Raw genomic sequence first — 72,089 nt, 5'->3', positions numbered from 1 at the left:
AATCTTTTCCTTCTCTGACTAGTGGTTATCATTTTAACTGTGTTCTTTTAAAAGCTTTATTACACAGCCATGAACATAACGAGTTTAAACCTGCTGATGGGAAGCAAGTAATCTGCTCATTCTTTAAAGGTACGTGCATTCTTTCAGGTCAATAGGGTCACACTGCAAGATTCTGAGCATTCCTGCTCAGTTGAATTAGAAAGCTTATGCTTAAATTTGCCTCGCTAAATAGCTTAGCTACTCAGTTGTCCTCAGCAGAACTTTGTTGAAGGATATATTTTCATTATTTCTTGCCAAATTTTAAAGCGTGGCATGTTGTATTGCAAAAACTAATTCTCCCATGGGAGGGAAATAACTACCATAGCACCTATTATATGCCTTCCACTTTACTTATTTAAAAAAAAAAAAAAACACATTAAAAGGTGTTGTCAGGTGAGTAAAATGTTTTATTTTGAGTCTAAGTGACCAAGCATCTTTTAGAGGGTGTATAGTCAAGGAAGAGAAGGAAATTTGGGTATTTTTCCAAGGGTTGAAGGAATGGTTTTGTGCATGGGGATAAAGGAAAGAGGCAGTGATTTAGATTGCAGATCTAATGTCTTCAAAACAAAGGGCACAGTTGACAAGGTGTCCAGTTGATGTAATGCAAAAACCAATAGTTCAGGTTTCAAAGGAGATTTTGTTTTTATTCTTGAATTATCAGGTTTGTCTTATTTAACTACATAATCACCAGCTTTACCCTTTATGTTAAAAAGTGGCCAGGCAGATATGTCTCCTCAGGCAAGGGAAACAAAAGCAAAAATAAACAAATGGGACTACATCAAATTTTGCACAGCGAAGGAAACTATCACCAAATAAAAAAACAGCCTACTGGGGGAGAGGAGAGGGGAGAAGATATTTGCAAACAATGTATCTGATAAGTGGTTAATAATTAAAATATAAAGAGCTCATATAATTCAATAGGTAAAAAACAATCTGACTAAACAATGGGCAGAGGATCTGAACAGATGTTTTTCCAAAGAGACATACAAGTGGTCAAAAGGTACATAAAAAGGTACACAACGTCACTAATTATCAGAGAAATGCAAATCAGAACCACAAAGGGATATCACCTCACACATGTTAACAAAAAGACAAGGAATAACAAATGTTGGTGAGGAAAGGGAACGCTTGTGCACTGTAGGTAGGAATGTAAATTGGTCCAGCCACTATGAAAACAGTATGGAGGACTTCCCTGGTGGTGCAGTGGTTGGGAATCCACCTGCCAATGCAGGGGACACGGGTTTGAACCCTGATCCAGGAAGATCCCACATACCTCAGAGCAACTAAGCCGGTGCACCACAACTACTGAGCCCACACGCCACAACTACTGAGTCCACATGCCACAACTACTGAAGCTTTTGCACCTAGAGCCCATGCTCCACAAGGAGAGAAGCCACCACAATGAGAGGACTGTGCACTGAAATGAAGAGTAGCCCCCGATCTCCACAACTACAGAAAGCCTACATGCAGCAATGAAGACCCAACTCAGCCAATAAATTAAATATAATTAATTAATTTAAAAAAAACAGTGTGGAGTTTCCTCAAAAAAATAAAAATAGAACTACCATATGATTCAGCAATTCCACTTCTCAGTATTTTTCTGAAGAAAACAAAAACACTAATTTGAAAAAATACATGCTCCCCTATGTTCATAGCAGCATTATTCATAATAGCCAAGATATGGAAGCAACCTAAGTGTTTATCAATAGATTAACAGATAAAGAAATTGTAAGATATATACATGGAATATTACTCACCATAAAAAAAAATCAATGAAATCTTGCCATTTGTCAAAATATGGATGGATCTAAGTTAAATAAGTCAGACAAAAACAAATACCATATGATTTCATTTATATGTGGAATTTTTTTAATGAACAAGTGTAACAAACAGAAATGGCCTCATTGATACAGGGAAAAAACAGGTAGTTGCCAGAAGGTAGGAAGGTGAGGTGGGCAAAGTCAGTGAAAGAGGTCAAGAGATACAAACTTCCAGTTATAAAATAAATGAGTCATGGGATGTAATGTATAGCACAGTGAATATAGTTAGTAACACTGTAATAATTTTGTGTGGTGATATGTGGTAGCTAGACTTGTGGTGTTCATTTTGTAACGTATAAAATTCACTATGTTGTATAGCTGAAACTAGTATAACATTGTAAGTCAATTATACTTCAATTTTAAAAATTGACCAGATATGATAGTATGGCAGGGAAAGCCCCATATACCCCAGAGTAGATCCAGCTGGGCTCCTTTGGTGCGATCCTCTGACTAGCTGCAAGAAAAACTGAAACTGTCAAGTGCTTCACCTTTCCTCGAAACCATTGTAGAACATGGGAGAGAAAATGGCCATGAATTCTTTATAGCAACTTCCATCAAGATGTAGAATCTATTTCCCCACATCCTGAACTTGGACTGGCCTTGTGACTTGCTTTGGACCATCGGACACAAGAAAATGAGGTACAAGCAGAAGCCTGAAAAGCACTTATGCGCTGGGTCTGGTCCTCTATTGTTGCTTTTGGAAATAAGCTGCTAAATAGGGCTGAGATTTCCCCTCCATTTCAATAACCATAGAGCTCAACCTTTCTGGTAAAACTCCTGATTTAATTAAAATGTTGTTTTTGATAGGAGACATTTATATTTACTTGACAAGAAACTATGCAAACAGTTGATTGAACTTGGTGTACCCCCCCCAAAAAATAAATAAATAAATAAATTTTAAAAAAAAAGAAACTATGCAAGGAGGTTTATGAAACTCATGAAAATGAATACATTCCTGTCAGTGTCCTGCAAGAAAATTAATAAGGCAATAAACTTAAAAATATACAATACAGTCCTAACTTAACAAAATAGGTTGCAGTGTAACAGTTATTTCTAAGTCAGTTGTCTGGATCTTAAAATATGTATCTATAAATCTATCACAGTGTTTGGCACATGGCTGGTGCTCAAGAAATAGTTCTTGAATAAATGAGTGAATGAATGAAGGCATGAATGAACAAATGGGTCTTGTAAATGGTTGTCATATTCTCTGACTTGGAACAACAAAGAAACTTGATGTGCCTTGTGATGGTTAGTTTTATATGTCAAATTGGCTAAGCCATTATACCCATTTATTTAATTAAATACTAATCTAAGTGAAGGTATTTTTTACATATGGTTAACATTTACAATTAGTTGACTTTAAGTAACAGAAATTATCCTTGATAATCTGGGTGGGCCTCATCTAGTCAGTAGAAAGACCTTAAGAGCAAAACTAAGAGAGAGAGAGATGTCAACAAGAGGTGAATCTATATGAATATGTATATTTGTGTATATAGACGTTTATTACACTATTATTGCAACTTTTTGAAGGTGTAATTTTTTTTCAAAATTAAAACAATTTTTTTAAAGGCTGGAGCTAGGTAAGTGGATTAAAAATGTTCAAAGTCCTCATATTGTCTCTGGAAAATAAAAGTACTTATTTATATAATTTTAATTAATCAAGGATTCATGTTTAATCTCTTGAGTAGCCATTAAAACGGTAGTAAATCTCTTGAGTAACCACCAAAAGAGTAGTAGCAACTAACAGCATAATGCCAGAGGTGGGGGGAGTAGGGGCAGTAATGGAATAGTAACAAATAATTACCCCAAAAGAAAGCAAGAAAAGAGAGAATAAGGAACATAGCATACATGGGATAAAACAGAAAACAAATGGTAAGATGAAAGATTTAAATCTAAATGTATAGTAATTACACTAAATGTAAACAGACTAACTAAAAGAGAATGGCTGTCAGACTAGATTTTTAAATGATTCTGTTTTCATAATGAAAGTAAAGCATTATTTGCCTTTTTCACTCTGTTGACATTTGCACTGATGGTGGAAAAAGCAATGATGGGGAAAACTGTTGGCACCTTAATCCAAGTCAAGGCAGTGACACTAACCTGTACTAATAGCCATTGTTCTCTTCACTGCCAGGTACTCACACACACACAAAAGTTTTACTTAAGAATGCCCTTGATGAAGCATTAAACATCACTAATTTTATGAATCTAATTCTCAAGGACAGTTCTCCTTCATACAGAAGGAATCTTGGAATCTTAGCAGTCTTCTCCTCCTGTCCTTATTCTCATGTATAAATCACCTCTTTGGGATTCTAATAAGTGGTCAATTCGTTTTGGCTTGAATGCTGCAAAGGATAGGGAATGTGTTCCTTATAACAGAGTGTATTGAGAAGCCATCAATTCATATTGTCCTGTCCCTGAGGAGTCTCTATTTCCCCCAGAGAACAGATACTCACCTCTCAGCAAAGCAAACTGTGCATGCTTGACCATGCTAGTGGCTGAAGACAACATTTCAGCAATATTCTAAATACCTTTGGTTAACAAAGCTGAAGATTTCCTAAGAGTCATAAACCAGATAATACTGAGAGAGCCAGGAGTATGCTATACTTAGAATAATCAAATCCATGGTTTGTGTGTGTATATATTTCATTTAACCTTATAATAACCACATAAAAATTAGTAAACTACTATGGGACTTCCCTGGTGGCACGGTAGGTAAGAATCCTCATGCCAATGCAGGGGACATGGGTTCTATCCATGGGCTGGGAAGATCCCACATGCCACAGAGCAACTAAGCCCGTGGGCCACAATTACTGAAGCCTGTTCCCTAGAGCCCATGCTCCGCAACAAGAGAAGCCACCACAATGAGAAGCCTGCACACTGCAACGAAGAGTAGCCCCCATTCCTCACAAGTAGAGAAAGCCCACTCTCAGCAACAATGACCAAACACAGCCAAAAAAATAATTAATTAATTAAAATAAATTTATAAAAAAAACTACTATGGCTCACTCCACAATTTACACATACACATATATTTTAACACACTCCTTAAATTTACTTTCAGAAACTATAATGTGCACATCAATAATGCTAAGAACTGTAGGAAACACAATTAGATATACAATAACTGCCCTTAAGAAGTTAGAGTGCTTTTCCTTTTCTGTAGATGCATGGTAACATGTACTCGCCCATTGCTCTTTGACTAAGAAATAAATTGACTTTGCTTTTCTGATCAGTAACCACCATGGCAAGGAAGAACTAGCATGTTATAGAAAAGACATTCAAACAAAAAAGAGGCAAGAATAAAACAGGTGACACTCCGTTTAGGTTGGCATAATGGGAAAATGCCAGCCATGTTTAATATTAGTCACAAGGACTCAAGGAGCCAAAATTGTACCTGACTTAGATATTTTTGGGAAGATATTTTTGACAAAGTTGTATTTTCTTACATTCCAACTAATTACCAAGGATGTTCAGGGCAAAAACCTGCCGGAACAAGTTCTCTGGTGGATCTTACTCAAAGTGTGTTCCACCGTCAAAAAGACACAGATTTTAATGCCTACATCATGGCAATCAAGCAGTGGACTTTGCATTCTTCCTTTTGTGTTGGATTTACCAAAAAGCACAAAAGATTTCTTAAATCTCTGATAGTCATCCATCAGTATCCAGTAGGTGCTTCCAATCTGAATAATGATGGGAATCATGACAGAGAAAATATTTTTAAATGACTTCAAATATATTGGTCTGTAATTTTCTTTTTTGGTAGTGTCTTTGTCTGGTTTTGGTATCATGGTGATGGTGGCTTCATAGAAACAATTTGTAAGTGTTGCCTCCTCTTCAATACTTTGGAATCATTTGAGAAGGATAGGTATAAGTTCTTCTTTTTATGTTTGGCAAAATTCCCCAGTGAAGCCATCTGGTCCTGGACTTTGGTTTGCAGGGAGTTTCTTACCTTACAGATTCTATTTCACTTTTAATGATTGGTTCATTCAAATTATCTGTTTCTTCTTGATTTAATATTGGTAGGATGTATGCTCCTAGAAACGTCCATTTCTTCTAGGTTGTCCAATTTGTTGGCATATGACTATTCATAGTATTATCTTATGACTTTTTTGTATTTCTGTGGTATCAGTTGTTATATCTTTCATTTTTATTTTATCTGGGTCCTCTCTCTTCTCTTCTTGGTGAGCCTGGCTAGAGGTTTGTCAATTTTGTTTATCCTTTCAAAAAACTACCTCTTGGGACTTCCTAGGTTGTGCAGTGGTTAAGAATCCACCTGCCAATGCAGGGGACACAGGTTCAAGCCCTGGTCCAGGAAGATCCCACGTACCATGAAGCAACTAAGCCCGTGTACCACAACTGTTGAGCCTGCACTCTAGAACCCATGAGCCACAACTATTGAGCCCATGTGCCACAACTACTGAAGCCCATGAACCTACAGCCGGTGCTCCACAAGAGAGAAGCCACTGCAATGAGGAGCCCGCACACTGCAGTGAAGAGTAGCCCCCACTCACCACAACTAGAGAAAGCCTGTGTGCAGCAACAAAGACCCAATGCAGCCAATAAATAAATAAATAGATAAAAATAAACAGTTTAAAAAAACTACCTCTTGGTTTTTATTGATCTTTTTTATTGTTTTTTTATCTCTATTTTATTTATTTCCTCTCTGATCTTTATTATTTCCTCCCTTCTGCTGACTTTGAATTTTGTTTTTTCTTCTTTTTCTAATTCTTTCAGATGGTAGATTAGGTTATTTATCTGAGTTTTCCTTTTTTCTTGAGGAAGGCCTGTATCACTACTAACTTCCTCCTTAGAACTGCTTTTGCTGCACCCCACAGATTTTGTAAGGTTGTATTTTCATTTTGCTGTTTGTCTCAAGGTATTTTATCTTTAATCTATTTTTTTCAAGATATTTCCTGACTTCTACTTTGATTTCATTGTTGGCCCAGTGTTCTTTTACTTGCATGTTGTTTTGTCTCCATCTGTTTGTTATTTTCCCCTTTTTTCTTCCTGTGGTTAATTTCTAGTTTCATACTGTTGTGGTAAGAAAAGATGCTTGAAATAATGCCTATCTTCTTATATTTGTTGAAGCTTGTTTTGTGACTTAGAATGTGGTCTATCCTAGAGAATGGTCCATATGCACTTGAAAAGAATGTATATTCTGGATATAATGTCCTGTAGACATCAATTAAGTCCAACTTCTCTATTGTGTCATTTAGTATCTCTGTTGCCTTATTGATTACTGTCAGTGAGGCATCAACGTCTCCTACTATTATTATATTCCTGTCAATTTCTCCCCTTATGTCTATTAGTATTTGTTTTATATATTTAGGTACTCATATATAGGGTGAATATGTGTTAAAAAGTGTAATATCCCCTTCTTTTATTGGCCTCCTTATTATTATATAATGCCCTTCTTTTTCTCCTTTTATGGAATTTGTTGTATAGTCTATTTTGTTTGATGTGAGTATTGCTACCCCTGCTTTTTTGTCATCTCCATTTGCATGAAATATCTTTTTCCATCCCCTCACTTTATATCTATATGTGTCTTTTGCCCTAAAGTGAGTCTCTTGTAGGTTCTTGGTTTTTTATCCAATCTGCCACTCTATGTCTTTTGATCAGAGCATTTAGTCCATTGACATTTAATGTAATTATTGATAGGTATGTACTTACCGCCATTTTAAATCTTGTTTTCCAGATAGTTCTTCTTTGTTCATTTCTTCTTTTTGTTTTTCCTTTTGTGGTTTGCTGGTTTTCTTTTGTATTATGCTTGAGTTACTTTCTTTTGGTTTTTGTGAATATATTGTACGTTTTTGATATGTGGTTACCCTGGTTTTCAAGTATGTTAATCTATAAATATATGTACTTGCTTTAGACTGGTAGTCATATAAGTTCACATTCTAAAGATCTACATGTTTTTACTCCTCTCCCCCACATTTTGTGATTTTGATGTCCTACTTTACATCTTTTGCTGTTAATTGTAGTTATAATCCCTTTTACAAACTTTTTATTGTTTTTTAATCTTTGTGCTGCACACAAAAACTATAGAACTAATAAATGAATTCAACAAGATAGCACAGATATCTGTTGCATTTCTGTACACTAACAATGAAATATCAGAAAGAAAAAATTTTTTTAAAAATCTTGTTTAAAATTGCACTTAAAAAAATACCTGGGAATAAACTTAACCAAGGAGGTGAAAAACCTATATGCTGAAAACCATAAAACATTGATAAAGGAAATTGAAGCTGATTCAAAGAAATGGAAAGATATACTCTTCAGTTGGAAGAATTAGGATCATTAAAATGGTCATACTACCAAAAGCAATCTACAAAGACTTAATTTAAGATTTAATAGATCTCTATCAATTTACCCATGACATTTTTCACAAAACTAGAACAAATGATGCTAAAATTTATATGGAACCATAAAAGACCCAGAATTTCCAAAACAATCCTGAGGAAAAAGAACAAAGCTGGAGGCATAACCCTTCCAGATGTCTAACCATGCTACAAAAGTACAGTAATCAAAACAGCATGGTATTGACACAAAAACAGACATATAGATCAAAGGAACAGAATAGAGAGCTCAGAAATAAACCCACACACCTATAGTCAATCTATAACAAAGGAGGCAAGAATATACAATGGAGAAAAGACAGTCTCTTTAGCCCATGTGCAGCAACTACTGAAGCCCACACACCTAGAGCCCATGCTCCACAACAAGAGAAGCCACTACAATGAGAATCCCACATGCTGCAACAAAGAGTAGCCCCTGTTTACTGGAACTAGACAAAGCCCATGCACAGCAATGAAGACCCAATGCAGACAAAAAAAAAAAAAACTATCATGGAAAATAATCTGAAAAAAAGGATATGTATAAAGCTGAATCACCTGAAACAAACACAATATTGTAAATCAACTATACTTCAGTTACAAAAAGTCTTCAGAGGCTTCCTAGGTGGTGCAGTGGTTAAGAATCTACCTGCCAATGCAGGCTACACATCTTTGATCCCTGCTCCAGGAAGATCCCACATGCCATGGAGCAACTAAGCCTGTGTGCCACAACTATTGAGCCTGTGCTTTAGAGCCCATGAGCCACAACTACTGAGCCCATGTGCCACAACTACTGAAGTCCATGCACCTAGAGCCCATGCTCCACAACAAGAGAAGCCACCACAACGAGAAGCCCACGCACCACAACGAAGACTAGCCTCTGCTCACCACAACTAGAGAAAGCCCTTGTGCAACAACAAAGACCCAACACAGCCAATAAATAAATAAATTTATTTATTTATTTTAAAAAAGTATAAAACCTGAGGAAGCCCAAATTTGATTGGACAAACTAATGAAGATAGTAGTTCTGGAAAATCTTCTGGAGAATAAAAATAATGCCTAGCCTAGCAAAAATTGGATTTAAGCTATAGACTTAAGAATCTTCTTAAAAACAATCCTCAACAAAGTACTAGCAAACCAAATCCAACAATACATTGAAAAGATCATACACCATGATCAAGTGGGATTTATACCAGGGATGCAAGGATTTTTCAATACCCACAAATCAATCAGTGTGATACACCACATCAACAAATTGAAGAATAAAAATCATATGGTCATCTCAATAGATGCAGAAAAAGCTTTTAACAAAATTCAACACCCATATATGATTAAAAAAAAAAAAACTTTCCAGAAAGTGGGCATAGAGGGAACATACCTTAACATAACAAAGGCCATATATGACAGACCTAGAGCTAGCATCATACTCAATGGTGAAAAGCTGAAAGCATTTCCTCTAAGATCAGGAACAAGACAAAGGTGCCCACTCTCACCATTTTTATTCAACACAGTTTTGGAAGTCCTAGCCACGGCAATCAAAGAAGAAAAAGAAATAAAGGGAATTCAAATTGGAAAAGAAGTAAAATTGTCACTGTTTGCAAATGACATGATACTATACATAGAAAATCCTAAAGATGCTACCAGGAAATTACTAGAGCTCATCAATGAATCTGGTAAAGTTTGCAGAATACAAAATTAATACACAGAAATCTGTTGCATTTCTATACACTAACAGTGAAAGATCACAAAGAGAAATTGAAGAAATAATCCCATTTACCATCATATCAAAAAGAATAAAATACCTAGGAATAAACTTACCTAAGGAGACAAGAAATCAAAGATGACACAAACAGATGAAAAGATATATCAGATTCTTGGTTTGGAAGAATCGATATTGTCAAAATGACTATAGTACCCAAGTCAATCTACAGATTCAGTACAATCCCTATCAAATTACCAATGACATTTTTCACAGAACTAGAACAAAAAAATCTTAAAATGTATATGGAGACACAAAAGACCCCAAATAGTCAAAGAAATCCTGAGAAAGAAAAACAGAGCTGGAGGAATCAGGCTCCCTGACTTCAGACTGTACTACAAAGTTGTAGTCATCAAAACAGTATGGTACTGGCACAAAAACAGAAATATAGATCAATGGAACAGGATAGAAAGCCCAGAAATAAACCCACACATCTATGGTCAATTAATCCATGACAAAGGAGGCAAAAATGTAAAACAGAGAAAAGACAGTCTCTTCAATAAATGGTGCTGGGAAAACTGGACAGCTACATGTAAAAAAAAGAAATGAAAACTTCCTAAAGAACGCTAAAACACCGTACACAAAAATAAATTCAAAATGGATTAAAGACCTAAGACCAGATACTATAAAACTCTTAATGGAAACCATAGGCAGAACATTCTCTGACATACATCAAAGCAATATCTTTTCCCCTCCATCTCCTAGAGTAATGGAAATAAAAACAAAAATAAACAAGTGGGACCTAATTAAACTCAAAAACTTTTGCACAGCAAAGGAAACCATAAATAAAATAAAAAGACAACTCACAGAATGGGAGAAAATATTTCTGAACAATGTTACTGACAAGGGAATAGTCTCTAAAATTTACAAACAGCTCATGTGGCTCAATTAAAAAAAAAAAATCAAAAAATGGGCAGAAGATCTAAATAGACATTTCTCCAAAGAAGACATACTAATGGCCAAGAGGCACATGAAAAGATGTTCAACATCGCTGATTATTAGAGAAATGCAAATCAAGACCGCAATGAAATATCACCTCACACCAGTCAGAATGGCCATCATCAAAATGTCTATAAACAATAAATGCTGGATAGGGTGTGGAGAAAAGGGAACCCTCCCACATTATTGGTGGGAATGTAAACTGATACAGCTACTACAGAGAACAGTATGGAAGTTCCTTAAGAAACTAAAAATAGAGCTAGCATGTGATACAGCAATCCCACTCTTGGGTTATCCAGAGAAAAACAAGATCTGAAAGGATACAAGCACCCCAATGTTCATTTCAGTGGTGTTTACAATAGCTAAGACGTGGAATCAACCTAAACGTCCATCAAATAGATGAATGGACAAAGAAAATGTGGTGCATATATACAATGGAATATTACCCAGCAATTAAAAAGAATGAAAGAATGCCATTTGCAGCAACATGGACAGACCTGGAGATTATCATACTAAGTAAGTCAGATGGAGAAAGACAAATATCGTATGATACTGCTTATATGCAGAATCTACCAAAAAAATGATACAAATGAACTTATTTACAAAACAGAAACAGACTCACAAACTTAGAGAACAAACTTATGTTTACCAGGGGGAAGGACAGGGGGAGGGATCGATTGGGAGTTTGGAATTGACATGTACACACTGCTATATTTAAAATAGATAACCAATAAGGACCTACTGTATAGCACAGGGAACTGTGCTCAATACTCTGTAATAATGTAAATGGGGAAAGAATTTGAAAAAGAATAGATACATGTATATGTGTAACGGAATCACTTTTCTGCACACTTGAACCTAACACAACATTGTTAATCAACTGTACTCCAATATAAAATTTTAAAAAAAGAATCTTCTTAAAAACAGAACTTTTAAATGCTGACAAAGAATTCTTATGAGGCAGGGGTGGAACGGATGAGTGGTTAAAAGAATATGACATATACTATTGCTTAAATATTAAATAAAAATATCTGTCCTCAGAATCTATTATTGTCACTTGATGCACATGTTATTTTCTTCTCTTAAATTTTTTTAAACTCTTTGCCAAATACTAGTCAATATTTGTTTAAATTTTTTTCTTCACAGGACACCAATGATAAAACTTTTATTTAAAAAAACTAATCAGTGTATATGCAATCTTATATTTACATGCCTATAGAAAAGGATGGTAGAAACCAAATCAAGAATAAATGAGAAAATAGTGGTGACCAAAAACAAAAACGAATTTTAAAATTAATTACATGATGCTAGTAACATTAAACATTTATTGAGGGCTTACTCTGTGCCAGTTATCGACTAGGATTTATCACATACTATCACACTTAAGCCTTACAAAAAATCTGAGCATATCAGTTGGGTTTTCTGGGAAGCAGATGGAGTTAGGAATGCAAGAGGTTTATTGGGGGAGAACGCCTGTGAAAGATAAAAGTCAGGAAAAGCAGGATTGGCAGGGAGACAACAGACCACACCACAGACCTGACATGTTTAAAGAGACAGCAGGGACTTCCTAGGTGGTGCAGTGGTTAAGAATCCGCCCACCAATGCAGGGGACATGGGTTCAAGCCCTGTTCTGGGAAGATTCCACATGCTGCAGAGCAGCTAAGCCCATGCACCACAACTATTGAGCCTGTGCTCTAGAGCTCGTGTGCCACAACTACGGAAGCCCACGTGCCTAGAGCCTGTGCTCCGCAACAAAAGAAGCCACTATGATGAGGAGCCCATGTGCCACAATGAAGAGTAGCCCTCACTCACATCAACTAGAGAAAGCCCCTGTGTAGCAACAAAGACCCAATGCAGCCAATAAATTAAATAAATTTATTAAAAAAAAAAAAAGAGTCAGCAGGCTGGGCCTGGTGAGCCACAGTCTGACAAAGTCTTGGCCATCAGGGACTCTAGAGCAACGTTTCCTTTTAGAGGAGTCTCACTTGGGCTGAAATGACCATGCTGGGACCCCACTGAGCTCCACTGCTGGCTGGGGGCTGCCCCAGTGCATGATCTCACCTCCGAATCTGAGGTAGATCCTAAAGGTGCCAGCACTCCTTAGAGCTCAGGAGCAAGTCCTTTCTTGAAGGAAGATCTGATTGCTGTACTTCATGGTGTCACGAAGAAGTGGGTTTTATTATGATCCCCATTTTTCAGAAAGCTTTTCAAAGCACAGAAGTTGTGTAAACTTCCCAAAGTTATACCACTAGTAAGGAGCTAGTGAATGTCCCCTATTTTCCTTGTGGCTGATAAGTAAACATTATTTTACAATTTACTGGAGTTTTTAGAAATGTTCAACTTTCATCAATGCATCTTAAAATGCTGTATTTTTAAAACGTGTTTAGTATTGTCTTTAAACCTGTTAAGTGTACTAAAAGATTATCATGTAAAGGTTTTCGTTTTAAAATGTAAAACAATGTGGAAAAATACATTCCACATTCCAGAAATATTTAGCCTTATTTTTCTTTTCTCTCCAATCAAAAGAGGTTGTTGTTTTTAACAATTAAATCTCTGGGCAGCAGTAGTCAAAGGTGCTAAGTTTCAATGTGGATGAAGAGTTTATGACCTCGTTTTAAACATCTGAAAACTGGAATTGCAGGAAAGTGCTCGGAGCCCCATAATTACCGCAGCACACCTCGGTGCTGCCAGAACAGTTTTACTGCCAACATACTGGTCTTTTTACCTCCTTCACTACAGGGGTATGAAGACCTGGAGGAAATTATCAAGCAGCAGGCAGTCTAGCGGTTATAGGTATCATTTGCCTAATGACATTTTCCAAAACGATTTCTTTATTACCTAGAGACCTTTCTCCACCCCCTTCAATTCTCATGTTTTCTGACTCTGAGGAAAACACAGCTTGGGGCAAGCCAGAGAGTCAAGGTTGCCCATGCCTTCAGAATTCCTAGACTCCTCCATCTTAGCCAGTTCTTTGACCATAGTCTGTTATGGGAACAAAGTGAATTCTGGAAAAACCAGAGAACACTAGGAGGCAAAAAGAGGAAGAAAACTGCTACCCAGAGTTCTCTAACATGGTAGTATATACCCTTCCAGTCTCTCACACTCTAGTGTATTTTGGTTTTGGTTTTGTTATTTTTTCAAAATATAGAAAATTTCCTTAAATATTATTGTATAACTTTTTTCTTTACTCAATATCATGAACATCTTTCACATTAATAAATTAATTTCTACAAACCTGTACGTATGACTCTAGTCCAATTCATTCAAAGAACACCCCATAGTTGAACAGTTAATATTTTTCTTTTCTTTTTCTTTACATGAAAGATAGCAATTTAGTGAATATCCTTGAAGCCAAATTTTCTTTGTAATGTTTTGAGATGAAAGTCACAAAACAAAATTTACCATTTTAACTATTTTAAAGTGTAAAATTCAGAAGTTTTTAGTATTGTCACAAGGTTGTACAAGTATCTAATTCTAAAACATTTCCATCACCCCCAAAAGAAACCCCATACTCTTAGCAATCACTCCCAATTGCTACCCCCAACCCCCTTGCAACTACTAATCTACTTTCTGTTTCTATGTGTTTACCTATCCTGGACATTGTATATAAATGGAGCTATACTCCATGTGGCCTTTTGTATCTGCCTTCTTTCACTTAGCAAAATGTTTTCAAGATTCATCCATGTTGTAGTACGTATCAACACTTCATTCCTTTTTATGTAAATGATGTTCAATTGTACAAATACACCACGTTTTATTTATCCATTCATCAGATGATGGACATCTAGGTTGTTTATACCTTTGGACATATTATGAATAGTGATGCTATGAATATTTTTGTACAAGTTTTTGTGTGGGCATGTTTTCAGTTCTCTTGGGTTTATACCTAGAAGTGAAATTGCTGGGTTAGGTGATAACTCTGTGTTTTTCAGGAACCACCAAACTGGTTCCCACTGTGGCTATACCATTTTACATTCCCACCAGTAATGTATAAAGGCTCTAATTTCTCCATGTGCTCACCAATGTTTGTTATTTTCCTTTTAAAAAATTAGTAGTATCACTATCTTACTAGGTATGAGATAGTATTTCATTGTGGTTTTGATTTACATACCCCTAATGACTATTGAAGTTGAACATTTTTCATGTACTTACTGGTTGTTTATATATCTCCTTTGAAGAAGGTCTATTCAAATCCTTTGCCCATTTTTTAATTGGGTTGTTTGTCTTTTGATTGTTGGTTGTAAGGGTTCTTTATACATCCTGGATACTATGCTCTTATCAGATATGTTACTTGTGAATATTTTCTCCCATTCCATGGGTTGTCTTTTCACTTTCTTGATAGTGTCATTTAATGCATGAACATTTTTAATTTTGATGAAGTCAAATTTATCTATTATTTTCTTCTGTTGCTTGTGCTTTTGTTGTCATATTTAAGAAACTGTTGCTAGGGACTCCCCTGGTGGCACAGTGGTTAAGAATCCACCTGCCAATGCAGGGGACACAGGTTCGATCCATGGTCCAGGAAGAGCCCACATGCTGTGGAGAAATGAAGCCCGTGCACCACAACTAATGACCTTGCACTTTGGAGCCTGCAGGCCACAACTACTGAGCCTACATAATACAACAATTGAAGCCCGCATGCCTAGAGCCCATGCTGTGCAACAAGAGAAGCCACCACAATGAGAAGCCCGCACACTGCAATGAAGAGTAGCCCCTGCTGACCACAACTAGAGAAAGCCCACACGTAGCAATAAAGACCCAAAGCAGCCAAAAATTAATTAATTAATTAATTAATAAAATAAGTCTTAAAAAAAAAACATAAGAAAGTGTTGTCAACTGCAGGCCAGAAGGGAATGGCAGGATATACCTAAAGTCTTGAAAGAGAAAAACCTACAGCCAAGAATACTTTACCCAGCAAGAATCTCATTCATATTCAACAGAGAAATCAAAAGCTTCACAGACAAGCAAAAATGAAGAGAATTCAGCACCACCAAACCAGCCTTACAACAATTTCTAAAGGAACTTCTCTAGGCAGGAAACACAAGAGAAGGAAAAGACCTACAAAAACAAACCCAAGGACTTCCTAGGTGGCGCAGTGGTTAAGAATCTGCCTGCCAATGCAGGGGACACGGGTTCGAGCCCTGCTCTGGGAAGATTCCACAGGCCTTAGAGCAACTAAGCCCATGTGCCACAACTATTGAGCCTGTGCTCTACAGCCTGTGAGCCACAACTATTGAGCCCATGTGCCACAACTATTGAAGTCCAAGTGACTACAGCCCATGCTCTGCAACAAGAGAAGCAACTACAATGAGGAGCCCACACATCACAATGAAGAGTAGCCCCCACTCGCATCAACTAGAGAAAGCCCGTGTGCAGCAACAAAAACCAATAAATAAAATAAATAGATAAATGAATTAAAACAAAACAAAACAATTAAGAAAATGGTAATAGGAATATACATGTCAATAATTACCTTAAATGTAAATGGATTAAATGCTTCAACCAAAAGACACAGACTGGCTGAATGGATACAAAAGCAAAACCCTTATATATGCTATCTACAAGAAACCCACCTCAGACCTAGGAACACATATAGACTGAAAGTAAGGGATGGAAAAAGATATTCCATGCAAATGGAAGTCAAAAGAAAGCTGGAGTAGCAACACTCATATCAGACAAATTAGACTTTAAAGACTATTACAAGAGACAAGGAAAGACACTACATGATGATCAAGGGATCAATCCAAGAAGAACATATAACAATTGTAAATATCTATGCACCCAACATAGGAGCACCTCAATAAATAAGGCAAATGCTAACAGCCATAAAAGGGGACATCGACAGTAACACAATAATAGTGGGAGACTTGAACACCCCACTTACACCAATGGACAGATCATCCAAACAGAAAATAAATAAGGAAACACAAGCTTTAAATGACACATTTGACCATCTCAACTTAATTGATATTTATACTACATGTCATCCAAAAACTACGCAATACACTTTCTTCTCAAGCGCACACAGAACATTCTCCAGGATAGATGACATCTTGGGTCACAAATCAAGCCTCAGTAAATTCAAGAAAATTGAAATCGTATCAAGCATCTTCTCCAACCACAATGTCATGAGACTAGATATCAATTACAGGAAAAAAAACTTTAAAAAATACAAACAGATGGAGGCTAAACAATATGCTATTAAACAGCCAAGAAATCACTGAACAAATCAAAGAGGAATACAAAAAATACCTAGAAACAATGACAATGAAAACACAATGACCTAAAACCTACGGGATGCAGCAAAAGCAGTTCTAAGAGGGAAGTTTATAACAATACAATCATACCTCAAGAAACAAGAAAAATCTTGAATAAACAACCTAACCTTACACCTAAAACAATTAGAGAAAGAAAAACAAACAAAAAACCCCCAGGTGAGCAGAAGGAAAGAAATCATAAAGATCAGTTCAGAAATAAATGAAAAAGAAATGAAGGAAACAATAGCAAAGACTGATAAAACTAAAAGCTGGTTCTTTGAGAAGATAAACAAAAGTGATAAACCATTAGCCAGACTCATCAGGAAAAAAAGGGAGAAGACACAAATCAACAGAATCAGAAATGAAAAAGGAGAAGTAACAACTGACACCACAGAAATACAAAAGATCATGAGAGACTACTACAAGCAACTATATGCCAGTAAATTGGGTAACCTGGAAGAAATGGATAAATTCTTGGAAAAGTACAATCTTCCAAGACTGAAACAGGAAGAAATAGAAAATAATGAACAGACCAATCACAAGCACTGAAATTGAGATGGTGATTAAAAATCTACCAACAGGGCTTCCCTGGTGGCACAGTGGTTAAGGATCTGCCTGCCAATGCAGGGGACACAGGTTCTATCCGTGGTCCAGGAAGAACCCACATGCTGCGGAGCAACTAAGCCTGTGTGCCACAGCTGCTGAGCCTGAGCTTTAGAGCCTGCAAGCTGCAACTACTGAGCCCATATGCCAAAATACTGGAGCCCATGCTCTGCAACAAGAGACGCCACTGCAGTGAGAAATTTGCCCTCTGCAACGAAGAGTAGCCCCCACTCTCTGCAACTAGAGAAAGCCTGCATGCAGCAATGAAGGCCCAATGAAGCCAATAAATTAATTAAAAAAAAAACTGCCATCCTGAAAAAAAAATCTCCCAACAAACAAAAGCCCAGAGCCAGATAGATTCACAGACAAATTCTATCAAACATTTAGAGAAAAGCTAACAACTATGCTTCTCAAACTCTTCTAAAATATAGCAGAAGGAGGAACACTCCCGAACTCATTCTACGAGGTCACCATCACCCTGATACCAAAACCAGGCAAAGATGTCACAAAAAAAGAAAATTATAGGCCAATATCACTGATGAATATAGATACAAGAATCCTCAACAAAATACTAGCTAACAGAATCCAACAGCACATTAAAAAGATCATACACCGTGATCAACTGGGGTTTATCCCTGGAATGCAAGGATTCTTCAGTATATGCAAATCAATCAATGTGATACATCATATCAACAAATTGAAGGATAAAAACCATATAACAATCTCAATAGATGCAGAAAAAGCTTTTGACAAAATTCAACATCCATTTATGATAAAAAACTCTCCAGAAAATGGGCATAGAAGGAAATTACCTCAACATAATAAAAGCCATATATGACAAACCAACAGCCAACATCATTGTACATGGTGAAAGAAATGAAAGCATTCCCTCTAAGATCAGGAACAAGACAAAGGTGCCCACTCTCACCACTATTATTCAACATAGTTTTGGAAGTTTTAGCCACAGCAATCAGAGAGGAAAACAAAATAAAAGGAATCCAAATTGGACAAGAAGAAGTAAAATTGTCACTCTTTGCAGATGGCATGATAGTATACATAGAAAACCCTAAAGACTCTACCAGAAAACTGCTAGCAGTAATCAATGAATTTAGTAAAGTAGCAGGATACAAAATTAATGCACAGAAATCGCTTGCATTCCTATACACTAACAACGAAAGGGAAGAAAGAGAAATTAAGGAAACACTCCCATTTACCACTGCAACAAAAAGAATAAAATACTTAGAAATAAACCTGCATAAGGAGGCAAAAGACCTGTATGCAGAAAACTATAAGACACTGATGAAAGAAATTAAAAACAATACAAACAGATGGAGGGACATACCATATTCTTGGATTGGAAGAATCAACATTGTGAAAATGACTATCCTACCCAAAGCAATTTACAGATTCAATGCAATCCCGATCAAATTACCAATGGCATTTTTTCACAGAACTAGGACAAGAAATTTTACGATTTGTATGGAAATGCAAAAGACCCCGAAAAGCCAAAGCAATCTTGAGAAGGAAAGATGGAGTTGGTGGAATTAGGCTCCCTGACTTCAAACTATACTACAAGGCTACAGTGATCAAGACAGTATGGTACTGGCACAAAAACAGAAATATAGATCAATGGAACAAAATAGAGAGCCCAGAGATCAACACACACACATATGGGCACCTTATAGTTGACAAAGGAGGCAAGAATATACAATGGAGAAAAGAGAGCCTCTTCAATAAGTGGTAAATTGGACAGCTACATGTAAAAGAATGAAATTAGAACACTTCCTAACACCATACACAAAAATAAACTCAAAATGGATTAAAGACCAGACACTATAAATCTCTTAAGGGAAAATATAGGCAGAACACTCTATGACATACATCAAAGCAAGATCCTTTTTGACCCACTTCCTAGAATAATGGAAATAAAATCAAGAATAAACAAATGGGACCTCATGAAACTTAAAAGCTTTTGCACAGCAAAAGAAGCCATAAACAAGACAAGAAGACAACCCTTAGAATGGGAGAAAATATTTGCCAACGAAGTAATGGACAAAGGATTAATTTCCAAAATATACAAGCAGCGTATGCAGCTTAATACCAAAAAAGCAAATAACCCAATCCACAAATGGGCAGAAGACCTAAATAGACATTTCTCAAAGAAGACATGTGGATGGCTAACAAACACATGAACAGATGCTCTACATCACTAATCATTAGAGAAATGCAAGTCAAAGCCACAATGAGGTATCACCTCACACCAATCAGAATGGCCATCATCAAAATATCTAGAAACAATAAATGCTGGAGAGGGTGCGGAGAAAAGGGAACCCTCCTGCACTGTGGGTGGGAATGTAAATTGGTACAGCCACTATGGAAAACAGTATGGAGTTTTCTTAAAAAACTAAAAATAAGACTACCATATGACCCAGCAATCCCACTATTGGGCATATACCCTGAGAAAACCATAATTCAAAAAGAAACATGCACCACGATGTTCACTGCAACACTATTTACACTAGCCAGCACATGGAAGTAATCTAAATGCCCATCAACAAATGAATGGATAAAGAAGATATGGCACATATATACAATGGAATACTAGCCATAAAAAGGAATGAAATTGAGTTATTTGTAGTGAGGTAGATGGACCTACAGTCTGTCATACAGAGCAAAGTAAGCCAGAAAGAGAAAAATAAATACCGTATGCTAACTCACATATATGGAATCTAAAAAAGTAGTACTGATGAACCCAGTGACAGGGCAAGAATAAAGATGCAGATGTAGAGAACGGACTTGAGGACACGGGGTAGGGGGTGAAGGGGAAGCTGGGACGAAGTGAGAGAGTAGCATGGACATATATACACTACCAAATGTAAAATAGATAGCTAGTGGGAAGCTGCTGCGTAACACAGGGAGATCAACTTGATGATCGGTGATGACTTAGAAGGCTGGGATAGGGAGGGTGGGAAGGAGTCGTGGGAGGAAGGGGATATGGGAATATATGTATAAATACAGCTGATTCACTTTATTGTACAGCAAAAACTGGCACAACAGTGTGAAGCAATTATATTCCAATACAGAACTCTAAAAATTCAAAAAAAAAAAAAAAAAGCTGTTGCCAAATCCAAGGCTATGAGGATTTATACCTGTTTCCTTCTAAGAGTTTTATAGTTTTCACTCTTACATTTAGGCCTTTGATTCATTTTGAGTTAATTTTTGTATATGGTATGAGGTAAGGGTTGAAATTCATTCTTTCGTGTAGCTAAATCTTATATACAATCTTACTTACTTATGTTGGGTAGATTCCTAGACATGCAATTCTTTAGTTTTAAACACAGAAGTTGGATTTCTAATTCCAGTGACAGTTCCATCATCAATGAGGATGAAAGAAGCAAGAGAGCTCTCTCTAACAAAACACTGTTTTAATTTTCTTTATGAGCAAAGGACTAAAATCAACAACGGGAAATTATTGGATCGCTGCCTCACTCATTTTCCGTCACTATTTGTCTGCTACCTCTACTATCCTAATTACTTTAGTTTGGTGCTTATCAGAACCATAACTGTGAGAATTCATTTGGGACCTTAACTTCGGATCACTGTGGGCAAGTTTCATGTCTTTTTAAAGGAGACATGAGGAGATGGCGTGGAGAAGTGAGTGGATACACAAGACTCTTCACAAGCATGAGAACCTGCAGAAACCATTTATGACTATCAACCTTTGTTCATCTAATAAAATAGACTTTCTTTTATCCTCCTTTTTTCCAAGTGTGAATTACCTCCTCTTTTCCTAAACTTTCTTTCCTTGGAGCTACAGAATAGAAACACTTGAAGTTCCCATCTCTTCTCCCTGCCAGTATTTCATCATTTTTCATGCTGATAAAGCTGTGGGGAAAAAAACCTCCTTGAGTGTTCCACCATCTACTGACTTGGAAAACTGCTTGTGTAGCAGTGGAACATAAACCACAACTGGGAAAGAGCAACACCTAGACAGTAAGATCTGGAGTGGAAGACAAAAGACCAAGGCTATTATTGTATTGGGGCTGGGGATGGAGAGTTGGATTTATGTGATTTTTTTTTAGTTTGTTTAAAAAAATGTTCCATTATCTTTATGACAAGAATACATATTTTTTAAGCCAGAAATTTTGGCTTCTTAGCTATGGTTATTTGTTCTGGTGTAAAGAAAGTCATGTTTAATGCACCCATTGCATCCCCGCATAACGTGAAGATAATCGTCATCATCAAGGAAAATCATGTAAACTTATTCGTATTAATATGAATATATTTTTAATCAATAAAAGAAGAAACCGGTATCTAATCAAGCAGTAACTGAGTTCTCTCACAATGTGAAAAAAATAACTGAAATGTGGGCTTTGAACATATTTGAGGTCTAAAAGCTCTCTCCCTCAGATGAGTCAGAAATTAGGGAGCTTGACTCTCTGAGCTGCTGCACCACTAACACTGGGAGGAGGCGCTACAATTAAGAGTCAGGTGAGCTGTATTTTCCATAGAGAGCATACTTTGCAGTTTCACTTTATAGGCTATAAATCACAAGCAATGCTGCTTTTCTGAGCTCCTTTGATTGAAAAAAGATTATCCCACATGATACTATTTTTCTACTTCCTATCAATGGCAAGCCTCCTTTTCCATTACATTTAAAACCCATTTAAAAGGATACCTTGCAGCAAAAATCTCTTAAAGAGGACATAAAAACATTAACCATAAAGGAAAAATGTGATAAGTTAATCTGCATTAAAATTAAGAATATCTGTGTTAATTAACTCAACTGGGTATATTTCACGAAACATACACATATGTATATCATATTATCATGTTGTACACTTTAAATATTTTATAACTCAATAAAGCTGGAAAAAAACAATGCCCTCCCCAGTTATGTATATGAAAGTGTTCAAAACTACTATGAAACTCAGTAGTTCTTAGGTTTCAGTTCCTTAAAAGTTAACCAAGCCAGACACACCTCCCTATACACCACCCAAAATAAAAATTAAGAACATGTGTTCAGGGACTTCCTAGGTGACACAGTGGTTAAGAATCCGCCTGCCAGGCTTCCTAGGTGGTGCAATGTTTAAGAATCCGCCTGCCAATGCAGGGAACACGGGTTTGATCCCTGCTCCAGGAAAATCGCACATGCCGCGGAGCAATTAATCCCATGCGCCACAACTATTGAGCCTGCGCTTTAGAGCCCATAAGCCACAACTATTGAGCCCATGTGCTGCAACTACTGAAGCCCATGTGCCTAGAGCCTGTGCTCCGCAACAAGAGAAGCCATGACAATGAGGAGCCCGCGCACCACAACGAAGAGTAGCTCCCAACACAGCCAATAAAATAAATAAATAAATAAACTTTAAAAAGAAAAGAATCTGCCTGCCAATTCCGGGGATATGGGTTTGATCCCTGCTCCAGGAAGATCGCACATGTCACAGAGCAACTAAGTCTGTGTGCCACAACTATTGAGCCTGTACTCTAGAGCCCATGAGCCACAACTATTGAGTCCATGTGTCACAACTACTGAAGCTCATGCACTTAGAGCCCATGCTCCTCAACAAGAGAAGCCACTGCAATGAGGAGCCCTCGCACCACAATGAAGAGTAGCCCCCACTTGCTGCAACTAGAGAAAGCCCATGTGCAGCAATGAAGACCCAACACAGCCAATAAATAAATTTAAAAAAAAAAGAACGTGTTCAAAAGACACCACTAAGAGATCTAAAAGGCAGCTTACACAGTGGGAGAAGATATTTGCTATATATATATATGCATACACACATACACACACACACACTCACAGATGCACATATCCCTCCAAAGACTCACATCCTGCTCTTACAAATCAATAAAAAAAAAGACAAGCCAATAAAAAAAGACAAAAGACACCACAGACATTTCAAAATGTTGCAGAAATCAAATCGATCTGTCGAGAAACCAAGCACCACACTCAGAGGGTTGGAGAACTCAGGTTTATTAAGCTGGCGGCCCCAGACGAGCTAACGCTCCAAAGTTCCGGGGCCCTGAGCTCAGGGTGAGCTTCATTTTTATAGGGGGTCAGAGCACATGGTTACAGTTAGCATTGGTTGATTGGTTACCTGGTTACTATAGGTTATGGGCAGTTACAGAGCATGGGAGTTGCCATGGGTTATGCGCAGGGGGTTTCCAAACAGAAACTTGCAGGAGCAGAACATTCCATACTTATCAGAACATCTTAAAGTTACAATTGATTGCTAGGTCATCTTGTTCTTATCTCAGTGCAGCAAGCAGATTTTACAGAAACAAAGCAAGCATGAAGTTATTTCTAGCTGAGTGCAAACTTCTAATTTTCCTCTTCAATAAGAGGGTATGAAATGGTACATTTGATAAACATGTGAAAAGGTATTCAACTGATCGATCCATCATCAGGGATATGTGGATTAAAACTAAAATGTGGCCAGATGGCTGAAGTGAAAAGATTCAAAACACTGAGTGCTGGAAAGGCTATGGTACACCTGGAACTCTCATACACAGCTGACAGAGTATAAAATGGTGTGAACACTTCGGAAAATCATTTGCCAATGTCTCCTGAAACTGAATATACGCATCTGCTGTGATATAATGATTCCACTTCTAGTATACACCCAACAGAAATGCATCCAAATGTTCACCAGAAGATGTGAACTAAGATGTTACTGAAGCTACCCAAGCATCTATGAAAATTTATGGTACATTCACATGAAATATTATATGGTAAGGAGAATGAATCATCTAAAACTATATGCAACAATATAGATGAATTTCAGAGAGTTAGCAAAAAAAAGAAAAAAACACAGAAAAGAGTACATGCTATACAATTCTATTTACATAAAGTACAAAAACAGGCAAAATTAATCTATGTTGTTAGAAGTCAGGGGACAGTAGTGACTAGGAAGGAGAATGGGAGGTAGGGATGGGGTCTTCTAGAAAACTGGTAATGCGTTTCTTATACCGGATGCAAGTTACATAGGTGTGCTCAGTTACTAAAACTCACCCACCTGTACATTTAGGATAGTGCCTCTCTTTGTGTATTATGCTTCAATGAAAAGTTTGAAAATCAACGTGTTACCGAGTCCAAGCTCATTCTGCTCGCCGCACGACAGGCCAATGAATCGGAGACGAAGTGTTGAGGCAAGGAATACGACTTTATTCGGAAAGCCGGCAAACCAAGAAGATGGCAGCCTCGTGTCTCCTAAAAACCGTCTTATCAGAGTCTGGATGCCAGTTTGTCTTATAGAATCAGAGAGGGAGAGGCTGTAAGGGAGTAAAGTTAAAGGGCCATCAGTCTTGCAAAAGATCTTTGGGAATAACCAGCCTTGGTGAGGGGTGGTGTTAATTTCTTCTTTTCTACAGCTATTCACACAGGTGCGCAGGGCAGATTGTCTGCCTGTGAGCTGAACAGAGGCACTTTAGTTCAACATTCAGGCAGAGGGGCAGGGTTCCCTGAGGCAGGCCATCATGTATGATCATAATAACAAAAGCAGCAAATAGCAAAGGTTAAAGTCAAAGAAACAGATCTAACATGGGGTTCTATTTAGCTCTACCTGGTTACAAATGTACCCAAGGAAGCATAAATTTTAGTGGCTGAACTGTTTCTTTTATCTATAAAAACCTTTCAAATTATTTTTCAGTTTCTCCTATTTCTACTTAACTTAGAATCTTTGGTATTGGCATCAAAATTTTTCTTACTATTGCTCTTTCTGAGCCTCTGTTTTCTAATCTGTAAAATGAGGTCAACAGTAAGAGTTTATTGAAAACTGTAGTTTTAAAGTAGGGTAGCTTGTAAAAGCCAATGTGATATTTAAAGCATTTATTAGCACAGTGCCTGGCACAAAATGCTCAATAAGTGGTAACTTAATACCTTCCCCTAAATCAGTGGGACTGTTCTGTGTGTTAACAGCACCCACACTTAGCCCTGTCTAAGCATTTCTTACTGTCTATTTTCCAAGACTATGAGGCACTTGAAAGCAAGGGGTAGTGTCTAGTCCATCATAACTTTCTCAGCACCTAGTTCAGCAGCTGGTGTGGAATAAGAACTCAAAATTTATTAAATAGATGACTGAATAAATAAATTTCTGACACTTTGCAACATCTACTATTTTATTGCTAAATTATGGAATCACATTTGTTTTCCCTGAAACAAGTTTTCTTGGTTTCCACCATCCACTAATAATTTCTCCCAAATGTTCTGACTTGATTCTCTTCTCAAAGAACCTCTTTCTACTACTTTCTCATCTCCTTCATTACCTGTCACGGTGGGGAGCTGCAAGGGCTTCATTTTACAACTGCTAAATCTAAACAACTGATTTTCTACCCTCCACTCTCAACCTCCCTTAAAAAGGCTTGCATGCAGGGCTCCCCTGGTGGCGCAGTGGTTGAGAATCCGCCTGCCAATGCAGGGGACACAGGTTCAAGCCCTGGTCCGGGAAGATCCCACATGCTGCAGAGCAACTAAGCCCATGTGCCACAACTACTGAGCCCATGCACCACAATTACTGAAGCCCATGAGCCTAGAGCCCGTGCTCTGCAACAAGAGAAGCTACTGCAATAAGAAACCCGCGCACCACAATGAAGAGTAGCCCCCGCTCTCCGCAACTACAGAAAGCCCTTGCTCAGCAACCAAGACACAACGCAGCCAATAAATAAATAATACTTAAAAAAAAAGATTTAAAAAATAAAAAGGCTTGCATGTAATTTTATCTCTCCTGGCCCATTTCAGTGCCTTCAACAGTTTGGCAAATGTAGAGACTTTTCCTTGACTAATAAGCCAATGTGATCACTTCTACTATTTTCTATAAAGTTTCAATATGATTAAGAAAAAAATAATTGGGGGCTAGGAACTGTGGGTTTCCAGTTGAATGGGAGGCAAAGGAAGAAACTAGAAATCCCCAGGTAAAGATGGCTTTTTTTTTCTTTCCACCAATGACAAGGCATACTTAATAACTTTACTCCTGAGGGAGGATATCCCATTCTGAAAAACACTCCACTCCAGGTGATAAAGTCAGGGGAGAGGAAACATTACACCGCGGGAGAGGAAACAACCATTTGATAAGCATGTAATGTAAACCAGCTCTGGTAACTGTCATTCCTCCTTCCCCATCAAATTTAGGAAAGGTCCACAAACGATTTTCTCTAATATACACCAAAATGATCTCTTAGACTTGAAAATAAAGTTCCTACTCCTAACCCTCCATCACTATTTGGTATCAAGAGCAATGAACTTCAAATATCTCAAAAGTAAACCTCTTACTGACATGTAATACACACACAGAGAAATACACGGCTCTCTCCAAAACTTTCTGATCTCTCTCCAATTAGTAAAAAAAATATATATATACACTCCTTACATGTTTCTTCCATATATATATATGTTCATGTAGCACTGTGCTAATATTATGTACATTAAAAAAAACAAAAACAGAAGAAAAATGGATCTGAAAAGTTCTCATCACAAGAAAGAAATTCTGTAACTGTATGTCAGTGACGGATGTTAACTAGACTTACTGCAGTGAACTTTTCACAGTATAAACAGATAATGAATCACTATGTTCTACACCTGAAACTAATATAATGTTATATGTCAACTCTACTCCAATAAAAAAAATAGGAGAGAATGAGAAAAAATAAACAGAAATTACTTTGTATGCCCTAGAGGACCAGCCTTACGCACTTCTTGGAAACCACAGCTGTACAGACAGTGGGAGCACACTGCCTTAACAACCAGGTCAATCAGAGGCTCTAGGGAGGACTTGGTAACATGGGGACTGTTATATGGCCACAGCTTAATCTCCAATGTGCACTGCAGACACCCCGGCTGTCCTAGACCTTCAGGACTATGGCCACAGTGTCTGTGATATTCAAGAACGGACTCCCCGTAGCGTGTGTTTATCACAATGGCAGTCTTCTGGGATAGGGAATTTGGAGAAGGAAAGCATAAGTATTGTTTTCTTTCTCCTTTGTGATCATTTAAAATTAACTGCAGAAAACAGGAAGGGTTGGCTTTTAGTTCTTAATAGAGATTAATGTTATCTTTGTCAAAGGGAAATAGAAATAGATTCCCCAGACATTTTCAATATGTTTCTAGGACTTCCATTTAAGCTAAAATAATTGTTTGGCTGACAGTGGATTCAACAACGGATTGGCTCCAGTTTTAGCTCCACAAGTAAGGAGCTAGGTGATCATCAGGTAAGTTTCTCCATCTGTAAATGAGGGCGCTAAACTGGATGAGCCTGAAGCAGACTCAGAGCACTGTATGTGACTAACACCACCTTGTGGGCATTCATAGAGTAACATATGATAAGCGGAAGCTTTGCCACCGGGAAACACAGGTTAAAATAGTAGCAAAAGGCTTAGTTTTTCCTGGTAGATAGAGGTTAGCCTCCTCAATAATGAACTGGTTTAAGTTCTGCAGAAGAAAATGAAAATTAGAAGTTTTAATTATGACAGATTGCTTTATTTTAACAATTGACAAACTGGTATCACTGGGATGCTCTAGAAACAGCCAAAGATCACTGGTTTATTTGGGAAAAAAAGAAAACATTACAAAGAGACTTGACCTCTGTCTCATGGAGTGTAGCAAGCAGAATCGCAAGCTGCTAGAGCCAAAAGCATCCCTGAAATTGTGCACTCCAATGCCATTATCGTCAGTGCTAGCCTAACAGGGGGTCGGGGTGGGGGTTGGGGGGAGGGACAGCATTTCTGTTGGATGTAAACGGTGCGCCTTTGGAGTTGTACTAGGAGGCTAGGCTGACCAAAGCAGGCAACTGGCCTAGCTTGAACTAACTGGAGATTCAGGCCTTGAGACTAAGAGGTATGTCGTACTATTTCAGCACCGTTTTATGAATTGGTTCCACAGTACTGTTACAGCACAGCCAAATTTTACCCTTCAAAAATCATCCTGAGGGACTTCCCTGGTGGCGCAGTGGTTAAGAATCCACCTGCCAATGCAGGGGACACGAGTTCAAGTGCTGCTCCAGGAAGATCTCACATGCTGTGGAGCAACTAAGCCCCTGTACCACAACTACTGGGCCTGCGCTCTAGAGCCCGCAAGCCACAACTATTGAGCCTGCGTGCTGGAACTACTGAAGCCCACGCTCCTAGAGCCCGTGCTCTGCAACAAGAGAAGCTACAGCACTAAGAAGCCTTCACACCACAAAGGAGAGTTGCCCCGCTCGCCACAATTAGAGAAGGCCCTCGCGCAGCAACGAAGACCCAACACAGCCAAAAAAAAAAAAAAAAAAAGTCACCTTGAGCGCCTGTCTTGGCCACTCCTAGATCTTAGCACAGTTCTGCACAGTGTAATCATATTTGGCATCACTTCATGCCCTCTATGCAATTTTCCAATCCTGGGAGGCATGTGCTGCCAAAGCGTAATCTTCTTGTAGTTGAATACATTTTCTCCTGCAAGCCCTGAAACTTAGGAAAGCTTTATGATTTTTTCTTTTTTTTTGGAGGGGGTAGGTGTCTTGATGTGAACTATGGATGACCTTTGCTGTGTTCACCATAACTACAGATAATAAAAAGTTTTCATTCCTCCTGTAACCCATATTTAGACCTCAGTGCTAAAAAGAACAAATGATGGCACAAACCTTCACTGTGCAAATACTTGTTTTATTATTACTACAACTTGGGTTGCTATTATTTCCTCCACTTTACAGAGAAGGAAATGAGCTCAGAGAAAATTTATCAGAGATCATAAAGCCATTAAGTACCAAAGCCAAGATTTGAATTCAAGTCTTCAAACTTTAATTCCATTGTTTATTCATCACTGCCCCCATAATATTAACTAAGCTCACATGCCAAACATAAGCCCTACTCCCATCCATCACACCTTTACTCCTGGATGGGAACCACAAGGAAATCAAGAAAATGAAAGTCAAATGCAAGTAAATGGCAAGAATAAGCAAAAGAACCTTCGTGAGCTAGGATTCTCAAAGGACTTAAGGATTACATGATTTCTCAAGCATTGAAGGACTATTTAGAACACTTAGTAGGGTCTTGGACATAGGTGCTCAATGAACACTTGAATGAAAGGGTGTTTAAAAAGTTTCACAGAATCATCCCACAGATTATTCATTTACAAAAGGAAAAAAATGTACATTAAAATGGAAAGATCTGACAGTCACCATCTTAACCAAGTGATCACTTGACATTGTGTGCTTCTACTGATGAACTAAGAGATACACGACACAGCCAGAAAGTGTAATCTAAGTCTACTAAGCAAACCAGAAAAAGTCCCAGACTTAGGACATTATACAACCGATTCTGATACTTGAAAAATTTCAATGTCAAGAAGGAAAAAAAAAAAAGGGCAGGGCGGACTATTTCCAAATAAATTAAAAGAGGAGCACCATAACCAAATGTGTGTATACACTTTAACTAGATCCTGGATGAGAAAAGAAGTTTTAAAAGATGTACTGGGACACTAGGGGCAATTACTGCATACAGATCCATATTAGATATTCCTGGGCTACTCGTCTCGGGTGTGGCCTAAGATATTCACACCTCAAGGTGAAGAATATCCTTATTGCTAGGAGACAAGTGCTTACGTATTCAGGGACGAAGTGTCATATTCTCATAACTTACTTTCAAATGATTCAGTAAAGCAGATAAACTACTTGCGGTAAAATTTAACAGTTGGTGGATTTAGGCGGCAGTTAAACTATTGTTCCATCCCTTCAACTTTTCTGCATATTTAAAATGTTTCAAAGTCAAAATATTTTTTAAATTCTTAAAATTGATCAAGACCATTAGCATAAATTCAGCTCTTCTAGGATCATGACTTGTGAAAATACAAAGTTGTAATCAGTCAATATTTATTATGCTCCTACTTATATGCTAATAACCACTGTACTAGACTCTGGGAACAATTGTGGGAAAAAATAGACACGGTTCCTGCTTTCACAGAACTTACATAGCACACAATTGTGTGTGTGTGTGTGTGTGTGTGTATGTGTGTGTGTTGGGGAGGGTAGTGGTTGTTTTGGAAGCCTTCCCCAAGTGGTGCTAAGCTGAAACCTGGTGGATGTAGCTGTTGCCTAGCTACAGGATGGTGGGGAAATGGGTCAGAGGGAACAAACAGTATGTGTAAAGGCACTAACGATGGAGCTGGTCAGTCTGGAGAGTGACAGGAATATTTATTCCGATGGCTTCCCCCAGCCCCCCACCCTTTTCTACATAACCTGTCTCCCGGTTCCATTAACCACTCCCTATCCCCAACCCTTCAGACCTAGGAGTAGTAACAGCACCCTGACATTACTAGCCTCAAAGCTACCAGTCCTGAGAACTGCACTCTCCCTTGGAGTTTCCCTATACCATGTGCATAGTTTTGTAAAGTCCCTTTGTTAAACTTCCCTCAAATTATCCAAATTTCAGTAAGCCATCTATTTCCTGCTGGCACCCTGATTCATAAAAAGTTCTGGAGATATACATGGGGGATGCCTGCATATTTCAGATGGTATTTGGACTGTGGGGATGGAGGTGGTCTGGGAAGAGGGCTGAAGATGAACCCTGGGCCAATGAGCATCTGAAGTAGGAAACCTGGGAACAGCAGTGTTACCAGCCAAGAATGTTTCAAAAAAGAAACTAGCAATTGTATCAAGAGGCTGGATGAGAAAAATGAGGGCTTTGGAATTCCCCATGAGAAAGCCCTCGGTGACCCTTGGAGTGCTGGGGACAAAATCAGCACTGGAGTGGACAGTAAAGGTGGTTGGAGGCAAAGAACACACTTGTTATCTTCAAAAAGAGACATAACTGTTCAGGATCTTATTTTAACTCTACCAGTGACTTGCTGAAGAATCTTGAGATTTTTGTCTTAATTTCTGACACGTAAGGATAAACATAAAACGACCACTCTTCCTTGCAGTTACCAAAAAACAGTACCTGGACGATGTTAAAGCTAATGTAAGCTGCAGAAGTGTAGAGAATTGAAGTTCTAAAACACAGTAAATTATTTCCCCCTCTTTCAGACACTGAGACAAAGCACAGGCTTTGCCAAAATCTTTTCAGCCTCTCTAAACTGAAAGATTAAGCTCTTTTACACTGAAGCCTGCAACTAAGCATGTCCAAGACCCCTCTACTCAATACACAATAACAAGCAGTTTCTAACCAGGGTGCAAGATATTTGAAACCTAAAGCATTCTCATGACCACAATAAGTAACCAAACTCCACAGCTCGAGAAATTGTTAGAGCCCTCAGATCCCTTTCTTTGAGAACATGAGCCTGTGAAATTATCTAACTTTGATCCAATCTGGCTTTCTCCTCCCTTCCCAGGTCACTGAACATCACACAGAAATGCCTGCCAGGGCAGCATAATGCTACCTCTGGGTGACTGGGAAACAGCTCTAGGAGTGGGACTCAAGAGACTCCCTCAGTATCTTCTGCTCTTTACTACAGAGCAAGCAGTTAGTTCTGGCTACCTTCACTTATTTTTTAGAAGATTCAGCTGTTTCACTAAACCTCCTGGAGACTTTTTTTCTCCACAAAAAACACAGTATATAATATGTACTTCCAACATCAAAATTAACAAAATTCAATTAACTGATTCAGAGTAGAGGTCAACCTCTTTGCAAGGGTGACCACTTATTTTCAGCCTTCAGAAAAGACCCACGTGACCACCCCAAATGCAGGTTAAGAAGGCACCACCGCTATAGCAGGGACAGGGTCCAGTATGAAGAGCAAAGGCTTTGGAATCAGGAAAACTGGTTTTATTTAAGTTATACGGCCCCCTTGCACCCCGCACCCCTTCACCGACTACTTGTAAACAGGTTTTGGTTTTCTTTCGTACTTTGCAATGTTGTTTGAACAATGTTTAAAGGTGCTAAGCTCACCACAGTAGATGTTTCATAATAGGGGAGCTATTCTTCTTTTCACTTGCTACACCAAGTGCTTGTATTATAGGACAAAGAAGCCAGGTTTCAAGTGGTTCTTAGGAAAAAGCAGTGGTGCTATGGCAGACAAAACTATGGTGTCCCTCGTGGTCCCCACACACCTCCTCTTGTGTTCACTGTGTTAACTTGAATGTGGGCAAGACGATTCATCTTGCTAGCTGACTGGCTCTGGAGACCTTGTTGGCTTGGTACAGTGAGTGCCATGTTGGGAGACCCCAAGTGGTAAGGAACTAAGGGGACCCTCCAGGCAGTGGTCTAGGCTCTCTGTCCTACAGCCACATGGAACACATTCTGCCAACAACCCAAGCTGGAGTTTGGAGTGAATTATTCCCAAGTCACCTGATGAGAATGCAACCGAGTTGACACCTGTTACAGCCTTTTGAGACCCTGAGCAAGGGACCCAGCCACACTGCACCTAAATGGAAACTGAGATCAATTTCTCTTAAGCCACTAACACTGTGGTAATTTCATTAAACAGCAAGATAATGTAGATGCTGTCGTCTTTCCACTACTTAGGTTAACTTAGTAGCTTTACAGTAACTAGATCAGGGGTTAGCAAAATCACCCCGACTATCCTAAAGCTAATTTAACTGTAGGATAAAAAGTTTGACCCACAGGATCTACCTTTCCCAGGTAACAAACAATCTGTTTTTAAAACTTCAATATATGGGAGTTCCCTGGTGGCCCAGTAGTTAGGATTCTGGGCTCTCACTGCCATGGCCTGGGTTCAATCCCTGGTTGGGAAACTGAGATCCCGAAAGCCACACCACGAGGAAAAAAAAACAAAAACAACCTTTGATGTGAATTACACCCCTTTGGATTCCTCATAAATCTGTGAAGTAAACAATTCTGTAAAGTAACAGAAGTCTGGAGACTCACAAAGGTCAAGTGACTCAAATGCCTAATAAGGGGGTAGGGCCAGGAATTAGAGAACCCAGGTCTGACCCCAGAGCCAAAATCTACCTTTCTTTATAACCAATTTTTATAGTTTGTCTAAAGTCTCAATGATGCTTCCCACTATGTCCATAGACAATAGTAATAAAACCATATTACAGACACTGAAACACTGGAGACCTTTTGTCCTCCACTGTTAAAATCATCTTATCCACTAGGTGATTGATTGTGCACGTCACTTAAAATGTCTTTTACAGTCAGTCTCCAACTTAATGATGGTTCAACTTAGGATTTTTTGACTTTACGATCATGCAAAAGCGACATGCATTCAGTAGAAATCAGACTTCGAATTCTGATTTTTCCCAGGCTAGTAATATGCAGTATGACACTCTCATGATGTAGCAGCAACAGGGAGCCACAGGGAACCACAGACCCCAGTCCACCACACAATCACGAGGGTAAACTACCAATACACTTAGCCCTTCTGGCTTCACTTTCAGGACAGCAGTCAATAAACTACACGAGACATTCAACACTTTATTTAAAAATAGGTTTCATGTTAGATGATCTTGCCAACTGTAAGCTAATGTAAATGTTCTAAGCATGTTTAAGGTAGGCTACGCTAAGCTACGATGTATTAAATGCACTTCTGACTTACAGTATTTTCAACTTACTTTGGGTTTACTGGGACGTAACCCCATGGTGAGTGGAGGAAGATTTGTATTTTCAAGTCTGTATTTCTCAGTAAAGAGGACATTTTTCCTTCATGGCTTGTTATTATACTGAATATCTGTGAGGGCCAAAAACATTAGTTATTTTTACTTAAAAACATCTTTCAAACAAAGCCACAAAACAGCTTCTTTCATTTTCTAATAAGACTAAATTTATTCAATACCCTAGTAAAAGTTTTGATTATAAGTATCCAACAGTATAAAAAGTACAAAACAGATTTGTAGATTTCTAATATATTAATACAAAGTGCATGACTACATACAGTACATCCTACAGGCAAAGAGAGGTGGAAGGGGAAAGAAGACTGTGGTTGAGGTCTAGTAATAAATAAATAAATACAGAAGTAGAGATGATCCACATTATAGTATATCCTACCACCAACACTGCAGCCAGAATGTACAACAACAAAAAACCATTGCAAAATAACTCAGGAGGAAGATGATAATGGCTGGGATTCTTGTAATACACCAAAGTCTGTGGGAGAGTTGACCCAACTCACTGTGTAGTCCGTGCATACGGTGGCTTGTAGTTTTTTCCGAAGGAAGAAATATAAAATTTTAAGTCTAGATTAAGAACTATAAAACTATAGGTGCCCATAAAAAGTGGCTCACTCCTTCTTGTTATTTATACTATCCGATCTTTAAAATCCAGTTTTAAAAATAAGCACTGAGTCATGTTATTACAAGGTAGGCAAATGATCCTCCCTCATTATGATAAGTCTGAACTGGTGATATATTTTTCCTGAACTTTTAGAAAAGAGGCAATAGATAGAACTTTGGTTTGGGTTCAAGTAAAAGGCTTTTAATGAAGGTTTTAGAATTGAAGAGCTCCATGTTTAGGATGTATCATCTAACACCTCAATGTTCAGAAAGCCTGACTAAAAGAAACCAAACCAAAACCAACCCACTCAGCATTAACACACACCTCTTTTCTTTTAGTTGAATTTTACTTTAATATAGAATGAAGAAAAAGAAAAAAAAACAAAAAAACAAACAAACCAAAAACCCAAAACCCTAATAGGTTAAAACTAGTCAAACAACCATTCTACACAGATAAAACCTTCACAAAGGTCAACCGAAGTAATCCAGAGCTAAAACTGAATTGTGCAGATTTTCAGTGAAGTCACCAGTCATGTAACATAAACAAATTATTTACACACTTGCAAGCCCTCTCAGAAATGTGCCCCAAGAAGCATTAACCTTTGTTTCTTTATGTGCCATCCTGAAGACTTGCACATTTTATTTTTCAGATAACTTAACATTTTTAATAGAGTGTGTTCTCTACCAGTGGTAATGCTTTGGTACTACTCACATAGAACTGCTTATCCTAAAGATTTGACATTTCCCCAAGAGGAACTATGATTCTGCTTTAGAAGTTTCATATAAATTAAAAACTTTATCAAATATCAATATGGAAGAAGGTGACGCAGTCACATTACCTCTGTGTACTTAGAAATTACTTCTTCAAGATATTCGCACCAGAGAGCTTAGTCTGTCCTGCTTAATATTCAGTAGTACAGGTTTGAATCATCAGAACCTTGGCAAGACCTTAATATTTCAGTTATTAACAACTACCTCTAGGGGCAAGTCCATGTTTACTGAGTTACGACAAATTTATTATAGTGAAGGAAAACAAGTGTAGCCAGCCATCTTAAAAAATGCCCCAACCACTGCTTCTCAATATAGAAAGACTAAAACTACATACGTTTATCATACAACAAATCCCATCTCTGTCCCCTGAAATTCCCCTCATTTAATTCATTAGAAGGGGATTTTTAAAAAAGACTTAAAGAGCACTTTACAGCAGCATTCAGCTTTCCTATGAAATACTCAGCATCTTAAATATTATGTACACTTTTTTTCTTTTCATAAGCTAGACACTGGCTTCAGAGTTTGTGGAACTGGAGGAAAAATAACCCACTCAAAACTATTCTAGAAATCGTCTTTTGGCAGAATAGCAGGTATCCAAGTTAAAAATAGGAGGGTCATTTTTTGTTGCTTTGTTTTCCAAAATTTAAATCATTTTTTGTTCCCCTTCTACATAAACCTCAGTCACCACTCCTGAGTGGAGATGGGCAGAGGCTCTGGCCCCTGCTCCTCTGGCTTCTCAGCAGCTGCTTTCTTATTGCTGCAGCAAGGTTTGAATAGATGTGTGTCGATGAGGACTTCCCCAAAACGGCCTTTATAGATAATGCCACAGCATATTTTCTGTCTAAAAGAAAAAATGGAAAGGGAACAAAATATATTAATAACGTAGAAAATAGGAATACAAAAAGAGAGAAAAATGTGCTCATCACTATAACTAAGTGCAGCATGATCAAAAGTTCTATTTCCACAATCTCATCACATTCCTAATGAATGGGCTCCTAGAGCGACCCCAATTTGCTAGGTAATGGGAATTACCCAGGCCCCTTAAATCCCACACTGGAATCTTAACAAATATTAAGGGGGAAGAAGGCATTCTGAGAGACAGAGGTCAGTTTCAGAGGCTGCTCCTAACGTTATTAACTGTTTCCTCCAAAAATCACCAACTCTTAAAGAAAGCAGCCACCATAAACAGACTGATACACCTGGTGGTTTTATTTTAATATTGAGCAGACAAAAAATATATACACATATTATCAAATATACATAAAGGCATATAAAAATGGCAACACAACAAATCACCCATGGATCACACACTCTTAAAAAAAGTATTATTTCCTATGAAGTCCGCTGTATGCCCCTCTCCAGTCCCACTCCACCCAATCTCATTCTCTCCTCCTTAATTTTAGGTTTATCATTCCCTCTTTTCTTTACATACATGTTTGCATCTCTAAACATATAGCTTGTTATCTCATATATAATATATAAAATTTTAAAATACATATATAGAAATGCATATATTATGGAATCACAGTGTACGCTGCAGTTTTTTAGCTCAACAGTAATTGAGGTTCATAGATATTGTTAGAGTTTTATTTCATTTTAACTTATGTACGGTATTCCACCACGTGAATATATCACAATGTACTCACTCTCCTTTTGATGGGACAATTTTTGCTATTACGAACATACTGAACATATCAATGCATATAACTGAAGGTTTTTTCCTAGGTTATGTGGGGAGAATGTAGGAGTAGGAACACATACAACTTTACTCAAAAATGCAAATTATTTGTCAATGTGGTTCCCTCCTATTCCTATTTTGCTAAAGGTTTTATTTTAAACCTTGAAGCAATGTTCACATTTATCAAACATCTTCAATATACCACTGATAGGCATTCTCCCCCCTCCTTTAGGAAACTGTCAAAATTATATCAGCTGGCTTTCTAATGCTTAAAACAATCTCACGTACCTAGAATAAATCTAACCTGGTTATGATACACTGTTTATAACATATCAAAGTGATGTTAGCCTCACAGAATGCTTGGAGCCTATGCCCTCTGCTATCCATAATCTGGAAAAGCCAGTGCAAGATTAGAATCATTTGTTTCTGGAATGTTTGGTAGAACTTGCCTATCTAGACCTGGGATTTTTTGAGGGAAGACTTCTAACCACTGAATCAATTTCTTTATTATGAGACTATTCAGGTTTCCTACTTTTTCTTCAGACAGTTTTGATAAACTGTCTTTTTCTATTAATGTATCCACTTCACCTATATGTTCAAATTTATTGGCATAAAGTTGTTTATAATATCCGATTGTCTTCTAAACTTCTGCATTTTCTATAGCTGAATCTCACTTTTTTTATCCAAGATACTGTGGGTACCATCTCTTTTTCTTGACCTGCTTTATCTCTAGTAACTTTTTTGGTCACCTTTTTCAAGAACCAACTCTTAGTTTACTGATACTATCCATTCATACTGGTTTTCTACTCCATTTATTTTTACTCCTATCTTCAGGATTTCCTTGCTTTTATTTTTCTTTATATTGAGCTTCATTAATCTTTAAATTAGATACATATAACTTCATTTATTTTAAATCTTTCTTTTGTAAGTAGCATTAAAGGCAACTTTTCTTCTATCTACCTCTTTAACTTCATACCACATGTTTTGATTTGTGGTATTTCCCAGTTATCTTTTAGTTATAAGGATTTTCTAATGTATACTTTCCTCTTGGACCCATGGTTTCTTAATTTACAAACATACAGAGGTTTCATCATTTTATTTTGCTAGGTATATTTTAAAATTCTCCATCCTTCCCTTCTCTGGAGGTTTTACATTCTTATTTTTATTCTTTTAGTGGTTATACAGTTAAACTTTAAAGTTATTCAATACATTTGTTTCCAACAATACAAAGATATTAGGACATTTTAACTCCCATCACTTCTATTACTTTGACTTATGTTATTGTTGTCATGTAACTTTTTTTTAAATTCCCAGCTATTATCATTTTAAGCCTTCAGTGTTTGTTTAAATTTACCTAAATATTTGCTACTTTAGGTAACAAATGTACTTATTTATTTATCCTTCTCAGAATTTCAGTCTTGGATTTCTCTTTTCTGCCTACAGAATTTTCATTATTGAGTCAGCTTGACAAGGAAACTCTCAATTTTCTTTTTCAGTCAAAAAGTCCTACTATGCCCTCATTTACAGAAGATTTTTTTGCTACATATACATAATTCTAAGTTGAGAGCTACTATCTCTTGGGCCATTAAAGGTATTAATCTATTCTTTTATGGTTTCCTTTGTTCATGCTGAGAACTCAGCTTATGTGTTTTGTTGTTCCTTTGAAAATAATGTCTTTATTTTCTCACTACTTAAAATCTGTTTTGCCTCCCATGCTCCATAGTTTCCCTAGGATGTGTCTATGTGTGAATTTTCTTCACCCATAAGATAAATGCTTATTACTTGCTTTTAACTGGTTAGTCTTCCCAAATCTGTGACCTAGAAAATCCTTAACCACTTTCTCTTTAAATACTCTCTCTTTCCCAGTCTATTATCTATTTTTTGAATTTCGGGTCCCTCATTCACTCAGCGTTTGATCTCTGCTTATTCCTTATTAACTGTCCACTTGTTAATGCCATTTTTAAAGACAGAAATATATATACTTCTAGCCCTTTTACTTTTTTCAGTGAGAGATTTGGTCAGAATGAATACCTAGTATACTCCATTATAGGAAATTCCGATTCCTTCATATGATTTTTATTTTAAATCAATTTTAATAGAAAAAACACACAAAACCTACACTCTCAGCTCCAATCTTGCCTAATCCACCTCCAACCACATATGCTACCAGCTGGTTGCCAAATGCCATTTAATTGCTAAGGAAGTGGGAAACCGTTGCCTATAATTAAGAAGGTTTGCTGGTTAGAGAGATATTTTCTGCTGCTTTTACCTCTTCCAGTATGTGAGATCTAAAAAGGAAAACACTGGCGTTCTGTTAGAGCCAGAAGCCATCTCTGTATCTGAGCCATCATCCGACTGGTTACTATAACAAGGAGATTGAGCTGGAGAGGCACTTGAGGTGGTACTGTGAGCATCAGAATCTGAAACAAGGAGAAAACAAATTATAATCTCACTACATGCAACTGCAACTAAGCCTCAGCATAAAGCACAGTGAATGAGATCGTAAAAAAGAAGAAAAAATTCATTTTCTATTCACTACTGACATTTGAAGATATCTGTACTAAAGTGTATCTAAAAGAAAATAAGCTTCCAGTAAGATAAAGAGTAGACATACTTTTCTCTATTCTCCTTCTAATAAGTACAACTAAAAATATATAAGGACATAATATATAAGACAAAAACTAAAGACTCTGAAAGTTGGCAGCAGCTAGAGAGCTTGAGACTTAAGGAAGGCCATGTAGGTGAGCGCCCCAGCTTTTATGGGTTTTCTTTTTGCCTCCTAAATCCCAGTCTTGGAGCTGAAGAAACCAGCAACTCAGAAATGCCAGTGGGTGCAGATACACACACACACACACACACACACACACACACACACACACACACACACACACACACACACACATCCAACAAAAGCCTGTTCTCTCCAGCCAAAGGACCAGGAAAGGGGCAGCCTAGCAAGACTGGAAAACTTTACGAGACAATAACCACTTTACTCCAGCCAAATACCACAGAAAAAGACAGGTCCCCACCCCCTACCCACCCTAGCAAAGGCCAAGTGGAGAGCCAAGATTTCCATCCTCCCAAGACTGTTATGAGGCTCCCCCAAACACCTCCACCAGGGTAATGTCAGTGGAAGCCTACTGAAGAGTCAGGGCTTTCACTATGGCCCACCAGGGACAGGAACAACCCTACCACATGGGAGCCTTAATTCCCACCCCAGCCACAGTCAGGAGCTCTTACCACTTCAGATATCAATGGAGGCTGAGTGGGGAACCTGACTTTTAATACCACCTGCCAGTAACAAGGTGGTTCCCCCCACCATTTCCCCTTTTGGAAAAAGCCAGTTAAAACAAGTTTAAATAAAACTCAGAGTCTCACAACACAATTTTAAAATGTCTGGGTTTCAATAAAAAATCGTATCATATCCAGAACCAGGAAGAACTCAAATTGAATGGAAAGTCAAGTATATATTAACACCAAGATGACAGAGATGTTAGAATTATCTGACAAAGATTTTAAAGCAGCCATGACAAAAAAGCTTCAATGAGCCATTATGAACAAGCTTGAAATAAATGAAAACACAGCCTCAGCAAGTAGGCCTCAGTTAAAATTAAAAAAAAAAAGCAGCTGTAAAGAACCAACAAACTGAAATCCGAACTGAAAAAACACAAGAAATGAAATAAAAAGCTCAGCGGACGGGTTCAACAACAGAATGGAGGGGACAGAGGAAACAACCAGTGAACTGGAAAAAAGAACAACAGAAATTACCCAACCTGTGCAACACAAAGAAAACAAACGCAAGAGCCTTAGAGACCTGTGGAACCACAACACAAAATCTACATTCATGTGACTGCAGTCCTAGAAGAAGATGAGAAAGAGGGCAGAGGTGAAACAGTACTCAAATATAATGGCTGAAAACATGCCAAATTTGGCAAGAGACAGAAACCTATAGATTCAAGAAGCTGAGCAAACCCCAAACAGGATATACCCAAAGAAATCAATGTTAAGACATATTATAATTAAATTGCTGAAAACTAAAGAAAAAAAATCTTGAAAGCATCCAAAGAAAAATGATACCTGACCTATAAAGGGAAAACTATAGATCCTGACTTTATTTAAAGAATAAAGGCAATTCATCAATGCAAGCTAAACATGATTTAGTATTTTTGCCCTCAGAAGACTTCACATAAATTTACAAGCCCGACAGTAAGTCTTCTGGTTGATAGTGACTAAGCTATAAAGTTATCACACTGCTATTCTCAGCAACAGCAGTATCAGACGGGGTTGAGCCTAACACACATCTTACCTTTGGCTAAAGACTCCCCCCTCCCAGGAGAGGTGGACAGAACAATCCCTCCAATTCAGAGAACCAATCAAATATTTATTAAGTATCCACTAGACACCAAACCCTGTGTCATATCCTGCATGGGAAGAACCAGACTAAAGAAAACTTTTTTGAAGAGAGCTCACAAGTGTTTTCTATTAACAAAAGTTTACATAAAATAACATAAAATTAAGTATCTAAAACAAAGAAAGCACAATTAGTGTTTTTAATATGTTCATTTACTTCCAATACATGAATAGCTTAACTTCATGAAAAAACAACCAAACAAAATCCTCAAGAGTAGAAGGCTTTACATAAAGAAGAATGAAATAATGCCATTTGCAGAAACATTGATGCAACTAGAGATTATCATACTAAGTGAAGTAAGTCAGAAAGAGAAAGACAAATACCATATATCACTTATGTGCGGAATTTAAAATATGACACAGATGAATCTATCTATGAAACAGAAACAGAATCACGGACATAGAGAGTAGACTGGTGGCTGTCAAGGGGGAGGGGCTGGCGGAAAGATGAAGTGGGAGGGTGGGGTTAGCAGATGTAAGCATTTACATATACGATGGATAAACAACAAGGTCCTACTGTATATAGCACAGAGAACAATATTCAATAGATATGATAAACCATGATGGAAAAGAATATTTAAAAAAAGAATATAAAAAATAATAATAAATTAAAAAAAAAAGAGTAGCAGGCTTTAAAGAATTAGTCTACAGGAATATTTAAAAGACTTCCCTAGAACTTCCTAGGTGGTGCAGTGGGTAAGAATCTGCCTGCCAATGCAGGGGATACAGGTTCGATCCCTGCCCCAGGAAGATATCACATGCCACAGAGCAACTAAGCCCATGCACCACAACTATTGAGCCTGCGCTCCAGAGCCCGTGAGCCACAACTATTGAGCCCATGTGCCGCAAATACTGAAGCCCACGCGCCTAGAGCCTGTGCTCTGCAACAAGAGAGGCCACCACAATGAGAAGTCCGCACACCACAATGAAGAGTAGCCCCCACTCGCTGCAACTAGAGAAAGCCTGTGTGCAGCAGTGAAGACCCAACACAGCCAATGAAATAAATAAACTTATAAAAAATAAAAGACTTCCCTAATAATTAACAGCAACAGCAGTCAGCCCTATGCTGCGAAAGAAAATTCACTATCCTCGTAAGTGCTTAATATGGGGGGGAGGGGGGGCGTCAAAAATTATCTGCACTCTGGCTGTAGAATTTATTTTAATGAACTTTTAGAAAAGACAAATACATCATTTTTCAACATAATCTCCTTGCTTTTCAATATACTTTGTCCACCTGTCAACAAGCTTTCATATTCCCTCATTAAAAACTGTTTTAGGCACCACTATCTTCACTTCTTCATCAGAAGTGAATCTTCGTCCTTGTAGGGCTGCTTTCAGGGGACCAAACAGGTGAAAGTCCAGTGGAGCAAGATCAGGACTATAGGGAGGATGCTTTAACACCTCAAAATGAAGTAATCCATGACAGACTTAGGTTTCAAAAAGTTTGTGCAAGATGGGTACCGAAACAACTCACAGAAGAGCATAAACATAAGTGTTTGGATATCTGCAAACAAAATTAGAACCAATACTCTAAGGAAGGTGAAAGTTTCCTAAAGAGAATCACTACTGGTGACGAGACATGGACTCATCACTAGGAGCCTGAGAGTAAATGGCAGAGTATGGAATGGAAACATCCTCAACTGCCAACCAAGAAAAAGTTGAAAAGTCAACCATCAGCTGGAAAGTTGATGCTTACAATTTTCTGGGATTCTCAAGGGCCAGTATTGGAACATTATCAGGAAAAAGTTTCAACAATCAACGGTACTCGTTACAGTGAGATGCTTATTGAAGAGCTGAAGCCTAAACTTTGGATTAAACGCAGAGGACTGCTATCCAACTGCGTTGTGATCTTGCATGACAATGCACATCTGCACACGTCTGCCCACACTGTCGACACTCTGCAAGAACTTCATTTTGAGGTGTTAAAGCATCCTCCCTATAGTCCTGATCTTGCTCCACTGGACTTTCACCTGTTTGGTCCCCTGAAAGCAGCCCTACAAAGATGAAGATTCACTTCTGATGAAGAAATGAAGATAGCGGTGCCTAAAACAGCTTTTAATGAGGGAATATGAAAGCTTGTTGACAGATGGACAAGGTGTATTGAAAAGCAAGGAGATTATGTTGAAAAATGATATATCTGTCTTTTCTAAAAGTTCATTAAAATAAATTCTACAGCCAGAATGCAGATAATTTTTGACTTACTCTCGTATGAATCATTTGAAATTGCAGTCATTTGATCATTTCTACCTATAAAAATGGCCATTTTATATGGTTTAATCTATTACCTGGGACGCTAGGATACAATTAACTATATATAGAATTGCAGTTAGGAAAAAAAAAACCTCTCTTCTAGAATGTATATCTGGAAATTCTTCAAAGAACTGAAATTTTTAAACTCTTAAACATTAGGTAGGATTTGGAAAGGCACAGAAGAGGAGTTAGATAGCACGGGGTGGGTGGGGGTGACAAGCAAAGCTGTGGAGACAGAAAATGCTGCGCACACGAAAGCAACGGAGCCTCTGCCTAAAACGGACATCCAAAGACTTGCGAGCGATTTTCAATTTTATTCTACAGCAACCAGAATCACTACAGATTTTAGGAAGAAGAATGACAAAAAGAATGGCTAACATTTATACAGGAATTTATTTTGCTTTGTTTTCTCTTACAAAACCCCTTTTTACCTGATTATCATCACTTCTCTGATTAGGAAATTGTGGTTAAAAGTTAAGCAACACCAGGGTCACATATTTGTTCAAGAACTGTGACTCAAATCCTGATCTTCAAGCCCTAGGTCCAGTGGCTTTCCAGTACACCACAAAGGAAAGAATGCCCCAGGAAGAGGAATATAGATCAGGTGAATGCAAGATGCATGGAAGCAAATATATAACCAGAGGCAGGGAAACCATTTAGTGGGTGATGTATAAAAATTTAAATATCTCAAAACTGTTATGTTGCACATAGCTGCTAGCAATTCACAACGCACCTAGGAAAAATCCTGTTTCACTCTGAGTCTCCAAAACTGAGTTATTTTCAGTCTCCAACTCCTCCACAATACAACTTTATCACAAGAATCTAAAATTACACTGAACATATTCCCTTAGATAAGGCAAAAGTTAGTCAGATGTCACTTTCCCTATAATTAAAGGGAGAGGCTGAGAATATACATTCGAATATCAATTTCTCTACTCCTCAAGTGATAGAAGAAAATTACTCTTTTCCACATGTTCACTAAAACATTTAATGAGAATAAAGGATAGAGTCAGTCTTTTTTTTTTCCCTTGGTGATAGCTGGTTAAGAAAGAAACATGTATAATTAAAATATACACATATTTGATGTTGCCTAAATATTTTACTATAAATGTAATAAGATATTTTAGCCAAAGATTACGTATATTATCAGAATAACTATGGACTGGTAACACCAACTCACCTGCAAGCACAGAGTTTGTAGCAGATCTGGAAAGACTTTGGAGTCCTGGGGCATGAATTACACTATTCCAGAGAGCAGGATGATATTGTAGAAAGAGCACAGGGCTTTGAAATTAGACAAACCCCAGGCCAAATTCACCTCTACCACTTACTAAGTGACCCCGGATCAAGGTGAAATCACTACTTTGTACTTCCTATCCTAATCTCTAAAACAGAAATCATTGGGATAATTATGTATGTAAAGTGCTTGGCACATATACCAAAATGCTCAAGATATGATAGTTCTCCTTCCTTCCTCTCATTCTATCTGATCAGTAAATTTAACTATCTTTTTCCACTATTCTAAAACAAGCATTGATTGATAACATTTTGTCTAACAAGGTCCTACAGATTTTTTTTTTTTTTTAAGCCATGCCACACAGCATGCGAGATCTTAGTTCCCTGACTAGGGATAGAACCCGTGCCCCTTGCAGTGGCAGCATGGAGTCCTAATCTCTGGACTGCCAGGGAATACCCCAGATTTGTGGTTTTTTTAATCCTGAGAACTCCAATACAGGTCTACCTACAATTCTGAAAAGGTTCTCAAAGAAAAGTTTATCCCTAACTCATGTGGTCACAAAATCTGGCCTGACCTGGACTATAACTAGGTAGGCAAACCTGACTAGCTTATTTACAGTTAGTTTATTCCACCTATATGAATATGCCTACATTTTTCCTGCAGAAACACTAATGTGTTTGATTCAACAGTGCTGCCTCAGACCCCAGGGGGACGGGCTAATAACATAGTAACATTACATGCAGTGGACTTCCTATTCAAAATCTGAAATCTAAATTCCTAAACACAGATGTACCACAACAGGTACCCTGCCCCCAATGACTTCCTATAAAAGTAGATGAACTTAATACTGATTTATCATTCCTTTCCCATCCTCTCAACCCACATAACACACCAAGGACCCCTTAAACATAAAAGTCTTGAGGCTGGCTTTTACTGTAATATGTGACTTACAATTTCCAAAATTACTCTCCAGAAAACCTGGGCTTTAGTCTCAGACTGTCCACTAATTATTTATATACCTCTCTGCATATCTCTAGGCCTTAATCTCCTTAAGAATAAAAATCAAGTAAACAAACTTGAAAAATTCATCTTCTCAGAAAAATTTAGATGTCAATAGAGATCAGAATGGTCAGAGTGTTCTTAGCACAATCTGAAGAAGTAGCTGGTAAAAGTACTTTTGAGACATCAAAATCAAAGACAAAGTTCCAAGATTTCACAGAAATAAAACATCTCCACCAAGTCACATTGCCTCCCACTTTTTTAAAAAGGTAATAAAAGAAAAAATGGTCCATATATGCCATGTGCCACCCCAGATGAAAATAAAAACAACTTTTCTTAAATCCTCATGTTTCAATATCAAACTTACTGTGACGTTTAAATTCCTTCTGCAGTTTACTGATCTGGTTGCTTTTTATCCTGTTTCCAGACAGAGTTTTCACTTTCTTTGGTTTCAGTGTAGTCTTTAGACTGGGTCCTGCCCTTGCATCTACCACCTGGAAGAAAATACTGAATATTTAATACCATTTTAAAAATGACACCTCTGTATTCCCCTGGTTCAGATGAATGCTTATTTGAAGGAGCCAAATTTGAGAACCACAGTTTTCTACTCAGTGTTTGAGAGCTCATGTGCACTTTTAATCACGTGGTATTAAAGAATAGGTTATCTAGTCATTTTTTTCCCTTTGAAGTAAGTAATAGCATGAGTCTGCTGGACAAAAAATTTATATAGATTTTACGTGGTGAAAATGACCCAAGTAGGCTAAGAAAAACCAAACCTAAAAATAATTAACATTTCTACAGGATGATGTTCTGCAGTTTACAAAAAAAAAGTTTTCATGTACTTTTGATTTTAACTTCACTACAAAGCAGTAAGCAGTAATTTGTTACTCCAATTTTAGGGTAAAGAAAAACAAGAGATATTAAATTATGTATTTTGACTTATTTCACTAAGCTAACAAATGGGCAAGAGTGGGTGGGGAAGGGGCCCGACTCAAATCACAGTTTTTAGACCAATGCTTTATGCTCTTTTTACCACACACCCTTAATCCCTGAGGTCAGCCACGTGAGGGCAGTGGCATGTTCTCCCTCAGCCTAGCATGGCCATTGGTCTAGCCCCATATGGTCTCATTTCTCATGCCTTCATTCACATCTACTATCTGCAGATTTCTATCCTTATAAAAAGACTGACATCACCATCAAAATCACAATTTGGATCTTCTCCAGATAAGTTATTAGTTAAAGAAAAACTCATATTTTTATCAGTTAAGAGACCCACAGAAACCTATTATAATAATGTAACACTGTCACCAAAGGACAGCATAAAGCTAGTGTAAGAAGAAAGGTAAAAAATAAACACCGGACTTCCCTGATGGCACAGTGGTTGAGAACCCACCTACCAATGCAGGGGACATGGGTTCAATCCCTGGTCCAGGAAGGGCCCACATGCTGTGGAGCAACTAAGCCCATGCCACAACTACTGAACCTGTGCTCTAAAGCCTGAGAGCCACAACTATGGAGCCCATGTGCCACAACTACTGAGCCCATGTGCCACAACTACTGAAGCCTGCATGCATAGAGCCCATGCTCCGCAACAAGAGAAGCCACCGCAATGAGAAGCCTGCACACAAGATTAGCCCCTGCTCGCAGCAACTAGAGAATGCCTGTGCACAGCAATGAAGACCCAACACAGCAAAGGAAGGAAGGAAGGAAGGAAGGGAGGGAGGGAGGGAGGGAGGGAGGGAGGGAGGGAGGGAGGGAGGAAGGAAGGAAGGAAGGAAGGAAGGAAGGAAGGAAGGAAGGAAGGAAGGAAGAGAAAGAAAACCCTGCTTGCCTAAAAACAAATATTTTGTATACATGTCATAAATTTTCTGAAAGCTAGCATACAGAAAAATTAAATAAGACCTAACAGTGTTGTTCTGGTCACTGAAAATATTTTCTGAAGAATTCTAGTGACATTATAAAATGAAATACAAACAGAAAACACATTTCCATACCAGTGTGATCTCAAATAGATTTAATATAGAGAATAACAATAGCTTCTCTCTGAGTGGTTACTATGTGTTATACTTTATAAATATCTTCCCATTCAGTTCTTACAACAGTTCTGTGAGACAGCTATTCTCTTTGCACTTTATAAATGTCACTTGCCCAAAGTTCAAAACTAGTAAGTGGTAAAGGCAGGATTCAAATCCAGTGCTGACTGTAAACCAATGTGCTCATTAGTACCAACATGAGTTAGGATATATGTTATCCTAGGAGATGAAAAAAAGCATCCATGTCTAATTAATCCTAGGGACTTCTGGGTTAAACCTAAAAATATATGAAATGTACACTGTGAATCTCCAAATGGATATATTTGATAAAACCTTAGGGAAATACCATACCAAGGTATTTTGCTCCCAAATCTGAGCAGCAACTAGTGTTTTTCTTTATTCTTTTCAGACTTTTCTACCCTAGGAACATATTATTTCCTAAATTGGGGGGGAACTAATGTTACTTTAAATATAACAGAGGTACAATTGAGAAAGACGAAAGATGAACTCACATGATTCCAGTTTTTTTTGGATCCTGCTGGCAATTTCTTCCATCTTTTCACAAGCAGGACACAAGCATTACAGATGTCTCCTGAACGAGTCTCATGTAACCTGATAAGAAAACAATCAAACCTTTATTAGTCTCCTTTACATTAAAGAATTCATGCAAGTACACTTCTTTTAGAAAAAACACTCTTTATAGTTCATAGATACTATTTCTAATTGTCTGGAGTGATCCAGTTCCACTGTTTCTGTAGAATATTTCAGAAATATAATTAATTTCTGGATCCAATGAACCAATTTTATGTGCTGCAGTTTGCTCATTCTAAAATAATGTTTTTTGCAACTTCCCTGGTGGTCCAGTGGTTAAGGCTCTGCACTCCAAATACAGGGGGCCTGGGTTCGATCCCTAGTCAGGGAACTAGATCCCACATGCTCCCCACCTGCCACAACTAAAGATCTCGCACTCAGCAATGAAGATCCCCCATGCCGCAACTAGGATCCAGGGCCACCAAATAAATATATATTAAATAAAATAAGATAAGATAAAATAAAATAAAATAAAATAAATAATGTTTTTCAAAATAACACAAACAACAGTAAAATTTAAGACCTAGAGAAAATCCTGGTCAACGTGGTTTTAAACAATGCTGTCCAAGTAATCTTTCTTGAAATGTGTAGATACTTTATAAGCAATAAAAATGCCACCCTTTAAATAAAATAATGTGGCATGATATTCTAGTTTCACAACAAACAAAACCAGAGAGGCCCTGTAATTTTTTTTTAATGAATACATCTGAGTAGGGGGAAAGAATCTATAGTTACCAAGCTATTTTTTAATTGTCTCTCTAAGGAATTTTTCATTTACTACATACACACAGAAAAATACTAGTAACATGTATTACACATACAGTTGGAAATAAAGACATTAAGAGAAAAATGTAATTTCCATAGGCAAGGTTGGTGGGTGGAGACTCTCTGATAACCTTCAAAATAAGTACAAAGTCTAGGATTAACAATAATAATCAACAAAATGTTTTGATAAGAAAAAAAGTGGTGAAATTAATTTCTAACATGGGAAAGGTTCAACATTATTTTATTTCATCCAAGTATTTGTTGGAAAGTAAATTCCATTTTAATAAACAGAGGTTTACCGTCAAAAGATAAATAAAGAATAAAATTATAAAATAAAAGCTAGCATACCCTGACACAGGTTTTCAGGGCAGAACATTAAGTCCTGTTAGTATCCTCAGCAGATCTGGTTAAAATATATTTCTACAATTTAGAAAAACAATACAAAGGACAGAAAACTAGTGGAGAACAACTACTATAAGAGAGAATAAGGGTAATTAAAAAAAAAAAAACTCTGTACATCCTGAAGTTAACAACAAATGGTTTGTTTGATTATAACTTCTAAAAGGCTTCACAATTAATTTCGTCTGGAAAAAGGTAGGCTGTCAGTGTTGTTTGATTTATTTTAAGAGCAAGTGCCCTGAAATCACCTAGATTAGAATATGAGTGATTTTAATCATTAGTACACTGTTCCAATCCCTTTGCTTAGAAATATTTCTGTATACTGTGATCTTTTTCACACTAAAAATGGTACAAACATCACACGATCTTACCCAAAACAGCTCTGGAAGTCCTTCTCATAGCGTTTACTGTCAGTGAATCGAGAACTTGAGGATTTAGCTCTGCAAATACAGCAGCCCTCTATACTTCGGTACATCTTTGGCTTGTGAAAACCAAACATCTTTTCTTCTGGGCAATAGCCTGTAAAGCCAAGGGAATTGACACAGCTTTGTTGAGGGCTTTAACAAGAAACCATTAAAAGCGAACTCTCTGCTCCACCCCACCCCCAGCCACGTGGTACTACATGACCAAGCGGACAGGAGGGCTCTGGTGAAGACCTGTTGGATCCACCTCAATTCTTGGCACACGAGCATGGCAACTGCCTAAAACATACAGAATAGCTCAGGTATTTAACAAGGCTTCTACTACCTCCTTCTACCCTCCTGGCAAACATTCACTCTAAAATTGCAGGAAGGAGGCATTTTCTAAAATTCAAGATTTTAAGTAGAGAATACAACAAACCCTCCCCACTACCCTGTGAAATAATGGAATCATACACAATGGAGGACACATCCTAAAATTTAAGCGAAGGCACCCCCTTTTATTTTGCACCTTTGCATTAATGTGATTCCCCTCTTGGAAAGTTCTGAGCATTTAGCACAGGACCACTATTTGATACTAAGCACACAAGCAGCTCAATATGCATTAACCTACACTCTTTGCCCTATGGGAAATCAGAGGGGATTTCTTGTGATAAATGGGAAGTTCTAAGCAGGCAAGTTGTCCCTGAATTGAAACTGCTGAAAGGAGGATGTAAAATACACAAAAATCCAGGTTTATAATTTAAGAATAATAATTTCGTAAGTCATTAAGACAAATTAAGAATGAGCTCATGTTGCCTGACCAGTGGTCTGCCTCTCAGCTGTTACAGAGGTTTCTGAAGTTCTTCAATACAGTGCTGTGCCTGAGAGCAGATGTTCAAAAATGTAGAGTGAGATAAACTGTGATTTCCATGATCAAAAAAAATCTCAACATCAAGAAAGGAGGGAAGAAACAGCGCCAGGGCTGGATGCAACAAAAATGTAGATGGCAGTAAACGTGAACTTTATAAGTAATTCAGAATATCCAAACCAAGGACCAACTTGTTCACCAGAACATCTGGACTAAGAGAGGTGATGAAAAGGTAATGAACAGAAACTAAACCCCAAGAGACAAATCCAGAGCAGAGCAGGGCAGGGCAGGGCAGAGCGGGTGGGGGGGGGGGGGGGGGGTGTGATGCTGGGATTCTGAAATACAGACAAAGGATTTATACTTTGTTTTTTTTTTTTTTTTGGGCACACGGGCTTAGTTGCTCCGCGGCATGTGGGATCTTCCTGGAGCTGGGATCGAACCTGTGACCTCTGCATTGGCAGGCGGATTCTTAACCACTGCGCCACCTAGGAAGCCCTATACTTTGTTTTTAAGAAAATATTTTATCAGCAAATAATCTGCGAAAGACTTAAGTTTTCCTTTTAAACAAGGACTACTGTTCATTAAGTGTTCTTTGATGTTTTTGTTGGTAAGGGAGGGAAGCAAAAGGGAGATGCGCGATGGCAGAAGACCACAGATGCATTTCAATAAGTCCATACTAATAGTTACTTTAAGAATTGTTAAAACAAGAAAATAAGATATTCCCAGTTGATTAAGTTAATTATTTTCATTAAAAGATTCTTTTGAAAGAAAAAAAAATGAGTAAGGTTCTCTATATACAGTAGGAAATGGCATAGACCTGTGAAATGAGGTAGATTTTTTTTTTCATTCTAACAAACCCTCATGATAAATGAAAAGAAAACTGCCTCCTGAAGAAAATGGCCATGTGTTGCTTTGGAAAAAACAATGTCAAACGACACAGGTTTATGGAAACTTTAAAAGGAGAAGTATCAGGTAGAAGCTATCTATTGCTTTAATTTGTATATTTCTGTTTTGAGACAAAAATGTAACATAGCTCTTTCTAGTCCTCTCATCAACCTGTGGGCTCTCCAGACTCCCTTAACACCCTCCATTACTATCAAGGTCAAAAGTCCACAGTTCCTCTTGCAGTCCTCAGCTTCATCAATAGCTCTAGGAAACTTCAGCCTCCCTTCTCAGCAAGGACAAAGGAAGTACAGCAAGAAAGCCCAGTTCATTCCATTAATACACACACCAAATCCTATTACGACGGACTCCTATCTCTACCCTCACAATCCCCTTCTCTCCACAAATAAACATGCCATCGAAACTATACAAAATTCAGATCATCTCCAAGATACGAACTACCTTCAGTGAGGCCGGCTTTGACCAAGAAGCCATGGTTTATGCCAGTTTTCATGCTGGCAAGCTGCTAAGGAATACTAGAGCTATGGCTAAATGCTGAGGCTTTCCTTTTCATCAGTGAAATCAATTGTGAATCAACTGTTCACCCTCAATTTGATTTTTGTTGTTGGCGGGGATCTCCACAAAACTTACCGAACAGTACCAGTGAAACAATCCATCCTTCAGCTTGAGGAATGTTGTTCTTAGACATCAGAGAAAATACAATAGCCTGATGTCTTCCGACTGATAATCTTTTATGTAGTTCTGCAACCTTGTTTTTCCTGAAAAAATTCTTCTGCCCAAACATCTGAGTGGGGTCTAAATCCTAGGGTTAGCCCTCTTCCAGGCCGTGCCAAATGCAGTAACGAGGCAGGCACTTGTCCTGATGCAACACACAAGTAGCGCCTGAGCCTTTCTATGGATGATTACTTAATAAACTTATTAAACCTTCCCTGAGCTTATTCCTGTGCTTGAGAGGCACCTGGGAATCTGCAGCAAATACACAGGGATTTCAATTGGGGCTTTGTTTATAGCAACCCAGTAAAGCAGTGGTTGGTGTTTAAGCATTTTGAGTTTGGGGGAGCCCAGAGATTAACTGAAAATATTTTCACAAAATCTACAGACCCACTTGTGTTTTAAAAAACAAAAAAACCTTAACTAACCTCTGGGAAAAAAAACTTAAGGACACAAAATGGCTCTGAAACCAAGTTACTTTACATATCTGAGAAGGTGGTTGGTGAGTACGGCACAATTTGATTGTAAACTTGGGAATTCTGTGATCTCAACAGACCAGGGGATTCTTTAGAATACTTCTTTCCTATAAAAATACTAAATCACTATCTTGTACACCTGAAATTAACATAATATTGTGAATCAACTTCAATTAAAAAAAAATATTTCTTTCCTAATCCCACATTTGTGCAATATTAAGTGATTCCTCCAGAACAATCTAATTTATTCAAATTATTTGTGATTTTTGCATCTATTCTTATGGATGTCACATCACTCAGCAGTGTCTTCAAAGAAGCAAGCTAATACCATCTGCTTCCTAACTGATGAATACTTACAGATGAGAGTGGACCCCATACAATTTCACCCTTAAGCATGTATTTGCTGAAGGCAGAAGAAAATTTACCTTGGAGATAAAGGCAAAAATCAGAAAGACTTAAAATGCTGATTAAAAATTGTCATTTGCCTTCTAAACTTAGCAGGGATGGCTGCAAAACTCTAATATACTAAAAGCCACTGAACTGTACACTTTAAAAGAGTGAACCTTATGGTACATAAATTATATCTCAATAAGCTTGTTTTTAAAAATAAAAATAGACTGGGTTGGGAATTTTCTTGTTGTCTTTATTCATCTTTGTAACCTCAGCACCTAGAATACTGCCAATCATGTAGTATGTACTGAATAAATGTGTTGATTAAACTTTTTTAAAAAGCTGTCATTTGTATAGCACTTCATGTTTTATAAAGCACTTTCACTGACATTATTTTACTGTCAGCCAAAAGCCACAATTTTTTAAAAATACTGTAACAGTTAAAGACAAATCAACCATACTAAAATTACTTTTCTGTCCAACTTAATTCAATTTCCCAAAATTAAAAAGATTAAAGTTAACAGCTAAGTCGACAAAAGCCATAGAGAATTAACTGTAATTATATGAACAAATAGCACACACAGACAACAATGTGAATTTTTAAAATACAACAATCAATGCTAAACGTTTGTTTTGATTGTTTTATTGTGTTTCTTCCACTTTAAAACTGTAAATTTCACAAAAGTTCAATGATCAACTTAATGAAAGGATGGGGAATGCAACCTTAGTGTTGAGACAAGGAAAGGGTGAAGTAACCACTGTTTATCAAGATACAAAAGGGCCAATTCTAATCTAATCACATTATGAAGCCAAAGAGCAGGGATGATGTCTTATTATACTTAATTCGGCCCACATAAGGTAAGTTTATTGAGTATAATACAATATAAATGGGAAAGAAATCTTCACAGACAATAGTGAAGGGATACTATTTAAGAAAAGTTTTCTGGGACTTCCCTGGTGGCGCAGTGGTTAAGAATCTGCCTGCCAATGCAGAAGACATGGATTCAATCCCTGGTCCAGGAAGATCCCACATGCTGTGGAACTAACCCCACGAGTCACAGCTACTGAAGCCGCGTGCCTAGAGCCCGTGCTCCACCACAAGAGAGGCCACTGCAATGAGAAGCCCTTGCACAGCAACAAAGAGTAGCTCCCCACTCGCCGCAGCTAGAGAAACCCCGTGCGCAGCACTGAAGACCCAATGCAGCCAAAATTAAATAAGTAATAAAATTAAAAACAGTTTTCTGATAAATAGTTCCAAGCTTAAAGATGATCTCTTATAATTTTTAATAATACCAAATACTTGACTTTAAACTCTAACCAAGGAACAGTATGAAGAATCCTGAAATGCAAATTTTAGAGCTTTTATACCCTTTTTAATATGGAATTACAAGACAGTGAGGTGAAGAAAATTCTGCAGGGTATTTTCTTGTCTTTCAAATCTTATAAGGATGTGACTCTAACATTTAGGAAAATGAAAAGCGTTCTTGATTCTTATCATGATAAATGTAAGACGTATTAGGCTCACCTTAGTTGGTATGCTCTGAAGGACACCAATGTTCCTCCAATGTAATAACTTTCCCAATTCCACTTTCTAGATTCCTTCTGAGTAGTAAAGTCTTTCTTATATTCAAAAATACCTTTCAAAACTCAAAATGCCACTGGATGGACTAGATAGAAGAAAACAGAGAGAAGTAAGTATGCCAAGAATGATAAATAAGCTTTATAATTAACTTCACAACTTGTCTGTGCCATCTTGAGAAGTAAAATTCTGATGCACAAATTAGGGGTGCAACCTCTGAAATTAAAGCACTCCTAAATTAGTGTTCTTAGTTTCCAACAGACCAAAACCCTATAGCTTCTAATCATTACTTAGTTTCCAACAGACCAAAACCCTATAGCTTCTAATCATTACTTTTTCTCCCTAAAAACCAAATGACCTAGACCTTTATAAAAAAAAAAAATACATAAGATATTGGAAGCAACCTAAATGTCCATGGATTCTCAGACCAGTTGAAGTATGGTGTCTTCATACTACAGGATACACTTTCAGCCCTTAAAAAGAAGGCAATAGATCTACGACATATGCAGGGAGCGAACTTTTACCCAAGATATCTTCTTATACGTATATAACCACATAATATATTTTTAATGAGACCTTAAATATACAAACTGGCTTTTTAAAATAGATTTTCAAAAACTAGTAACTAGTAGTTGCCTCTGAAGGGTGCAAGAATGAAGGAGGCTTACTTTCACTTTATCCCCTTCTATACTGATATTTTTTAATCAAGAGCACCACACCCCAAAACTTTAGTTATCATCACATAGCTTAACTAAAGAGGAATCTGAAAAAGCACAGAGAGTTTAAATACACTTCCTCAAAGACATACAGATGAAGAGATATACATTAGGAAATATATTCCACAGGAGAGAGTACAGAATAGACTAGTAAAATCAGAACAGACAGAATAGAATGGGAAGGAAACTGCAGAGAAAAAGACAAGCAAAAGATCTGTAAAGTGGGAAAAAAGCAGTGGTGAACAAAGACAAAAGGAACCAAGCAACCAAAGACAACTTTAAAGTGAAGGAGATGCATTCTTTAGAGCTGAACTTTAAATGGCTGGATGATGGCAAAGGAAGAGAAATAAATATGAAAAAATAGTCACGATCAAAAGTTACGAGCAACCTCAAGTTCTCGTAACTGGTAATGCCACCCTCGACACCACTTTAGTCAATGGTATGCTATCTTTAATTCACATGTAAGTACAGGATCCAGTAAACACTAACAGTGTAACTGGAGCAACACTCTTCACAAAGGGTCCAACAGGATTGAGCGTTTTGTGTTCTCCCACTGCTAGGCCACTTGGTTGCAGTATTCCCCTGCAGAGACATGTTTCAGCAGCGCTTAAGGAAAGCCACGGGACAATTAAACACTACTATTTCCTCTCACCTGCTTCTAGTAGATACCAACCCACACCCCAGCACCAAAGGTTCCAAATTTATGGATTCCCTTTTTTAAGTGAAATTTTAAAATTTAAACTTGCCTGGAGCAAAATTGAGTAAGAGGTGGTGGACCCCCACCTGTTTGCCAATGGCTTCTCCAAACATGTACCTAGTCTGAGAAAGTGTATGGCAAAATATTTATACAGTGCTGCCTATGGAATCCAGGTTAGTACAAGAGTCTAGAACTCCTCCTAAAGGAAAAGGGTCAAGCTCAAAAATAAGTCTTCAGCTGAAATAGCACAGGTTAAAGATAAAAATCACAAATCCAAGTCTCTGTTTTAGACAATGTAAAAAAATACTAGGTCTTCCCATTTTGATAGTGTAAAAAAAAAAAAAATACTGGGTATCCCAATACCAGATTAGAAGCGATTCCAATGGATGAGAAAGTTAAAGTTTGGGGAGATAGTATTTATTTGCTTTCAAGGGATGATTATCAGTTAAGAAATGTAACTATTGAGAGTGTGGTGAAAAAGGCACTGAGTCAAGTTGGAGTCTGTTTCTGCTTTTCTCTTTACAAGTAATTAGGAAGTCACTTCAAATTTTATTTGTCCCTCTGTAATATTAGGGTGAAATTTCACTTCTACCTTCCAAGGATGCCGTGAAGCAAGAATATGAAAATATCAGTGTATGTACACCATTTATTTCCTTCAATTTATAAGACTTGCACATTATAGAAATATAAACTCTCTGTCCCAAGACACGCCCAACAAATTAAAATGAAGGTAGAATCCTGATTTCTGAAGGCTTTCTTTTAAGACAAGGTTTGTGGGAAAAGAGGAACTTGGCATTTTCAGAGAGACTTTAAGTTCGTGAAACTAGACAATATTCCTTTCCCTGAAGCTTACTCTCCCATTTTCAAGCCTGACAAAAATGTTAAGAAACCACATACCAGGTTTAACCCAAACCTCAGGGAAGTTCCTTAAGTTCTCTGAAGCACCAATACAAGGAATGGCAGTCCTAACCTTTAAACGCCCTCAACTGATTACACAGTCTTCTCTCTCAAACACGCTCTTCCTGTGCTCACCTATCTTGGTTATCATCCATACAGTCACACAAAAAATCTGAAAGTAAACTACGCTCCCCTTTCTCATCCTCTGCACAGTCCCCACCATGTCCATGATGAATTCCTCAGAGAATCTGCTTCTTCCTTCAAGTCTCTGATTCATGTCCTTTCCATTCCCATTGCCTGCCTGTCCCTCATTACGTGATGTTCAAACTCCTGTCAGACCCTCATAACCGACTTCCCTGCACCCTTCAAACAGGTGGTATCTTCCTAAAGTTCAAATATTAACACCCCTTCCAAGGTACCAATAATGGCTTCAGGATACTATCCAAACTCCTTGGCAAGAAATTCAAAGCTTTTCAGGATCTAGTCCTGCCTACCAGCTGCTCCCAACCTAGAATTCTGATGGGGTGTCAAACCAACTTGAATAACTAGCCACATCTCTACTTAGGCTGCTATTTTTGTCCGTGATGGTTTCTCTTCCATCCCCTTAACCTGAGAAATTCTTTACGAATCATATCTTTTTACAAAACCTTTCCAAACCTAACAAACACACAGGATTTCATGTATTTGTTTAATGTATTATTTCCTCTGCTCAATGATAAACTGTTGCAGGACAGAAACTAAGTCTTCTATTACAACCAGGTGCTGACTGTACACAGTATACTGGGTGAAACTTGCTAAGAAGAGTGGGATAGCCAAAATAGAGTTGAACAGTGTTTTTAAGGGCATGAAATAGGAATGCTGTCCACAATAAAAACGTGTATTAAAAAACCGATGTTTTGAATGGTGTCATTTTTTTTAACATTCAGTCTGTAGACCTTTGCAGAAAAAAATTGTGAGGTTTAAAGATTTCCAGGAAATGTAAACCAAGTGAATTACTTTAATTAGAAAAGATTAATAGTAAACAAGTCAATGCTTTCATAACAATTGGTAGAAAAAACTTGCCGATTTCAAGCAGGCACATGTAGAGGAAGGGAAGATTAGGAGAATACTGTGCAGAGAACTGAATCTCAAAATGAGAGCTATTTAAACTCAGCATATATTAACATCAACCAAATTAAAATAACATTAAGCCAAATCAAACTTATAGTAGGTGGAAACAACTAAATATGAAGCTAGAAATGAATTTAGTTCAACTGCAACTTTCATACTTGAATATGTAATAGCAAATGTGCCTGTGACTTCTGTATTTCTAGTACAAAAAGAAAACTTCCCTCCCTTGAAAATAAACTCCCTTCTTTTGGATTAGCTGAATTTCCAGATCATTTCCATAATACAGAAAATCTTAGTTGCTGATTCAATTAAAAGAGAAAGTGGGAAAAAAAGAGGGAGATAGAAACTGGAGAACCACAAGACGACAAAATATTTTCAATTTATAAGTCTTGTGGACCAGAGAAATCAGGAAGAAAAGAAAATGGCATTTTCCAGATTTCCACTGGACTTTTTGATGTAAAGTTGAATCAGAATTGGATTGGCAACCAGGAGTTGAAGGCAGTCTCTTCCCAGAACCAGTTTCTGAAGGTGGGGGAAGGGGACAAAGACATTCATCCTTTCCACTCATCATTTACTAATTTCCCCCCTGCAAGGAAACAGATCCAGGCCTCAGTTTTGTCTTCTGTAAAATGTCTACTTCCCAAAGTTGTGAGGACAACAATAGTCAGTTTCTACCAAGCACACGATTTGTTTATTTACATCCCCAAGAACCAGGTATTATTATTGCTATTTTGCAGATGAGAAAATTTTGACTTCAAGGTGACTTACTTATCAAGTCTTTGGAACCTAGGCATTTCAACCCCAGAGTCTCCTGACTAACTAACCTAGTGCCTCAACAAATGTGTTCCCCTCCTTCTTAGCCAATCATATTCCTAGCACTGCTTAGGGGAAAAAAGAAAACGTCATATTTTTAAAGCAACCTACTATGTGCCTGGCAAGGTAAATTAATTTGTCCTTGCAACACCTTATGACATTGGTTTAGATTTCAAATAAACTTAAGCTTTCCCCAGTGAAAAACTTATTTTACATGCAAAATTATTCTCAAATTGCTTTGTTGACATAAATCTGCCTGAGTTTGAGCCTCATGAGCCAGGTTTTCCCAGGGCCTGATAAAAACTCTGCGAAAAAATTGATCACCCAGGTTCCAGATATACAGAATTCAGAGTGCTGAGCAACAGCAGCCTTGAGGCCCACCAAGGTTCTAGTATATACTACATATTGAACTTTTCCTCTCCAATCTCTTGCAAAAGTAATGCAGAAAGGGAAGGCAGCAAGAGACCTTGTGTGTGTCTTTCCCACTCTCATTTACTTGGCTAAACTGAATCTCTGCTGCCGGTATCATCTGATATTTAAAACAAACACCCTTAAGCTCTAGATATTTTATTTGAAATTTCCCATTACATTGAAATTCTAGATGTAACTCGGCTATCAAATACTAATTAAGAGAAACAAATCAAAGAATTTCACAGTGTATTTGCAAAGTTCCTCATATGCCTTTTAAATACCTGACCCAGAGAAGTAACTGCCCAAAAGGAAGCCATAAAGTTATTAAATCCAAAGTTTCTCATTCTCTTGACAAGATCTTTCTGTTCACTTCAGAAATGTACTGATACTAATATTGGTAGCCTTTAGGTATTTGTAATTTGGTCAACCAAAACTTGGGGGAAATGTGTTTATTTAATAGCAAAACAATGAAAGCACAAAACTGATTTCAATTTCTATGGATTTTTGATTTGCAGGGTCGTGGCATCTAGCGATATCATCATTTTTCAGTAATGACAACTTTTAGATCTTAACCCTTAACCATGATCAAAATGCAGGAGAAATCAGGAAAGAGGCAACAGACGTGGTGCTTGCTTATCGGATGTCTAGACTGCAGGCAAACCCCAAATACCAAAGAAGCATCCATGTGTCAAACCAGCATAATTTCTGAGCTATGCCTGGGGCCACATACCGGGGGAAAAAAAAAGTTAGCTTGAAAAGAAAACCTATGAGGGGGTAATCAGAAGGTCAACCCCAGTTCACAGGAACTAAGAAGCAGCTAGCAGGGATAGCTAGCCATTACCTTGTGTCATCCCCTTGAGCGTCTTCCTCCCCAGCCCCCACAGAAAATCTCCAAGAAAGGCCTAACTCCTACATGCTAGCTTCTTCAAGGTCGTCCAAAGATAACGCAGGGAACACTGAGCCAAGCCTACCTTTAGGGGGCAAGAAAGATTATTCCCCCTTCCCCAAACCCTTATATAAATGCTTTAAATGCCATCAGGCTTTTCTCCAAGTCCACGACACACAAACTCCCACAGTTTAATTTAGGTTGAGCAACTAATAAACGTGTTCGGTTTTGCAACAAATTATTAAAAGGCTTTTCACGTCTGGCAAACTCCAGCTCAAAAACAGGTGCTTTCAGAGTACTTTTCATGACAAGGTCAAATTCATTTTTTTAATTGTTCGGAGAAAAGCGGGCCGGGGGTGGGGGGGCGCGGGGTTAGTTTTCCTAAGCTTTCCTAGGATAACGTGAGCGAGGAGTGCGTGGGGGAAGGACTGCTGGGGAAAAACTGTCTCGCACTGGGTTCATGTTTGGCTAAACAGTAATTCCTGGTCTTCCGGGTGCCTGGAGTAAGCGAAGATTAGAGCGAGAAAATAAAAACAAAGAAACCTAGGAGGGTCAGAGTTACGAGAACAAACCCTGCACCGCCCTACCACCCCAAGAAGCCACCCCCTCAACCAAAACAGCCCTCTCCCCCGGCGGCCCCCCTCCCACACGTAAACACACAAAGACGAGAGCTGCACGCACGCTTCGCCCCCAGTCCTCACTTCCCTTTGTAGGACGACGCGAGCCCCGAACTTCCCCGCGGCGGCTTTTCGGGTGTCGTCGGGGCTGGGTCCCCGGAGCGTGCGGGCCGCGGCGCGGCTGTGGGGGAGGGGTGCTCGCCGCGCTCGCCGGTTTCCCCGAAAGCAGCAAAATGCCTCCCCGTCCCGCCCCGGTCGTCCGCGGCCGCCCCAGGCTGCGCTTCCCCCTCCGCCCCTCCCCCACGCCGGGCGGCGACGGCCGAGACGGAGGCACCCAGGCAGCACGCAGAACCGCTCCCCGGCGGGTCTGTGGGTGAACACAGCAACCGGGGTCGGACGGAAAGTTCCCGTGGAGCGCTGCCCGGCGGGGCGGGGCGGGGCGGGGGAGGCTGCGGCGGCTGGAGGGAAGCGCCTCCCTCGCCGCCGCCTCCCTCACCTGCGCCGGAACAACGGGCCCCGCGCCCGCCCGCCCACCCGGCCGGCCCGGCGCCTCCCGCAGGCCGCGCCTCCCGCACGCCGCGCTGCCGGGGCTTGTTCCTCCTCATGGCTTTGCCCTGACGTAATTCAAACATGGCAACAGTTCGACTTCAAAGGCGGATCCACAGACCTCCCAGACGCAGGCTCCAGCCCTGGGGAGCGGGCCGAGCCCTCGCGGCCGCGCTCTCCCCGGCCCTCGGCCGTCGCGGCACCCGGCGCCCGGGCTCCAGCGCCGGGCCCCGCCGGCCGACCCCCGCGCGTCGGCACCGCACCGCGCACAAGTAGCGCCGCCAAAGTTTCCCCGAGAGGGGCCGGGGGACAAAAGCCCCTCCCGAAACTCGTCCGAACTTCGGGGGGCCCAGCCCGCCCGGCCCTCCGCCCGGCGACCGCCCCGAGCGCCGGCCGGGCCCGCACCGGCACATGCAGCTCTTTGTTTTCTGTCCAGCCGGGCGCTGCCTACGTGCAGCATCAGGGACGTGGGGCTGTTTCTCAGGGGGAGACACTTGACGACCGCCCAGAGGAAGGGTCCGGACCTCGCGCCCCGGCAGTCCGGGGCCTGCCCCACCGTCCTCCCCGAGCAGCAGGCCCATTTAATCAAAGTTTTGCCATGTCCTTGATGAGAAACGCCCGGATTCCCCGCCCCGCACCGGCCGAGAGTTGGCGACTTTCACTCTGCTTTTTAAACTGGCAAGACGCCATCATCAGCAAGTCACATTGTCCTGCCGGCCCGCCCCGACTGCGCCCGCATCTCCCGGCTGACCGCGAGCCGGGCGCTCCGCCGGACCCCCGACCAAACCCGGGTCGCAGCCCCAGCACGTGGTCTGTCACGCTCGGCACAAAAAGCGGTGCCCTCCGGAGTTCGCGCACTCCTCCGGCGCAGACAACGCCGCCGCCTCCCTCCCCGACTCCACTCGACTCCGACTGGCCATCTTAAGCCGCGCACGGTCGCCCTAGAGAGCGCCGCGGCGCCCGCATCTACGCTACAGGTGAACACACTGCGAACCAAACTTGAGGGTCCGCAGGCACCCCGGACGCCCGCGCCGCCTGGGCGCGGCCCGGGGACAGGCATCGGAGAGCGGGGGCCGCTTCCGAGCGGCCGCGTGTTGCTCATTGTCGCATCCGCATCCCTCCGGAGTTGGGCGGACAACGCCACCCGCGTGCACTCCGGCCACGCCGGCACCGACCCGAAAGGCCGATTTAAACCCCCTCTGCCCGCCAGCTCGCCAAGTAGGCGGCAACTTAGTTTTCGAGCGGGGGGCGTTCATTGTCCAGCCCCATCACCACACGCGCGGGGGCCGCAAGAAACTACAGCACGAGGTCCAACAACGGCGCCCGGCCACTCCCGGGCGCGCGCCCACGCGGGTGCACCGACCCGGGGCCCCTCCGCAGTCGCCAGCAAGTCCTTTTCTCTCGGGCCTTGCAGCCACCCAACTCCTCTCCGCCAGCGAACACTGCGGCTGAGAAAAGTCATTGTCACCTTCAACGTAGAGCCCTCAACTCCGGCGACTCCTCACTCCTGTCCAGGCTCCACTCACTTCCCCCCTCAAGACTTTCGGTTTGCCTCCAGTACCCTCCCCAGTTCAAAAGGACACCCTCAACATGCAGATACAAAAGAATCTGAGGTCTGGAGATCACGAAAACAGCGCTCCCCGCAATGCCATCTCCAAGACCAAACTTCCTGTGTGTATATAAATGTGTGCGTCTGTGTCTGTGGAAGGGCTGGGGGAGGTGGGGAGGTGAGGTGAAAGGAGAAAAAAAGCCACTCGGAAATCAAAGCCTCGGGAGACAGTTTTGCACCACAGGAATGGTGCGAGTCACTCACCTTCCAGAAGCAGCCGTTCCACGCGCAGTAACGTTTCCGAGGTGCGGAGTGCACACCAAGCCTACCCCCCCCTCCAATCGCTCCCTCCTCCTCAACTGCCTTGTCTAGAAAGATTGTCTCCTGCAGTTCTGCAGTTGCTACCGCTGGCGGGGAAGGTGTAGATTCCGCTTTCCCTCTGCGCACGCGCGGCTCCTGGTACAAAATTCTCCTGAATCGAACTTATTTGCATACGGGCGCGCGCGCGTCCAGGGCTGGGAGGGGAGAAGGCCCGGCGGCCGCGCGCGCTCCCGAGGCCTCTATTGTCCTTTTAAGGGGAGAAGCGCCGCGGCGCGGGAAACGCGGCGGCCAGAGGGAAGCGGGGGCGGGGACTGCTTACTACGGCTGACGTCACGTAAACAAACGCCCCTTGGCTGGAGGCGACGGCCAAGGGGGAGTGGCAGGACGGGAAAGGCGGAAAGGTTAGCGAGGCAAGGAGAACACGAGACTGCGCGAAGGGCTTTCCACTCCGAAGCTCTCCAGGCACACCGTTTCGCACTGAAAAATAGTTTTGAAAGCTGTTTTTGCAGAATCCTCACACCTGTGCCCGGTTTCTGGCCTGAAGTGACAGAGGAGGTGGTCTTGCTAGCATCCAGACTGAATTTATACGTCTCCCACATTTGCTCAATCTTGTTTGAAAATGAGCTTTTGAATCTTTTAAAAAGAAAATTTTTAAATTTCTGGGGCCAGCAGAAGTTTTTCTTGCAGTTTTAATGAGTCGTTTAGTGAAGTCCCATTTTGTCACTCTATCCATTCACTGACTCCTGTCTGCCCTCCTCAAACAGTAACCCAACCCATAACAATCCAGTTTTTTTCTCCACTTTGGCCTTAAGATTTCAAGCCTGAGTTGAATGGTTGTTAATTTCCGTGGGAACAGTGTCGCTTTCCTAAAACACTAGTTAGTGGAAAGCCGGTGATCTAGGGACGTGCATACCACCTCCAGCTGCTGATAAAGGATGTTCCACTCACCCATAAATACTACTACTAACTGGTGGTCTTGGGAATTGAAAAGTAGCCAGTGAAAGGCAGACTTTCCCTTATGGAGTATATAATAAACCAACAATCTAAATACTTCTTGCCTCAGGAGGGGGAAAAAACTGCAAAACTGAAAAAATCTTTTCAGATTGATAAGTGAAAAATGAAAAAACAATGATTGTGATACACCTTTATTCCCGGAACACATCTAACACCCACAGGCTGAGACCCTGACTAAATGATAGAGGGACATGGGGAGAGAGGAAGGATGTTTTTCCCAGAAACTTTATATTGGTCCCAGGATACAAAAGTGTGGCCATCAACCATAAAACTTAATCATCTGCTGACAAGTTTTGCTGCTTTCACTGTAGTGTCAACAATATGGTTTTAAATAGATACTTCTGAAATGCCAATTTAATGCGACAGCAATTCCTAGTGCATACAAGATGAACCCACTTCTGAAGTCTTCAACTGTGTCTTTTTTCTTTAGGTTCTGTAGCATACTATATATGTAACTGTATATGGAAACTATATATTAAATATCTGCAAAGGAGGATAAAACTAACACCTCTCACTAAAATATGAGCTCCCTAAGGGCAGGAATTTTATGTTGTATATATTTTTGTACTCTAGTGCCTGAAATAGTGCACAATACATAGTGAACTCTAATTGCTTGTAAATAATAAATCAATGGACATTTCCAAATTTATTATAGATTTATTTCACATAAAAACAGTTTCGGTTTAGAATTTTTTGTATTCAATGTAAAATGAGTTTGGAAGTTACAGTGATCACCTTGATTTGTATGATGCCTGTCCTTATCATAATAAGTAAAGCTGAATATGCTTAATAACCATTTCTGGGCTTTGGTAGCAAACTGGACTCTAAGCATAAACTTCTACCTTTTTCTTTTTGAAGATGATTTTTTAAGATTGGCCCAGGTTGTCTCAAGTACTTATTTAGCTTATGACAGATACCCCCAAAATAATTTCACATTAGTATATGCTTCTGAAAGTATGAAAATTGCAAGTATAGTAGTATTTTTCAAACTTCAATTATTCCTTATAGGGTATATCTACATATTTAATATAAATATAAAATGTATATTTATATAAAATATAAATATGTACCTTGAATGCCTTTTCTCTTGAAAGTTTATGTAAAGAATATATATTGTAAGCCATTATTTTGTAATAACTTTAGAGTATAATATAAAAATATTGAATCACTGTGTTGTATGCCTGACGTTAATATATACCTCAACTATATAAATAAATATAAATCAACTATACCTCAATACAAAAAAAGTGTATGTGTGTATATATATATATAGTAATCCAGGGATGAAATGTGTCCAAATGTGCAAGGAATGCAGGAATTACAGTATTTTGGATATACTGTGCTACTGAGCTAATACCATACAGCAAGACTTCCTCTACTCTCAAGGTAGAGGTCAAGAAGCAATCTAGGTAATTTTTGTAGGAAAGGTAGCAACAAAATCCTTAAAGAGAAATTTGAGTTTAGAGTCTTAAAAAACAAACAAACAAACCCTGCTATTTTGAACAACCAGGTGCATTCCAAAGGTTCTTTTGTTCATTTCATCGCTTGAACATGTTGTTATAGCTGCTCTATCCAGGGCCAGTAGTTTCATTTATGAGCTACTTTAAAATACTATATCCTAAATAGCCTAAGTGAATTTTTCCTAAGGAAGGAAGAAGGGAAAGTAGGAAGGAAGGAAGGGAGGAGTTTATAATATATATATAAATTTGGATCATATGAGATTGGGTTACACCACGTTAGAAAAATATATGAGGTTTTTTTTTACTTATTTATTTATTTTATTGGCTGTGTTGGGTCTTCATTGCTACACACGGGATTTCTCTAGCTGCGGTGAGCAGGAGCTACTCTTCATTGTGGTGCATGGGCTCCTCATTGTGGTGGCCTCTCGGGGAGCACAGGCTCTAGGCACGTGGGCTTCAGTAGTTGTGGCACATGGGCTCAATAGTTGTGGCTCACAGGCTCTAGAGCACAGGCTCAGTAGTTGTGGCACATGGGCTTAGTTGCTCCGCGGTATGTAGTATCTTCCTGGGGCAGGGATCAAACTCGTGTCCCCTGCATTGTCGGGCGGAATCTTAACCACTGTGCTACCTAGGAAGTCCCTATATGAGTATTTTTAATGACTATAATACTATTTTAAACTTATACTGAGTTATCAAAAATATTGAAATTGAAAATGTGGTAAAAATTGAAATTGAAAATGTTACCAGATACTCTGGTTAAGCCAACTACCTTGCTTGTAATATGTTGTCCCCACTGTAGAATTATGCCTATTACTCAAATGTTTTTGTTCATTTAGCAGATATTTGATGATCATAAGTATGTGAAAGGTAGTAAAACCATTTCAGACGGAGGGAGGCTCCAGCCCTTCACACCTCTTCTGATTTATTTCTATATAATTCTATTTTACTTGCTACTTTTTCCTCGGTAGTATTTGTTGTCTTGTTTTGAGGATTAACTATCCTCAGCAACTTTACAATTTATTGTAATCTTGGAATGGAGGAAAAATTATATATAAAGGACTGAAAAGGACAATTTGTGCTCGGTAATGAAGGCTATTATCAGCAATTTAGTAAGGTTTGTAATGACAACTCAAACTAATGATTGTTTGTTAAATGAAGGCTGATACCCTCATCAGAGACTGGTACGAACCACATCAAAACATTTTGGTTGAGCCCAGGAAAGAGCTGATTATTATTATTAAACATTGGATTCGGTTCCTTAGCAGGTAATAGCTATAAGAATAAACCTTTTCCTCACACTTAAACAAGCACAGTATTTTGTTATTTATTTGTTTAAATCCTTTTGAAGTTCAACTAGCAAGTGGTCAGGGCAAGTCAGATAATTTAAACTGTAAGTATAGAATTGGTTCTGTGATCTAAGCAGTCCTCCAGCAACTGCTGACAGCTGCCAGAAAAAGGTATCTATTACTTAATCATTAATTAACTTTCAAATTTCTGAACTTAAAGACTTAAAAAAGTGTCACAAATTTATTCTTAGAAAGAGCAACCTCTGAATTTGTAGAAGTTTTAAGTCTTATGACATCTGAATAGTATACTTTAAAAAATAAAATTAGTGGTAACAAAAGTAATTTTATTTTAAGAAGGACATTGACAAACTAGAATGAGTTCACAGGAGAGGAAATCAGGATGATGAAAGAATCTGGAAATCACAGCATAAAAGCAATAATTGAAGGAGGGGCTATGTTTTGATTGAGCAAGAGAGCAATCTTTGTCTGAAATACCATCATTAGAAGAGTGAATGGGCTTATTCTTTTATGCTTAGGAACCAAATTAGTCTTGAAAATCACAAGAATGTCTTGCTAAATATTAGAAATATTTCTAAACATATGAATAGTCCAAGGATGCTTCACGATACTTCAGAAGGCAACTCCCCATCATTAATGATGGTATTCACAAAAATAAAACCAAGACTTTTATTCAATGAGTTACATTATTTACAGTAGAATGCTTGCTATCTCTAAACTCCTATTGAATTCTGTAAATCTATCAATATGATTCCATGGGATAAATGGGTGCTGTCAACAACAGGAGCCTTACGGGCACTTCCCTGGTGGTCCAGTGGATAACACTCTGAGCTCCCAGTGCAGGGGTCTCAGGTTTAATCCCTGGTCAGGGAACTAGATCCCACATGCATACTGCAACTAAGAGTTGCATGCCACAACTAAGAAGTCCGCCTGCCACAACTAAGAAGGCTGCATACCACAACTAAGACCTGGGGCAGCCAAAATAAATATTTTTTAAAAAAGAAAAAAAAAAACAATAGGAGCCTTAAGTTCGGGAAAGGGATTTGTCTGTCACTGTGGCTGGAGAGGTTAGGAATGTCGTTTTGAAGAGTATGAGATTTGAGTTTGGACGTGAATTCATTCATTCATTCATTCAACAAGTACTTACTATCTCCTAAGTACCAAGCCCTGACAATAAAATGAGGAGCAATGCAAAAACAGTCTCTCATGGAATGCGAAAGGCAGGCATTCCAAATAACCACACAAATATAATTATAAACCGTAAGAAATAAAAGGAAAAAAGCACTTTGAGCCTAACCATATATAGCAAGGGTATCTGATATAACCTGGAGGTAAGAGAAAGCATCTTTGAAGAGGTGACGTTGAATTACCAGCAAGACTAGATGGAGGACTGAAGGGCAGAAAGAGTGCTGAATCAATGGCAACTTCAGGAACAAGTTCTTAGAGACAGCCAGGTACTTGGGGTGGTGGGAAAAGACAAGACTAGAAGAATCATGACTTTGATCGAATAAAAGTCACACATGAATCTTTTTTGAGCTAAAAGATCATGTCAGGTGTTAGAGTATAAGAGAAATCAGAATGTAAGCCCTATGGATCTGGAAATACCTACATTGAGTTGGAAGTAGCTGCACCACAAAAGTGCAGAAGCTCTAGAGACAAACCCCTATGATTGGATTACAATTGGTATAATCAATATATATTTCTTCCGCAAAAATTTATTTCTCTAAATGTCAATAAGCAAATGATCCCCCAGCCATAGAATCCACTTCCTGGAAAAACCCTCGTTCTAATTATTCAAATCATTACTGAAGGCAAGCATACTACATCACCAACAGATGAACAAGCGAATAAACAGACACATAATACAGAAAAGTAAAAGAAACATGCTGGGTTGCCATTTCTAAGAACTTTGGGAATAAAATATCTAGGAATCTAGAAAATTTTAATATTTTGATTACAGCTAACTTTTTAAAACTTTTTAATATATATTTTGAAGAATTTGAATTTTTGTATATGAATTTTAAAAAATGGAATGCAATCTCATAGCTTCGGTCAGCAAATAAGAGATACTGGTTTCAAGGTTTCAGATGATACAAACATTAGTAGTTTATCTAGATATATTGTTAATTTGGTAGTGCTTTAATATTTTAGAAATGGAAACACAAGGCAGAGGAGATGAAACAGAGGTAATCAATGTACTATACTGCATCTGTGGCAATGGTTAGAGAAGATGGTATCAGCAGAGAGTAAAACATTGCATACTGTTGTGCTAGCAGGCAAGGTCTAGTATATGAACATAAATTTCATTACAGGAATAGAATTAAAACATATCTTCAGGCTTGTTGAAATCAGGGAAGGGTGTCAGTACTCAGTTATTGACAACTAAAGCACTACTGTAATGCCAATAATGTGATCTATACTTAGACTAATAATTTACAAAATAAGACTTTGTGGAAGAGAATCCCAGATCTTTGAAACTACTTCTGAAAAATGCGTTCTTTAAAATTTTACCTCTGTCATTTCTTCAAATCAAAACAGTTGCCAGTGGTGCTAGAATAAAGTTCATATTTTAAATAAGTATTTTTGTCCAAATTCGTGAGATAAACAAAACATATTCCTGTTAACTTTTACCATAATTGATGTAATAGCATAAGAAGGTAAAATTTATAAACTTTTCCCTACTTTTGTCATATCATAAATATTATTTTAAAAGAATGTTGCAATTAAAGGTTGGAAGTTAAAACATATATCAAATAATTTTTTAATCATGTATTGAGGGAACTGAAAAGACTTGAAAAATTAATAAATTTAATTCCATAAAATTTAAAAATTTGTACATGGGTAAAAATATAATAGTGTCAGTGAAAAAAAGTTAAACTGAAAAAATCTTGCAAAATAAAGACAATTTCTTAGTATGAGTAAGAATATAAAAAGTTTAAATAAAAGTTAATTCACCCAAAAATATGTAAATGGAAATAAATGCATGGAAAGATGTCAAACCTTAGTCATACTTTGTTTATTTGTAAATTTTATAACTTTATTAATAATTTTAATATAAAGAAAATCAACCACTTTTTGTCCAGATTTGATTATAAGTAAATTTGTTTGATAATATCCAGGGTTAATGAACACATAGGAAAACAGAAACGCTCATTCTTTTATTGGGAATATAAATTATTCGTTCCGTTACAATACCAATTTAACATTATCTATTGAAATGTGAAAATTTTGTTTGGTTCCACTTCTGAGAATTTCCCCTAAGCTATATTTACACAGAGCACACAGATATGTCTAAAGATATTCATTCCAGCATTATTCATAATGGAAATAACCCAAATGCTCATCAATAGGTAACTGAAGAAGTGATGAAAATGGAATTCTATGCTGGTATTTCAAAGAATGAGTTTGCTTTAGATACACTGACATAGAAAGATATTAGCACTCTATTTAAAGTGGATAAAAGGCAGTTTCCAGAACAGTAGGAAAAGTATGATTTCATTTGAGGGGCAAAAAGGAATATACATATATAATGTGTTTGTGTATAAAAAGTGATTTTAAGTAGACATACCAAAGTGTTAATCACAGTTATCTCTGAGGAAGACAGAATTGAGAAAGAAAGTGGGAGGAGTAATTTTTATTTTATATAATTTTTTTCTTTGAGCTTCTATGAACATCAATTACTTATAAAATATTTTAAGTTAGAAAAATACCTATTGAAACACATGTAGCACATTAGGAATACAAGCAACATTACAAAAAAGTGTCTCTTAGTTTAACGAATGAGTTACTGAGATAACTGTTAGCTTCCTGAGCCAAAGATCCATATCTGATTTGGCTTCAAAGCATCCAGAAATGTTTTGTATGGTACATGCATATTAATAGGCGTAAAACCACGCAGCCCATAAAAGCTCTTCTTTCTCTGTCCTACCTGGAATTACTTTCCCTCTCATTTCTGAATGTTTAAATCTTATTCAGACATAATTATCATTTATTGATTGCCAGCTCTAGACCTAGCATTACTTTATGTGCTCCCACATGTTTTGTCTCTCTTGGTTGTTTTAAACCTTCACAATAATTCTGTGACATAGATGTGAGCCTTTCTCACAGCAGTGAGGCTTATTCAGTGTATCATGTGTCATAGTAAGAGGTGGAGGCGAAAGAGGAAACCAGGTCTCTTAGGTCCAAATTCTGGGTTCATTCCACTTTACTCCTCCGTAAACTTTGCCCAGATTCCTCAAACAGCAAGTCATAATTTCCTCCTCTGAACTATTCTAGCACTTGGTCAGTGCATATTAAAGCACACAACAATCTGTGCTTTATATTTCAGTTACTCTTGTGTACTCTCTATACGACGAGAGCTAAATCTAATTGTTTCAACCCATGGAGGGCATGAAAAT

At 38.6% G+C, this 72,089-nt stretch overlaps 1 protein-coding gene and 1 non-coding gene across 4 annotated transcripts; one reads left to right on the top strand and one right to left on the bottom strand.

The window, feature by feature from the left end:
- Positions 1 to 34,423: 34,423 nt before the first annotated feature.
- On the bottom strand, positions 34,424 to 64,001 carry SINHCAF (SIN3-HDAC complex associated factor). Of its 3 annotated transcripts, none has more exons than XM_057702818.1 (7): positions 63,858 to 64,001; positions 55,298 to 55,439; positions 50,395 to 50,542; positions 48,781 to 48,880; positions 46,603 to 46,729; positions 39,609 to 39,759; positions 34,424 to 36,502 (listed from the first exon to the last, which is right to left on the bottom strand). In XM_057702818.1, the coding sequence occupies exons 3-7, from the start codon at positions 50,520 to 50,522 to the stop codon at positions 36,343 to 36,345; spliced, it is 666 nt and encodes a 221-aa protein (XP_057558801.1). In that variant the 5' UTR covers positions 50,523 to 50,542; positions 55,298 to 55,439; positions 63,858 to 64,001; the 3' UTR covers positions 34,424 to 36,342. The 3 variants fall into 3 exon arrangements, with proteins under 3 accessions (XP_057558801.1, XP_057558802.1, XP_057558800.1); XM_057702819.1 differs by lacking the exon at positions 63,858 to 64,001 and adding an exon at positions 56,557 to 61,507; XM_057702817.1 differs by lacking the exon at positions 55,298 to 55,439.
- On the top strand, positions 49,118 to 49,190 carry TRNAW-CCA (transfer RNA tryptophan (anticodon CCA)). Its single transcript has one exon. It is a non-coding gene; the product is annotated as a tRNA-Trp (tRNA).
- Positions 64,002 to 72,089: the final 8,088 nt, after the last annotated feature.

The sequence above is a fragment of the Hippopotamus amphibius genome, chromosome 12 (genome assembly GCF_030028045.1).
Source record: "Hippopotamus amphibius kiboko isolate mHipAmp2 chromosome 12, mHipAmp2.hap2, whole genome shotgun sequence".
In the NCBI taxonomy this organism is placed as follows: domain Eukaryota; kingdom Metazoa; phylum Chordata; class Mammalia; order Artiodactyla; family Hippopotamidae; genus Hippopotamus; species Hippopotamus amphibius.
The sequence above is the reverse complement of the archived record's forward strand: the minus strand, read 5'-3'. Positions and strand labels throughout refer to the sequence as shown.

Excerpts from the sequence above, each read along its gene's own strand:
- SINHCAF (XM_057702818.1), bottom strand. The coding sequence starts at position 50,522 with ATGTTTGGTTTTCACAAGCCAAAGATGTACCGAAGTATAGAGGGCTGC. Across the intron at positions 46,730-48,780 it reads CCAAAAAAAACTGGAATCAT|GTGGTAGATGCAAGGGCAGG; the intron begins GTGAGTTCATCT and ends ATTTTCTTCCAG. Across the intron at positions 39,760-46,602 it reads GAAGGAATTTAAACGTCACA|ATTCTGATGCTCACAGTACC; the intron begins GTAAGTTTGATA and ends TCCTTGTTTCAG.